Source organism: Gekko japonicus, unplaced genomic scaffold (assembly GCF_001447785.1).
Source record: "Gekko japonicus isolate JY-2015 unplaced genomic scaffold, Gekko_japonicus_V1.1 scaffold38, whole genome shotgun sequence".
Lineage (NCBI taxonomy): Eukaryota > Metazoa > Chordata > Lepidosauria > Squamata > Gekkonidae > Gekko > Gekko japonicus.
The window spans coordinates 900,417-958,240 of NW_015170276.1; the positions used below are offsets into that span (position 1 = coordinate 900,417).

Sequence of the window (57,824 nt, forward strand, 5' to 3'; positions counted from 1 at the left end):
TCCCTACACACAATACTTTCTACCTCTAGAGGTTGTGGGCTCAGGATAGAATCTCTCCTTGGACCGGCCTCTGGCTGTACTTCAGCTTCTCTCTCTTGCCCAACTGACTGTGGAGTGGCTGAATTTCTGCTGCCTCCCAGGGTTGAAGACTGCCTCCTCCCTGGATGGGCTGCAGTCTATATTGATGCCACCCCACCTGTTTGGACCATCCCTGTTTTCCTGCTCTTTTTGGCCTTGGGGCAGCTGGGAGGCAGTGATACCCCTACAGGCCCCTCTCTGGAACTACAGCTCAATTAAACCTTATGGGAGAACATTTTAAACAAAGAACCACAGCCATCTTACAAACACAGGTAACTGCCATTTCGTAACACCTACCAACAGCCGCGGAGGGGAAAGTTAGTCCCACACAGGAGGCAAACAGGAAAAAGAGACCAAAAGAGAAAGCCCTTTGCCAGTAATTCTGACAGCACAGTGGCTGAAGGGGGAGTGTGCAGAGAAGAGGAGCAGACTCAGCACCCAGCCAATGGCAAGGCAGTACTCGAGTGGTGGCTGATGGGCCAGTGGCTGAGGGAGTACATAGAAAATAGAAGTTTGAGTCCAGGTTACAAATAGAATTCTATTTTCTTGCCACTCGAAAATAGAATTATGTATAAGTTTTATGTAAGTTTATGTATAAGGAATGTAAGTTTATGTATAAGGATTACTGTGTTGCTATTTGCCTGGTACAATGTTAATGTCCATAAGCCACCGGAAGGCCATTTCAAGGGATAAGCCAGTACAGTAGATACAGCTCTCTGCTGAAATACTACACCCTATGCACAAGCTATGTAAGTCGCAGACTCTAGAACTGTGACATAATGGGTAATTCATACATTTCAACTGAACTATTTTGCCTAAATCAGTTTGCAATCATGTTGGCAACAGTTCAACAAAATAAGCCACCCTCAGGTAAGGCACGTGTGTCACGTTGCAGCAAAAGTAAAACTATCAATTACTTGATTGACTGCAAAAACGCCTAATACGCTGGTCGCTTCTAGCTGACTTGCCAGTTTTCAGTGTCAACGGAAAAAGCTTATGCCAGAGGAGCCACGAGATTCCTTTATGGTTTTGTTGCAACTAACTGAATCGGCTACCAGGGGACCTCTACTAAAAAACCGAGCCAACTCTTTTCAGCCATTCCATTCTAGGTACCCACGTAACGTATATAGGATTTTCACCGCAGAGCTCCGAAGTAAAAGGGCGACGTCACCCGGGGTCCATAGAGAATCGTGATCAACACAGGCTTTCCATTTTCACCGGAAGTTCTGGTTGCGTGACCGCTCTTGCCCTTTTCTATTTCCATGTCAACCACAGGAAGAGAGCCCTCGGCTGATGCAACGTTCTGAACTTTAGGTGTCCACGATTTGCCTGATTCAGCATAACTCGCCCGTTCGCCTTCTTGGGTTCAGCGCCTTCTGAAGACATGAACCTATCGACAACTTTCATGCCGGGTTAGGCTTTTATTTGAGACAGACGACAGAAGAGGGAGCTGACGGCGCCGGAATGGATCAGGCATCGGATAGGAAAACAGTAGTTGGGAATGGAAGGACCGACCGGCGCTTGGAGGGGGCGGGCCTTCGTGGGGACGCATGCGCAGTGGTTCCAAAGAGCTGGCGTCGGCTTCTCTTGCTGTCTACCATGCCGACTGTCAGTGTGAAGCGGGATTTGCTTTTCCAGGCACTGGGAAGGAGTTACAGTAAGTGTGAGAGGGGAAGGGAGCGGCGTGCCTGTGTCAGGGGTGGTTGGGCATCCTTGAACTCACGCATGTTATATTGAATGCACGTACAACCTGCACGTACCCCTGCTTGTAAGAAGGAGCCAACATGTGTTCACGTTACAAATGAAACTGGGGACCTGTATGGGTGGTGGTGGTGGTGGTGGGGTGTTAAGTCACACTTTCCGCTCTATGTGCGTTGAATGTAAGTGCATGTATAAAGAAACAACAGGAATACACTGCATGTATTATGCATGAATTCACTGTAATTTGTGAACAAAGTTAGAGAAAATGGTAGGTGGGTTGAGGAAGCTCCCAGGAAAAGGCGCTGTATGAGGTGGAATTGACAAGGAATTGACAAGGAAGGGTTTGGTAAGGAAAATGAGCAGTTGAAGTGCGCTCTGTTGCGGGAAGAGCTCTAAAGCCTTGCTCACTATGCAAGATAAAGAGATGGTATGGTAGTGGCCGCATTGACTGTGCCACCTCAGACTTCAAGCAGTAGATTCCAGTTTTGGATGTCTATATTTTTAAAAAAATTCTTCTGCAAATAGGAAAGAAAGGTTCTAGACTTTCTCTTTGTTCTATAAGTTACAGTTTTCTTCAGCATAGTAGGTGAAAAGGAAGCCTGGTAATAGAAGGAACTGAAAATGCATTAAGATTATTAATTGTCTTATTTATGGTATGGCAAAGAAGGGGGAAAGAAGAGTGAAAAGAAGGTCATATATGTAGTGGGATACAGGGCAGTGGTAGGTGAGGAAAAAAACCTCTTGTCTGTTCACAAATTAGGAACTGTATACCAAATAATCATGCTGCGGAAGCAAAGATAGAAAAGCAAAAAATAAAAATTGTCACTGTGTTTCTTCTTTCCTTCCCGCAGATACAACTTTGTTGTCGTTCTTTACAGTAGGACATGTTAAGATATAATTTATCAACTGCATTTCTAAAAACTTAGGATTTTTTCCCTGGCTGCCTCTGTCAATAAAAATATTGTCAATAAAAATATTGACAGTTTCTCATCTAAAAGCTTTTTTCCCAGATAGGTAGAACAGCTTTGACATAAATTTTTATGCATGCCCAAACTAATACCAGAATTTATTTTCAGCGGATGAAGAATTTGATGAACTCTGCTTTGAGTTTGGCTTGGAGCTTGATGAAATTGTAAGTATTTTTATGTCCGTATCAGCTTGTAAAACCAGTGAAGATATAGCATGGGTAATCCAATTGTTGTCCAACAAAGATTTGCTCCTAAATATTATAGGATATAAAGTTTGAGTCCAGTGGCATCTTTAAGACCAACAAAGTTTTATTCTGGGTATAAGTGTTTGTGTACATGCACACTTCTTCAGATATGGCTACCCACCTGATTCTATTATAGGACTGAGTTTTTGTGACCTGTATACTGTTATACTGAAGCCTCAGATTAACTATTACGGGATGTTCTTTTAGTTCTTCATATCCTGTTCAGCTTTCCAGGTACATTCTTTTCCCATCTCCAAGATAACATCTTGAATAGCCTGTATTTTTTGTTTTTCCTGCCAGCCTATTCAGGGGCTGATGTGGCAATGTTGCTCTATTTAAGTGAAGGCATAACAGGACATAAAAGCCCCAAACCAATCCTCTGATGCTGGTACAGTGTCTGTTCAGTACTGTTGGACTAGATTGTATCCTATGCTGTCGCAGTAGAAGGAAAATATATACAAAATATGGCCCAGCTTCAAAGAGCTGAGTGCAGTTGGAAACCCTGCAGCAGCCCAAAAATCATAGAGTGGGATTCAGATGACACTCCTGTGACAATCGTAGATGGAACTAATGCATGCTAACATCAGCACACCTCCCTGATGACTTGATGCTTTCACCCACTGATAGAATACAGCAAGGAAAGTAACAAAAGAAACACAGCACCACTTCACTTCAGGATGGACTGTGACACAATCAAGAGAAACCTAGTGTCAAGAATCTGCAATCCAAGGGATCATTGGTACTGGCTGGCAGAGCACAAAATTACAAAAAACCCTGGGATGTGTGTCCATACACTCACCAGTTCTGGTATCTGCCACCAGCCCCTTGGACTGCCCACACAGTCAGAAGCTAAGGAGCAAGCTTCTAACCTTACTGGGTTTAACAAGAAAGTCAGCCCTGCAAGGTTAACCACTTGCAGAATGATCTTCCACAACAATTAACCTAGTAGGTGGATTCTTATGGTCTAAGTTACTGGAATGAGATAACCATTCTGAGGTTAGCTCATCATAACTCATGATAGCTGAGGCTAGCTATGACAAAGAACAGAAACTAAACTTTAAGGCCTAAGATTTGAGTGGGCTGGGGCCTTTTAGCACAATGAAAAATCAGACCACTGAACTTATAGTGACATGAACCTCTTAAAACAGATGGGCCAGGAAGGGGTCACTTTATGTTGGGATGGAGGGGTTATCTGCAATCTCACCCATCCCTCGCGTAGTGTAAATCACAGCACCAATTGAAAGAGGCAGTGGCTATCCAAAGGTCACAAGGTCGATTTGCCAACCTTATAATATCAACACCCAGTTATCTCCAGTTTGGTCACTTCAACCCATCTGCAGGCCTAGAGATTAATATGAGGCCTGAGTGTGTCTAATGAAAAAACAAGAAATTAAACTGAAGGTCCAGTTCCTTGACACCTAGCAGCTCCACAATTGTGTGTTGAATTATTAACTCCCTTTACGGAATTCTTAACTTCCTTTATGAGCAGATAATGAAAGATGGGCCATGTAGGGGCCATGGCTCACTGGCAGTTCACCTGCTTGGCATGCAGAAGGTTTGCGGTTCAATCACCAGCTAAAAGGATCAGGTAGCAGGTGATGTGAGAGAGCTGCTGCCACTCAGAGTAGACAGTACTGACCGTGATGGACCATGAACTTGATTTAGTGTAAGACAGCTTCATATGGTCATAGAACTTGCTCTCCCAGTGTGAGTCCTGTATGCTTGAGTCCTGTATGATGTGAATTGGGCAGGGGGTGGGAACTAATTTCTGTCTGCCAAATCCCAGTCAGAGACCAGATGTGACACAACCCAGACAGTTGTTGAGCAGCATCAGGCATATTAAAAGGAAGGTGGCATGATGACGCTTGCATCCAATGGCGTATCTGGGACCACAGTTCCCCCTAGCATGTGTATCTGCATAATTTTGCATGGATTTCCACCTCTTGATGCACAGCTTTTCAGTTGAAGCACTGGGATTCTTCCTCTCCAGCAGCCCCGCACTCCAGCTCAGCTGCTTGAAGCAGATGCTTAAAGAGACGAGTCTCTGTAAGTGCCTGCTCCAAGCTGCCTGGGCTCCTGGCAGGCAGTTGCCTTCCCCCTGGAGCCAGGACACTGCTCTCTTTGCCGGCTCAGCTGGGACGGATGGGGAGAGAGTCCCAGCCCGGAGCCGTTGCCCACCCCCCTCTGCAGCTTTCAAGTCAGCCAGCACCCGCTCCCTACCTGCCTTCCCAGTTCACTTGCTCGTTGGCGTGAGTCAGTGAGTGAAGGGAAGCTGAGTGAACTGGGAAGGCAGGTAGGGTGCGGGTGCTGGCTGACTTGGAGGTCGCAGAGGGGGGTGGGCAACGGCTCCGGGCTGAGGCTCTCTCCCCAGTTGAGACTCTGTGCTCCCTTCAGCCTCCAACCCTACAGTAAGTTAGGAACCAATGCTGGGAGACTTGGGACCAACATCCCAACAAAGGGGGTGGGGAGGGGAGAGAAAAAACCTATCCCCAATGAGTTTAACAAGTGCTCTAGTTAACTAGAAGCCCCAACCAAAACTTCATACCATCCCTTCTACTTCAGTTTTGGGGGAGAAACAACCTTCCAGAAACTGTAGGGAGAATGCATGGTATAATTCAAGGCTGTTCCACTATGTCTTGCTTGCTTTATGATGTTTCATTGCCTCCCTTCTTTCAAAACCACTTTTTCATTTTTGGATTGGAAAACTGCAGCCTCTGGATTTCCAATTTGGTTATGAGCCCATCAGGAATAAAAATGCGGTGATATCTCCTGCCCTGGGTGGGCAAGCTCAGTGGCAGGCAAATACTACTTCTAGCATGACATTTCGTGTTCACTGAGCTTTCAGTTCAGGGATGCCTAGATAGATTTTAATAGGACCCAACTGTTTCATTAGCTAAGGCAGACAGGATGAGGCTCAACAGCAGTGGATGATGGGAGGAGCCATGGATAGTGAAAGCCATCTTGAGAACTTTTCTAAAAAAATATTGCCAGCAGGAACAACAAAATTAAACACTGTGAAGTTGTTAGGTGACTTTGTGGGATATAATGGCACATCTACTTGGCAGAAAAGCGAATTGGAAGCTTTGCTGCAGAGCCTCCAACTCAAGAAAAAGGATGGGAAATAGATCCTACAGGGTCCAAAATAAGGCAACAGGCAAAATATGGAAGTAAAATATCTTGCCACCTTATGCATTAATAACAGCCAAAATATATTTACATTTAATGTTTTCTGTTGTTTCTAGGCTGAATCTGCAAGTCTCAAACATCTTAAAAAGCTAGTAGATATTAAAAGAAGATTGTTTCCCATATAACAACAAGCTCATATATCTACAGCTGAAAGGCTGTGTTGTGTATGTAGGAAAACATGTTATGGGGAAAAATTAATTGATTTTGAGTTTGTCCTCGGAGGTTTTACTATGCACAACAACTGGTCGTTTACGGTTTCAACTCATTCTTCCTACCAACTCTTTTGTCCTCCAGCGAGGTAGGGCAATGGGCCGCTTTGTTTCCCTGGAGCAGGGTTCCTTTATTACCCTGAAAGCCAGTGAGGTGTAGTGATTAGAGAACTGGACTAGAATCTGGAGCAAGCTGGCAGAGTCATATGCCTTAAAATATAGTTTATCCTTAAAATATAGTTTAAAAGAGCTAATTCTGAGATTTTTACAAGGCTTCCAAAAAACTGATTTATGCGATGGTCAGGTGTGAGCGTAATCATGGCCTTGATGCTGATGGCTCCTTTAGCTCACGAGGCTGAATTTCTGCTCCCAAGACTCCGCAGCTTACAGGGAATATTGTTTGGGACCCCATTAACATTCACAAATGGACTTTATTATATACTCAAGTGGTTAAGACGCTGAATTGCAGGCTGTGGAAGGTGAGTAGTTCAGCAGTTCAAGACCCGAGTGTGCCGCATGACTGAGTGAGCTCCCGTCTCTACTTCCAGCTCCTACCAACTTAGCAGTTCGAAAGCAACAAATTGCAAGTAGATAAATAGGTACCACTTCGGTGGGAAGGTAACAGCGTTCTGTGCACCTTGGTGTTTAGTCATGCCGGCCACATGACCACGGAAACGTCTTCGGACAGCGCTGGCTCTTCGGCTTTGAAACGGAGATGAGCACCGCAACCCTAGAGTTGTACTCTACTGGCTTTCGAGCAAGGGAACCTTTACCTTTACCTTTACCTTACTGTTGAAGGGCGCCATCAAGATTTTCTGCCTCAGGCATTACATCGCTCAGGTCATCTCTGACTGGTACTAACAAATGTCTTTTGATTTCCAGAATTTAAGTTTAAACTATTTTTCTGCATAAGCCCTTTTAGGGATCTGCTTCTTTCAGTATGAGAGCATTTTTTTAATGTAGTATATTTCTTCATTTGTGTATTCTTTTTTCAAAGCATACATTTTCTGCTTTATTTCAGACTTCTGAAAAGGAAATAATAAACAAAGAGCAAGGGGATGGAAAGGCAGAGGGTGCTTCTGAAATCATTCTCTATAAAATTGATGTTCCAGCTAACCGATATGATCTCCTTTGTTTGGAAGGTCTAGTCAGAGGTCTTCAAGTATTTAAAGAGAGGTAATGCAGCATCTGGAGATGTTAAGTATTAAATGGGTAATAGCCTGTGTGGATCATGACCTGATTACTAAGCAGTCATTTTAGTTTTCTTAAAAGACATGAACATTTTTTGTGTATTGTGACAGTAGATGTCAGAGTTGCTCAAGTGGCATCAAATTGACCTAGGGAAGTACAGCAAAATGGATAAAGCTTTTGTAAAAATCTTCTACAACTCCATATTGGATGCATTTGTCAATCATAACAAGGTCAATGGCTCTGTGGTGTTCCATGCCCCCCCCCCATTGTAATGTTTTGTCAGTTTGCTTTGTAGATTGCAGCTCTTGATGGCGTTGGAGTCATTTTTACAATAGAAAATATAGAATGAAAGGGATAAAATATAGGACATTATTTATAAAGTGCTGTGTTTTCTTAATGTTCTTATTGTCTCTGTGTTTTTTGCCGCTGTGCTATTCCTCAATCACCCAAGGGAATTAATCCGTAAAGGATTATTTTCATGACAACTGGTGGCATGCTCAACACAATCCCAAAGTTTAAAAAAAATTATTTAACTGGCTTTGGCATCTATTCAACACCACCCTGCTGTAAAGTATGTTTTTTGTTTAAACAAGAGTTACGTGAGCAAGGCGTATCTGTAGAGCCTTCTAAATGTATTGCAAAAAGTTAAGAAACGATTACACATACACGTTGTTGACATAAATTTCACTTTATTCTCACTTTTCTTAATTTCAGTTTACAAATTCAAGATTTCTGGAAAGTCAGTATTTTATAGCTCTGTGATGTGTACATAATTTCTCTAGGCACTAATTGAATACACATCTGTTTATTTTTGGTCCTTCTTGCAAAACAGTGTTCTACAGATCCCAACGCTTTAGAATACACCACAATTGAAAACATGTATGGGATTTTGCTGCATGACACTTAACTCTCATTAGACTTCAAGGCTTGTTTAAATAGTTCAATGTGCAGTTTAAGAATGAGGAGTAGTCCAAATGGCATCTTAAAGATGCTTGACTCCAGTCCCCTTAGCCTACTTTCTCATGTGAATATGTGTGTGTTTCCATCTCTATGTGTATTTACCAAACTAGTGGTTGCACTATGAGGTCTGGCAGTGTTCCTCACTTGGTTGGGGAAAGATGAAGGGCTGGAATCTGGTCCCTCCATTCATGGTTCATCAGTGGTATCAGGGACAACAACAACAAACAGCCGTTTGGCAAATGGATGCATATGATTCCGTTGGCAGCTATACAGTCTGAGGTGCTGGGATTTGGTTGCGTTATCTTGCATAGCAAACTTTTGCATATGTGGGACCCAATCTAGAAGAATATCTCCTACATTTGGCTGTGGTGTGTCCACAATGAAGCATATGGCCCTGCGGAGTATTGATGCATTTTAATTATTCCCTTAAAAGTGAGCTGTTGAGAGGAAATCTCACATGCTTAAAAATGAATATTTGGTGCTATTAAAATATGTAATGTACCATCTACTCAGTGTCCTATGCATGGAGGAAGTGCCTGACTAGAAGGGTAATTGTTTGGATCAGGAGTTGCAACTGAGAGCAATGCATGTTAGAAGAGAATGGGGGAGGATTCAGTAGGATACTGGAATATTTCAATCTCTTTTATTTGTATAAAATCTACCTTTAATGGTAAACTGACAACTGTTTACCATTACTGTTTTAGAATAAGGGCCCCACGATACAAAAGGATCACACTGCCTACTGGTGAACTCCAAAGACTTTCCATTATGGAAGAGGTAAGTAAGTTTGTAAGATAAACCTGAGCATGATACTGAGATGAACAAAAAGTATTTGACATACTTGTTGGAAAGCAGGGCAAGAGACAAGAACAGTGTTCCTACACTTTAAATATCTTCACTGTTTGTATGATCATTTAACTATAATCAATGATGCCTTTATGTGAATGTAGATATATTAATTTTTATCTGTTTAACGTCATTTGTTTTGACTGAGTGTTCAAAAATGAGATTGCAGCTGATGGGTGGGTAAGAGTCTGTGGGCTGAATGGGGCCGTGGATGTACAGAACTAGATGACTAATGCTTTGAGTCCTGGCTGATCTTTAGTTGCTGTTGTGTAATTTCTTATTCTAGAGTTTGGTGGTTTTGAGAATTTTGGTTGTGTTAACAAAATAACATTTTCTTAGTAGTGGGACGGATTTTCCCCCCAAATTTTCTGTAGCCTGAAATTGTATCCATGTACATTTCAGACTGCCCAAGTCCGTCCTTTTGCTGTGGCTGCAGTTCTTCGTAACATAACTTTGACCAAGGACCGCTATGATAGTTTAATTGACCTTCAAGAAAAATTACATCAGAACATATGCAGGTTAGTTGGAAATAATATATGAGGCCAAACAATTATTACATTTGTTTTTTAATGCTGACATATCAAATGATATCTTGCAAATGTAGTACTATTGGTTTTATAGTTCAGGAAAATGTTTTAAAGCAATATTTTGAAAGTACTGTGGGTATCTAATTCTCAACGTGTCCTATCCTGCCATACTAATATCTGTGGATTGAGGCCTTGTAGAAAGAAGGGACAATTTTTTTTGCGAACTTGGGAGGCACCCTAGCTTTGCAGAAAAATGTGAATGTTCAAGAAATAGGTCAGGGAATTTATCCCCCTCCCTCCCCCCAAAAAACCCCCCAGAGAAATATCGTCTGCTCAAGCACATCAACCGTGGATGCTGCTGCATTCCCACTGCCACATCAGCAGAAGTGGACATGCTGCAGCTGGGTGGGCTAACTGGTAAGTAGTGGGCTTGCTAAGTGAATAGGGGGAGGATGGGACTCGTGACTATTCTCCCCATTAATCTCTCTGGACTCGGGCTTTCCTGTGAAGGGGTGGGGGAAGGAGGATAAGAGTGTGAAAGAGAGACTGTATAAGAGAAGGGGTGGGGGAGGGGAGAAAACAAAAGCGGGGGGACGGGATGCCCCCTTGCCCAAGAGTTCTCATATGTCCCAAGCTTGTAAATTATATTTAGGGTAGCTTTAACTGAGAAGGCTTCTTGGGTGAATCTTTTTAAACAGTCATATTTTATATTCATTTTACTCTGTACCATTCAGAACTCGTTTTAACATGGTGAGACCATTAAACGATAACAATTTTAGCAATATTTTTAGAAAGGTTCTGTTTATGCATTTTCTGTTGACTTTTATGAGCACATTAAGGATGGGTGGAATATTCATTGATAATCTACCTTGTTTTTCTATTAGGAAAAGATCATTAGTAGCAATTGGAACCCATGATTTAGACACTGTTTCAGGCCCATTTATATATACTGCTAAACCACCATCTGAAATTAAATTCAAACCTTTGAATCAGGACAAGGAGTATACTGCCTCTGAGATCATGGATCTGTACAGGGTAAGTGTCTTTTTTTTAAAAAAAACAACACCTATCTTCAGAGGGATTACAAATGTAAGTCAGTAACACTGTCCACAGTCGTACAGCGTTTGGGCTTATTTCTCAGTTGGCCCATGTAGAAAATTGGTTTTGAAACACTGGAGTGCTGGGGGGGGGGGGGAGGAGAACCAAACCAAGTTCTTGTGGGCACATAACTGGGTTCTTGGGCACTCTTTTAGTGACTGTGGTATATTGCACTGTCACCAAAAGAAATAACGTGTGATGAGAATAGTGTAAGCACAAACAACTTTGGTTCCCAAAACACAGACAAGCTTAGTTCCAACATTGTACCAATCCATGTTTTCGTGCTAACAGATGTTTAAAATTCTTATTATATTAAAACTTCAGAATTTGCAATAGATAAATCATGAGCTACAACGCAGTTCTGTCCTGAGCTACTCCATAACCAACCCATTGAGTAATTTTGGAGTAACGTTGCATAGGATTGCACAAATAGATCTGCTTTTCAGCTTCTGTTTTTTTTTTTCCAGCTTTACTTGTGTCTCCGCAGTCCTGCATCTTTTGGGAGTGGAGAAACCGTTGTAATTGTAGTTTGTAAACCTAAACATTGCCCCAACCTATCATCAGTCTTCCTTAATTATGGGCTGCAATGATATCGGAACTGAATTGTTGTAAGGTCATATATAACCGTGGTAAAACAATTATGCTTTAATAAATACACAAAACATATGTAGCAAAAATTAAGTATCATACAGACAAAAGAACATATTTAGGTTAAGAGATCGTGTAGCTCAAACACATTTCAACAGTCTTTTTCAGTGTTTTCTTTTATAAAAGCATTTATATGTCCGTATGTAATAAAATATTAAGAGTAAAAACACAATATACAGTTGGGCTAAGCCCCTTAAATAACTCTTTACATGCCTTGTTTTGGAAAACCTAAGGGTATATAGAAAAATGAACATTATTTTATCTTCTGATGTACTATAAATAATAAAAGATAATTTGAAAAAGTATGTTAACTGCACTGGCTGCCAACAGCGTACTGAATTTGCTTCAAGGTGCTGGTTCTTACCTTTAAAGCCCTATATGGCCAGGGTCCAACATACCTGAGGGACTGCCTTTCCCCATATCTACCCCAGAGAGCACTATGGTTGAGGTCACAAAACAGACTGACCCTCCCGGGCCCCAAAGATGCCAGGCTTGCTATGGCCAGGGCCTTCTCAGTGGCGGCTCCATACTGGTGGAATGAACTCCTGGAAGAGATCAGGGCCCTGTGGGATCTTCTGCAGTTTCGCAGGGCCTGCAAGACGGAGCTCTTCCACCAGGCTTTTAATTAGGAGCCACCACCACGCTAACAGCTTTAATTATTGCCTTGGCCCTTGGTTCTAAACACCTAGCCTGCACCGCCCGATTGTCAGGAAGATCTTGAGCAGAATGATGGTGAGATCTGTGTACACTCTTCTATGCCATCTTATAACAACTATTTATTATGTAGCACTTTATAAATTATGACTGTTTATAGTTTAACTGTTTTAGATTATTTTATGTGATTTTAATTGTATGGTATTTACTAGTGTAAGCCGCCCCGAGCCTGCTGTAAAGCGGGGAGGGTGGGGTATAAATCATAGATAGATAAATAAATAAACAAAAATGTGTAAAGATTTTTACCGACCATGACACGCTACTTCCACTGTGTAATATATTTGCAAGCTCACTTGGATGGCCCAGTATAGGCCAGATCTTAGACCTAAGCAGGGTCTTTGCTGGTTAATATTTGGATGGGAGACCACAAAGGCAGTCCAGAGTCGCTATACAGTGGTGTGCAATGGCAAACCACCTCTGAACATCTCTTGCCTTAAAAACCCTACGGAGTTGCTGTAAGTCGGCTGCAGCTTGCTGGCACTTTCCACCACCCAACCTCACTAAAATGCTTTTTATTGATAGCTGGTGAAATATAGTGGCAAGAAAATAATTGCCATCTTCTGTGAAATAAAAATAACAGTAAAAAAATAGTGTTGGCGGTACAGTTGTATACAACACCAAAGTTAGTAACTAAATAAGGAATTCAGGTAGCTTATGATGTAAAACAAAGCAGTGGAATTAATGTTAGAGAAATTGCCTTATGGGTACTAAAATTGCATGCACATGTTGTAAGTGCCACCAATCTGTAAATGCACACATCTAAAATAAACATAGTCTAAGCAGGCATAGTCCCTGCAGGATCTTCCGTCATTCCACAGGGCCTGCAAAATGGAGCTGTTCCGTCAGCCCTTCGGGTGAGGCAGCAGCATCTATTTTAGTTGGCCTCCCTGCTCTAGTTCCCAGTTCGCTGAAAGGGCCCATTTGATTGCACCCTGTGGCCCTAACAGATTTATATGAAACTGCTGCTGCCTGTGTGACTTTTATTGTTTGGCGTTTTAATGATTTTAATGTGATTTTATTGTACTGAGTCTTGGACTCGGTTTCTTGTGATCCACCCTGAGTCTGCTTTGGGGAGAGTGGAATAAAAATCTCAAAATAAATAAATAAATATCTCAGTGCTAAATAATCCTGTAAAGTGTTAATTCCTGGAATTTATAGACCTAGGAGCTCAAGCTCTGAAATAGTCCATTAACTAATAAGCTGTAACTTGTTTGTTTCATTGTTTGGTGTGGTTGTAGGTTTATTTCCCTGTTTTTGATTGTGTTGATCTGAGCCATTGCCAGAAGGATGTTGTAATTTATGTGAACATACAATTTTGCTTGGACATATAATTTTAATTGTATATTAGTATTTTCTTTCCTTTGGCGCATGGCCTGGAGCGTGAAGTAGACAGAGAGGTTCCTCTTCTGCCCTTACAAGGCAGTCTGTCTGCCTCCTTGTGTGCTGGGGGTGTTCATAGTGTCACAGTGCTATCTGTGCTGTACTTTGGGCAGGGAAAGGAGAAGGAAAGGGCTCTGAATAGATACTGCTGACTGTTTAGGAGGATTTTTAAAAAGTGTAATGTGATGAGAATATGATTTTTGAGGTGAAGAGGCTTAAACTGCTATTTCCTGGGAAAGTAAATAGTGGAAAATCTTCTCCCCCAATTACTTACTTTGAGTCTGACATTTTCATTTTTGTCATGTAAACCTGTGAACCCAGCAGAGGAAGGTGATTTTATATAAAACAGCAGTGCTACACCAAAAAGTTTTGGGTTTCTTTTGTAGATGAAGAGGGTTTGTGCCATAGTGAGCCACTGAAAGGAAGACATTGTGAAAAGAACACAGTATCATTCTTCACCCCATGCCCCAGTCAGTGTGTGCACATTGTTCCCTAGTCAGATTCTTTAAGCTATGAAATATATATTGAATCTTCACTCTGTTGGAAGCATTACTGTTGTTTCCTTTTTATTTAACACAGTTGTAGGTCTCATACATTTATAATGCTTGGTTTCTGTCTTGTAGTAAGATTGGATTGGTTAGCTCCATCAGAAGAGTTCTCAGAAGGTGTTGATAGACGATCTTTCTCTACCTTTTCCAAGCAGCCTGCTGGATGTTCTACAACTCTTCTTTGAGAATATGGAGAGTTGTGCAAGCAAAGTGTGCCACAGGGTGAGGGGCTGCAGTAACCATTTGGGTGAAATTGTCTCTTTCTCCCTCTTCTGTTTGTGGTTTCCATTGGCGGAGGAGGTACATTTTGCTTGTGAGACTGTTAGAATCTTCAGAGAGGACTTTTTGAACAAACCGCCAGCTATTTGGGGGGAGGCAAGAAAAGATCATCTCCACGAGTTTTTTCCAAGTATTTTTCTGCTGGATCCACCCCAATGAAAATAATTCAAACATTAATTTATGCTTCATTTATTTTAGACAGATAGCCATCTTAGACATTATCTGCATATTATTGAAAATGAACCACTTTATCCAGTTATCTATGATAGCAACGGTGTTGTCCTTTCCATGCCACCAATAATTAATGGTAAGGTTGTCTTTTGCTTCTTTGGTCTAAATTTGGTACTGCTATGCCCCGACTCAAATATTACATATGTGTACACTCTCTGCTTTAATTCATTGTTATGTTCATACTAGTTTGAGCATTACCTGTTAACTGTGTTTAGAACACAGCAATTTTTTCTGCCTCACAGGGTCTCGTGACACTTTACATTATTGTGTGTGTCCATTATACAGTGTTCATATGGTCTGTGGTAGAGTGGCAAGCCGGGGCTTGTGATGTAACGTGTGAAGCAACCCTGAAGTTCTGAATTCTCATGTGAAAGCCGCCTTCTAAAAAATATTGACGGGGTGACAGTTAATGTTTTGTTACTACTATGACTCAAAATTGTTGGGAATCTGAATCTGATAACTTCTTGCTGCTCAGATTGTTTTCAGTCAAACACATAAAGAAGCCCTGGAGGATTCAGGCCAGGCCAGGTTTATTTAAGCCAGCATGGTCTACTCTGGCGAGCAGCAGCTTTCCAAGGTCTCAGGCAGAGATCTTTCATGTCACCTGCTAACTGACCCTTTTTTGAACTGGAGAAGCCAGGGATTGAACCAGGGACCTTTTGCATGCAGGAAAGGTGCTCTCTAACCAGGAACGCAGCTCTACTCATTGGAAGAGAGCAGGCAGTTTCATCCCCTTTCCCCTCCTCATTGCAATATACTGACCCACGTGGCTGTTTCTCTGTGTGTCGGTGTGCTTTCTGTTGTGGCCCCCTCCTTAAGAAGGGCCTATTTGATGAGGTCAGGAAGGCTCCCACTCGCCTGGCATTCTGCAAACTATGCAGAACTGATCCAGTTGGTCGGCTGTGTTGGTCTGAAGCAGGAGAACAAACTTAGAGTCCAGTGGCACCTTTAAGGCCAACAGAGGTTTATTCAAGGTATGAGCTTTCATGTGCATGCACACTTTTCCAGATACAGAACTGAATTATTCAGGAGAGCATTTTTGTAAAAGTAGTAGGTCTCTTAGAATGGAATGGTTCAGGAAGATGCTTTAATAAAGGGAAGTGGGGCTATGGACTGTACTATCTGTTGTGTATGTATTATTATCCTGTTACATTATTTCTACATTGTTTAAGATGCTGTGTTGATGCCTGGCCTTTGTTCCAGATTTTTACTTGGTTTTAATTTCTGCACTCCTATCCCATTGCTTATTGGGTATCTGTAATAGGAGTGTGTGTGCCTTTCCTTGCTGGAAACTCCCTTAGATCAAAGGTTCCCAGGAAAGCACCCTGGTACCCAGATGCCACCACTCTCATGAGAACATCTAGACTGACCTGCTGAGAAGGTATCCTTCTGTTGCAGTAGTAGACCAATAATGAAGTAACAGGGTGGAAACCATGGAAATACCTAGCACCTGTGCGATCTAGCACCTAGGGAAGAGATTAAGAGAAGTACCTCAGAGGAATAGATTGCACTAAATGAAGCCAAAAATGTGTTTTTAAAAAGGGTTATTATGAAAGAAAGAGAAAAAAGGGAAACAAGTGGTTGTAGTCCAAAAGGGATTGGAAAAGGGGACAAACACAAATTCAGGGACAGTGCACAATATTACAGCACACAGACTTGCAAATAAAAAGCAGTTGATCTAACTCAACTAAGTACATGTTACTTAGGCTGTAGCAGGTTCCTCAGAGCATGTGCAGAGTTCATTGCAGTACCAAGACAATGGAGGAGCCCAGCATTTGGGGGGCCACCAGATTTTATACTGTTCCAACTGTAGACAAAGAGCAGATGCAAAACCACAGCCTCCCCTGTGAGATTGACTAGCTGATTTAGTTCCCCATCTCTGATGTCAGAGGCTACTGTCAGAAGTTTATTAAGATACCTCCCCAGGTATCTGTTAATGTTCCTGAACATACATGACAAACGGGGTCTCCCAACTGGTTCTCCTATTGTCTAAAAAGGATTCACTTTAGCAGGATGGCACAATGTGGAATGGGAATATAAATCATTGTGACTATAGATAATTTTAAATGTCCATTATGTTTTTAGGAGACCATACAAAAATAAATCTCAACACCAGAAATGTGTTCATTGAGTGTACAGCTACAGACTTTACCAAAGTAAGTACTTTTGACAAATAACCTATGCAAAGTGAAGGTAATGTGTTTACAGCTGACCTTACCACTGGCATCTAGTAGTCTCCAGAAATATATTCTCAACCAAGTAGATGTAATAGTTTAGACTGATGATACAAAATGTTATAAAAGGTAACCTAATTCTGAAACCACCAAGTCATAGGCTGTACATTTGTACTGGCTTTGTTCCTCTGAGAGTTGAATTTTAATTACCCATATATGGGGCAAGACATTCAAAGCTCTAGAGTTATAGCAACCTTGGTACTGTACGCTTCATTTTGTGGAAGAAAATTAATTGGCTCTTAGCCATTAGGACTAAATGATATTTTTCCTCCTGGGTGTGTGAGTGTGTTTCCATAGCCTCATACATTAGTTAAGTATCTTATTATGAATAACTTGTAATTTTTAGTTTAAATGCCACATATATTTCTTAGATTAATGTGGGTATATTTCCTTTCTTCAGGCAAAAATTGTCCTTGATATCTTAGTCACGATGTTCAGTGAATACTGCCAGAAGCCATTCACGTGAGTAAATGTCTAATTATTTTTATTGTTAATGTGTGTATATTTGCCATATCTTGTATTTTTAAAAGTCCGTTTATTGTTCCTCCCTCAGTGTTGAAGCAACAGAAGTAACTTATCCCAATGGAAAAAGCTACAACTTCCCAGTGAGTATGACAGAAACAATAGTATTATGATTAATTAAAGGCATTCATGAAATACAGAACTCTTGGTTGGCCTTTGGAGGCATCCTTTTGAAAGGAGTTGTAAACTAGATGTAACTTTCTGCTTTCCAAATGTCTCCTGCAGGGGTTCTCTGGGTACCACTTGTTATCCATCCTCTTGTGCCACAGGGCTCTATTTCTGACTATTCTTCCACAGCTGCCTGGCCTAAAATCTTCAAGTGGGCTTTCTTGTCTTCTTCCTGTACACTGGAGATAGTATAATTTTCTCACTTTAGGGCACTGAAAGAGTAGAGAGAATTATATAATCTCACACAGTTGGCATGACCCTAAAACGTCTAACTTTCATAAGCAAGAGGCTCTGTTCATTTTTTATTTTTATACTGTATTGTCAGTTTCTAAAGTGGCATGGACTACAACGCGCACATCATGATTAATAGCCATCGATAGCCCAGTCCTCCGTGAATTTGTCCACTCTCCTTTTAAAGCCTTCCAAGCTGGCAACCATCACCACATGCTGTAGCAGCAAGTCCCACAAACGGTGTGAAGAAATACTTCTGTTTGTCTGTCCTGAATCTCCCACCCTTCAGCTTCAGTGGATGACCCTGGGTTCTGGTATTATGGAAAAGGGAGAAGAGTTTTTCCCCATCCACTCTGTACGTGACATGCATAATTTTATAAATGTCTTTCATGTCTAGGTTAAACAGAACTAAGTGTTAACCAATCCTCATGAGGCAGCTGGTTCTAGCTCCATGGTCATTTTGGTTGCTCTTTTCTGCACCTTTTCAAGCTCGACATATCCTTTTACAGATGCAGTGACCAGAACTGAACACAATATTCCAAGCATGGTCTCACCATAGATTTGCATAAGGGTAGTATGATAGTGGCAGTTTTATTCTCTATTCTTGTTCTAATTATGGCCAGCATGGAATTTGCCTTTTTCACAGCAGCTGCACACTGGGTTGTCATTTTCATCGAGCTATCCACTACCACCTCAGGGTGCCTTTTACGGTCTGTTGCTGCCAGGTGAGGTCCCATCAGAGTATATGTGAAGTTGGGATTATTTGCTGAATATGCATCTTTGACAGACTGCACTTTTTAAGAGGCTTAAAAGTGCTGTACATACAACCACAAGACTGTGAAGGGTTAATTCTTCACAAAGCCAGAGAGTCTTGAGTGACAGGTTGCTCCAGGCAATCTGATTGGTCAGCATCAGCTGAGCAGAAAAAAGTCCTGTGAGAAAGCTGCATGCTGAGACGAGATTCAATCAGATTTCTGCCCTCACTGTGAAGAGACGTGTACTGAGACTTTTTATGAATAGCCCTGTCAAAAAAGGGTTTAGTGCTGACAGTCAGATGTCTACCTTGACGGAACGCAGTCTGAATTCAGCATTAGTTGAGAGCAGTTTGAACACAGACAGGAGTACTGGGGGGAGAGTTTGGCAAGGAAGTGGGTAGTAGAGTAGACTCCCATTCAGGCCAAAGGAAAGGGGATAGACCTTCTATAGCAGGGGTGGCCAAACTTTGACTCAAGAGCCACATGCAGCTCTTTGACACATATTGTTTGGCTGCTGGCAGGGCGGCTGGGGAAGCTAAATATCGTTAGCAAAAAATTTCATTGGACAAACAAATATCATTATCAATATCAGCTTTTACTACTTTTGTTGTTATTCTTGGCAGTCTCATTTAATATTAATAAAAAGCAAATTTGCATATTTCCCAGTAAAAATGTGTAAAATTTGTTCATGTCTTGCGGCTCTCAAACATCTGACATTCTATGTGGCTCTTACGTTAAGCAAGTCTGGCCGCCCCTGTTCTATAGTAAAGATGATTCCCTACCTAGTCACACACAGAGAGTTATCTCTGAGGAGTGCAGAGGTCCCTGGTCTGGTGTGATTAGAAACTGCCTTAGAGACCTAAAAGCCTGTGTTAACAACTCAAGAAGTGGACTGGTGTTCTAAGAGAAGAGGTTTAGGTACTAGGAAGAGGGTACTAGCCTTCTGGGCACCAAAAGAGTCAGCGAATACAAATAAAGTGTACTAGAGTGTTTGGGAAAACACTGGAACAAAAGCTTCTCAATATAAAGATCTAAGTTACTGTGAATCATTTAAGAACCTCTCATGTTTTTACCTCAGTAATTTCAACCCCAGATTTCACCTGACCTTTCCCTTTGATGTTGAATAAAATCTTTTGTTATTTTTGAATGTTAAAAGCATCTCAAGTGCCATTTTCAAGGGTTTAAGTTAAAGGGCATTCCTACCCCTTCCCTCAGCTTCCTGGGCTGAGCAAATAGCCATTATATCTTACTGACACAGGGTGGGAAAGCCAACCTTTCTTCAGGAGAGAAGAATACATGTTACCAGGGCTGCTCAGTCAGTGAAGGGGCAGAAAATTGAAGAATCTAGCCTCTGAGAGAGGGAAGTGAACTCTATACTTGCTCACATTGAATCTCATTTGCCATTTTAATGCCCAGTTTGCCAGTTTAAAGAGATCCTTTTGGAACTTATTCAGTGGTTAATTTTGGAATTCATTGCCATAGAGTGTCTTGATGGCTACTAGGTTAGGTGGTTTCTAAGAAGAATTTGACTGGTGTGTGGAAAATATGTATCTTAGCAGTTCTGAGCCAAAATAGTTAGTTATGGTTAAAAAGTTGTATACCCTTGATTTCCAGATGTTTGGGTTAAACATCTGGAGACAGCTACTTCTTTCATGCCATAAAATTCTAATGTTCTTAGAAAGTGAACTTGTTAAAGACATTTCTCCCTCTTTTCCAGGAGCTGGCTTATCGTCGAGAAAAGATAAAACCTGACATAATGAACAAGAAAATAGGAATTAGGTAAATTAATCTTATCTATCTTTGAGAAGTGCGGGAAGTATGTGGCTACACCTACATCATGTTGGGGATACAGATGGGGATGTCAGACTGGAATTCTCCTTTCTGGGAGAAACTGCTTGTACCAGACCGTGGCAAACTTTCTGTGGTTCCAACAGTCAGCCCAAAACATTAGGGGCCAGATTCATTTTTCACACCTCAGGGTTTTATTTTAACAACCCTATCTTCCAGTTGTTATTACCAGAAAACCTAATCCTAAACTCTTCCCAGTTTCTCATAATTTTATTAAAGCTATGTTTTAGTGTATAAGTAAATATGGCATAACTCAGTTTGTCGTCACCACAACAAATAGCTAATCTCTAACCCTAACCTAATTTATCCCCAATAATTCCATTGTTTCTTTCAAAAGTAGATTGGTGCCAGTATAGAAAGCAACTGGTTAAGAAATGAATTCAACTACCACCCTCAAATGGTGTACATTTACAACATAAAAGCCAGCAATGACAAGAGCTTCATGCAGATGCATGTTTGTTGTACAATAAAGCATTGTGATGTTAGATGATAAATAATCTTTGTTCTACTGAGGATCACTGAAAGGTGGTACAATAAAATCATTGCTGCAAATAATAGTCCCCCCAGTGAAATTTCTACACACCATGGAAACCTGGTGCCTGGAATTTGGGGAGCCCTGATTTATAGTTTAACTAGGAAAAAGGCCCGTTGTGGAAATAAATACAACGGCCTCTGGAAAGAGGCTCTGGGCGGGTGCCCTGGCTTGGACACTCAGTGTCAATTTGCTGTGGTGACCTCAACAGGGTATAATGACACTGAGTCCACCATTTTCTCCAGAGGAACTGATCTCTGTTACCTAAAGAACAGTTGTAATTTTGAGTGATCTCCAGTCCTCACCTGGAGATTGACAACAATGATTCCCCAGAAGGGAATAGTTGGTTTGGATGGTGGAGTCTATGGCTTTGTACCTGTCCAAGGTCCCACGCCTCCTGAAACCTCACCCTCTCCAGGCTCCATTCCTCACATCTCCAGGAATTTCCCACCTGGAGTTGGCAACCCTATCTCCTTCCCAGCCAACCATCAACCTACCTTTATTTCCCCCTCACTCTTCAGCTTTCCACTCCCCCACACACCTGCAGCCTCTCCCATGCTCTGAATCCCTGACTGCTACGTCACATTGGCTGTCATACGGGGGCCACCTCAGCAGCATATAAGGATACAGAGCCCACCATTTCCTCCAGGGGAACTGATCTCTGCCATCTGGAAAGCAGTTGTAATTCTGAGTGATCTCCAGCCCTCACCTGGAGATTGGACACATTTTACCTCAGAAGAGCAAAACTGTTTAGAATGTTAGAGGCAAAAGCCAATCAAGTCGCATATGCAAATCATCTCTGTGTTCTGGCTAGGGGGGGGGGGAGGAAAAGCAAAATGTTTAGAATGTTGGAGGCAGGACTCAGGCAAAGCAGCCAGTGGATAGGGAGACCCTCTGAATGACAGATCAGAGAGCGAACTGATTTTGGAGCGTGTGGAATGTTCTAGAGAAGTGCCACTACCATTCGGCTTTTATTTATAAGGGAGATGTTAGTTCTCAGTTGTCATGTGCCTTCATTGTTCTCATATAAATGCTGCTGTTTAGCATTTATAGCTGTGCTGTGAAACACCTGATTGCCTTGCTTTTCTGGCTTGGGTAGTGATAGGACAGGCACCTTGTTCTAGCAGGAGCCCAAGAGCTTCAGCTTCACTCTGCAATGTATTCAGCATAATGATTAATCCATTCGTGTCTGCTGGGTCCATATAATGCTGCCAAAGCTGCATGCTGTAAATCACAATAGTGTCTTGTTAAATGTGGAAGCTAGATTTTGGTAGCAGTCTTCTCTCTGTTCCCCTTCTATAGTTTCTCAAATTATTTTTGTTCTTTGGTGTGGCATTGTTACTTTGGCATCAGCTGCTTGAAACCATTGCCCTTCTCTATAAGACTAGATAGTAGTCTGTAGTATCAATCAGTGGGGGGGGGGGGGAGAACCACCCACCCCATTCTTGCCCACTGAAAGCATATCTGTTTTGAAAGATTATGCAAGGAGCATTGTATAGGACAGAGGGAAGGATCCACGCTAACTTTTTCACAGGTACAAGGACTCCCACCCTCGGAGCATAATTTTCATGCCTACTGCCTGCTGCAGTTGCCTGTAATGCTTCCTGAAATCCTGTTCATGTGGGAGAGGGACCCCTAAGAACAGGGTTTGGGGAGCATTTCAGGCTTCCATGGAAGGGGAGAGGTAGGAAAAATAATACTCGGCAGGTTGAAGTCCTTGCACCCTTGGAACCAAGCCAGAACTTTGAAGCAAGTTCTTAATTTTCCCTGGTGAAAACTTCCTGGTTTAGATCTTGGACAGTCTTACTTCTTCACACTTCCTTTTTTGTTTGAGGGCTTCTTTTCTGCCATGTCTGGAGCAATGTTTATTATTTGCTTATTTATTTATTCATTCAATTTATACCCCACCCTCTCCACCAAAGCAGGCTCAGGATGGCTTACATAAAAATATGCAGATGACACCCAGCTCTATCTGATGTTGGGCGGCCGGTCGGACTCTAGTCCAGAACATCTGCACCGGGCGTTGCAAGCCGTGGCTGGTTGGCTCTGACTGAGTCGGCTGAAGTTAAACCCAGCGAAGACGGAGGTCCTGGGCCTGAGTCGGGGTGGTCTGGGGTTGGGGCTCCCTCTCCTGACCTTCGATGGGGTGCCTTTGGTGCCAGCGCCGGAGGTTAGGAGTTTGGGAGTGCTCCTGGACTCCTCGCTAACTATGGAGGCCCAGGTGTCAGCCACTGCTAAGTCAGCTTTTTACCACCTCCGGCTGGTGCGGCAGTTGGTTCCCTTCCTCGACCGCAGTGACTTGGCCACAGTGATCCATGCGACGGTCACCTCGAGGCTAGACTACTGTAACACTCTCTACATGGGGCTGCCTCTGTCGCAAATCCGGAAGCTGCAGCTAGTGCAGAATGCTGCGGCCAGGCTGTTGATGGGTCTTCCTAGTAGGGACCACATCCGGCCTGTCCTGAAAGTGCTGCACTGGCTGCCGATAGCGTACCGGATTCGCTTCAAAGTGCTGGTTCTCACCTTTAAAGCCCTATATGGCCGGGGTCCAGCATACCTAAGGGACCGCCTTTCCCCATATGTTCCCCCACGGGCACTACGGTTGGGGACGCAACTACGGTTGGGGGTGGCTCCTACCTGGTGGAATGAGCTCCCGGAGGAGATCCAGGCCCTGCGGGAGCTCGCACAGTTCCGCAGAGCCTGCAAGACAGAGCTCTTCCGCCAGGTGTTTGAGTAGGAGCTGCCACTATTGTACCATTATTATCTGGCCCTGGAAGAAAGAATGACAGCGCCAAGCAGAACAAACGGCACTGAGGGAGTATAGCAGCATCAATACGTCATCTTTATGGAAGATCAATCCGAAACATCCAGAGCCCTTAATAATGTAATATTGTAGAAATGATTTTAAATGGTTTTAATTGTGTTTTATGTGCTGGCTTATGCCTGATTGTGAGCCGCCCTGAGCCCGCGTAGCGGGGAGGGCGGGCTATAAATTGAACATTAAAAAAATAATAATAATTAAACAAAATTAAAAAAATAAAAACAGAACAAATATAAAACCAATTGTGAAGTGCTAGTGTACAATATTATGTGACAATGGTGGAACATTAGTAACAAATCAGTCATAATGAGGAATGCAGTGAGCACTGGTATTAGGACTGTCATCTCAATCCAATTCATGTTGGTGAAGCACAGGCTGTCGATGATGGTATTAGGGCACAGGGTCTTACATTTCTGTTCAGCTATTAGCAATTAGGTGTGACTCCTTGGTCGAATGTCTGATGAAAGAACTGTGTCCTGCAGACCCTGCGGAACTGTAAAAGGTCCCGCAGGGCCCTAACATCTTCCGGGAATGCTTGGGGGGGGGAGTGCACAGAAGGGCACACTGGGGGAGTGCAGCAGCCACATCACCTTCAAAAGAGAAGGGGGCAGACCTGGGAAAGGCCCCCAAGCCCGTGGGCACTCCCCTGGCCCACCCATGCTAGCAGACGAGGCAGCAAGTAATTGGCTGCCCAGAGGATGCTACTAGGCAGTCCCAGATGGCTAGTGGCCATGCTCACACAGTCTGATACCACACAGGTGTGAAAAGCCTGCGTCCTGGTTCTGCCTGTCGCCCTGTGGCAGCACAATGGCCCCAGGTAAGTCTGGGGCTGCAGCTTTTAGAAATTAATCAGTCTTATGCGTTAGTTCCATGCTTAGTGTCCTAAAGATTAACCTTGTGCTTCTAGAAACGAGTGTTTTATCTCTTAATGTAATTTATGACTGAGCCTTAACTCTTTTGGAGCAGCAATGCATGAATAATGTTCCCTTGAAAGTGAAGTCATGGTGGAAATGAAAGGCAACGGCTGTAGACTAAAATTATCTGAGACTTAAAATATATGCGTATATTCTTGCTTTTGTTTTAGTGAGACTCCGGCAAGCCTTGCAAAGCTGCTTACCAGGATGTGTTTGAAGTCTCACGTCATAGGGAATGGGAACAATATAGAGGTTGAAATCCCTCCTACAAGATCTGACATTATCCATGCATGTGATATCATAGAAGACGCAGCAATCGCGTATGGCTATAATAACATTCAGATGACTATTCCGAAAACATACACCATAGCTAATCAAGTAAGATTGCACCCTTAAGTAAACAGTCTGTATTGTCAGTTAAATGGTTAGAAGTATGCCAGAAGGGTTCCTGGAAGAAAACAGTGTCTTAGCATTAAAACAATATTCTGTCATGTCTTGTTGCAAGAGGATACAAAACAGATGCCGATCTGATCTGAGCAACCCAAAGACCTGCAGTGGGTAGGTTTGAAATAGGTTCAAACCTGGAGTCCATATTCAACCCTAATTGGGGATTTCATTTCCTCAGTCAGGACCAGATGTAGCTAGTTGGCATGGCTTTTTAAAAAGTCACCTCCATGATTTTTGGGATAGTCACTGAGCTGAAGGATACAAAAATTGTTTTCTTTTCCCACTAGTTCCCTCTCAATAATCTCACAGAGCTCCTGAGACAAGACTTGGCAGCAGCAGGCTTCACTGAAGCACTCACTTTTGCTCTGGTATGTTGAATTATCAGTTTCTGGGCCTGAATGTTAAAACCTCAGGGGAAACAGCTGTGTTCACCGGGAAAGTTGTGTGTGGGCCTGATGTGGCCTTGTGTTGGCAGTGGAAAGTAAAGTCACTTCTGGGTTTTGAGCACTAAGACCACGCTTTCTTGTTATCAGCCAGACCCCTCCTGCAGAAGAGTAGTTTGGGACCAGATGCCCCTCTTTTAATATCACCCCCCCAAAACCACGCGTGTACTGTACAGCCTGGCCTGATGCAGGGTACTGACTTGCTAATGGCTCTCCTCCCCACCCTAAAAGAGATACTTCATCTCAACAATGGGTTTCTTGGGAAGACAGCACCCTACCTGGACCTCACCCCGCTCATACCTGGTCATGCTTCCTCTTTTGCCCACCAACACTAATTAATTGGCTGTTCATACAACCGATAGCCTCTCCCATCCCAAATTCAAGGGTCATTAGAGAACTCTAACATCTTTAGGTAGCATCACACAATCTCATCAAGGAACATTAGCCCATCTCATGCAAAATGTCACAAGCTTCCCCAGGTCTTTGTTCACCCTGGGAAATTCAATCAAGGTATTGTTTTAGGGGCACACATGTCAGACTGCCCCCAGAGCTAACGTTTCCTATAACTGGACACACTCTGCCTTGTGCAGTGTGTGTGTGTTCTCTCAGTGCTCAACATTGCACCCCCATTTGCTTGTGGGCTTCCTCCTCTCTGGGAAATGCTGACTGTTTCCCTCGCTGCCTTCTGTGGATCTTGACCTCCAGGACCTGGTAAATATCACCTTCCCTGAATCACTTTCCCCGCTACTCCCTTTTATTTCTCCTCTTAGATAGCATATGTGTTTCCCCTGTGTGCTTTGTATGTACGTTTGCTTTTTATTCTTTTTATAATAGAACACCTTTTCCTGTAGTACTGCTGTCCATTTATTTGAGAGATCTCAGGGAACAATGCCCATAAACATTGGTGGAGATTCCCTAGTTACCCTCTCTCGCTGGTTTCCAATCACGCTAATTTCTCCAACTTAATTAGGAGGCATCCAGTTTGGGTAACATTCTAACCATGCTTTCCCTTCCCTCTGCCTAATCCAATCAGAGAGAACAAAAAATAAAGGGCTTCCCTTATGGGCACCTTGTGGCTGCCTGGAAAGCAAGCTACCTTCAACTCTGGGATGTTAATGATCCAGCAGAACCAGAGCTGGGTGGGAACTACGTTTACTGACAGGCATTAGCCCCTGGCTGACCTCTGTGTGACCTGCTGAACAGAAAAGAACTGATGAGTAAAGCCAGCTTCTATGATTGTTCTAGTTTGTAATGTGGATTCCAGAATGATATGGATCAACATGATATGACTGGTTTAAATTATAAAACTGCAAGTTGAAATTATTAGAATGGAACACAATGTTGCCTGGAAACGTTTTCATCTTTTTGAGTGTAATTCTTCCAGGATGTGTAGCTTGATCATAAAAAGTTTTGAAATGGCTGTATATTCAATGGGTTGGATCCAGTGCACTATTTCCACGGGTTCAGAGACTTCCACCTGTGGACTGTGACCTTCTGGACCATCTCCACTGGTGTTACCTCTCCCCCAGGCTCCTCTCCCCCAGGAACAGGATTCGGGTGGCATTTGGGGCCGCTACAGGAGAGAGGAGCCAAGAAAGCTCAAGAAAATTCCTAGAAGGGGCTCTGAATTATAAACTGGATTTTTTAATATCCTGCAGCTGAAAATGTTACTGGCTTTATAGTCGAGCTTCAGATCAGAAAGTGCCTTGTGTTTTGCTAAGATGCGAACTCCATCAAGTATTATTAAATTTGCCAAGAAACTAAATATTACCATAAAAGCCAGCTGTTATAAATACACGTGTACGACATGTGAGGAAATTCTTCCTCCTGCTTTCTCCCCTGTTGCTCTGGCTTTCTCTCCAACCTTCCTAACTGTGAGTTTCTTGTTCCCCAATTCTCACTCTTGCATTTTCCTTCCCATCATTCCACACATTCTCCTCCCCCAGCTGATCCTTACCTTGTTCACATTTTGCATGCACTTTTAATTGTAGTGTTACAAACACACACACACACATAGACATATACATATAGATTTTAAAATCTGAGATTACTCCAGGTTTGCAGAAGCATACAGACCGATTCCCCACAAGCAGCTGTGCCACCATCGGTGTTTCATTTCCCCCAGTTGCATAGGTCAATTTCACACTATTCACTGCACGGCTACATTTTGACCCGCATCCCCCCACCGATTTCCTCCACATCTTCTCGATCCTCAAAAAACAGGATCGAGAAGACGTGGGGGAAATTGGGGGGAGATGCAGGTCAAAATGTGTCCATGCAGCGAATAGTGTGAAATTGACCTATGCAACTGGGGGAAATGGAAGAGCGACAGCGGCACAGCTGCTCATGGGGAATCGGTCCGTGTCTATCTCTGGGTGCCCTTTGTGGCTCTTTTGATCTGTATGGGAGGGACACGATGGGAACTGCATATATGGCACCAAGTATAGTGTGGTGCTTTCCTAGGTTTATAATATGCTTGCACATATTTGATCTTTATATCCATTCCCTTGTCATCTCAGTGATTTCTGGGTTAAAAAAAAATCAGAATAACCAACAAAGAAATGTTAAGGATGTCATGGTGTAATATTAACTTATTTTGCTCCAGACCTTGCACTGGTAGTAGCTGCACTGATTTCTGCTCATCTTGTTGGCCTGTTGATTTCTAATGGGCTGTTTGTAAGCTGGTGTTTAAGCTCACTGTGTGAAATTTCACAGTTCATTGTTAAAGGTCTTCAATAATCATTAGTAAATTATACCTCAGTGTCCACGCTCTCAAAAAGATTCAGATGGCTAGCCGTGTTGGTCTGAAGCAGAAGAACAAATTTTGGGTCCAGCAACAGCTTTAAGACCGACAAAGTTTTATTCTGGGTATAAGCTCTACTACTACTGATTACAGCTTAGTTAGGTAACATCCTGTTTGCATGCAAACATCAAGTTAACTCTGTGACTGAAATGTTGGCAACTTGTAGCTAATATCCCACCAATATGGCAGCAAAGTTGGCATCTGGGTTTATTGCAAGTTCTGGTACCAGTGTTGATGTTCAAATTAGATGTTGTATTATTGTGGGTGAAAAGTTGTTTAAGATTGGGGGGCTGTCTGTGCGCAAGAAGAGGTTTGCCCCCAGTACTTGCAAAAGAAAACTGTCATCCAGTAGAGAATGTAAATCACTAATGATGCGTTGACTTTTTTTGAGTTGACAGCTGAATGTAACCACTAGTGGTGATCTGTTATTGTCTATTTTGGGCCTGTCTTGCAACAGTTTTTCTCTGGGTGTCTTTCTGGCTTTGTTAATCTGTTTCTTGACTTCATCAGGTGGATATTTTAGTTCCAAAAAGGTTTGTTGTAGATCCCTCAGATGAGAATCTCTGTAGGATTGGAACAGATGTGGATGTAGCATAGAACCTGGCTGTATACAACAGATTGTTTGGTATGTTCAGGATGGTAGCTGGAGGCATGTAGATATGTTTGTCAGTCCATAGGTTTCTGATATAAGATGGTGTCTATGCATCCATCATGTATTGGAGAGCCAGTTTGGTGTAGTGGTTAAGTGTGCGGACTCTAATCTGGGAGAACCGGGTTTGATTCCCCACTCCTCCACTTGCACCTGCTGATGTGACCTTGGGTCAGTCACAAGCTCTGGCACAGCTGTCCTTGGAAAAGAGCAGTTTGTGTCAGAGTTCTCTCAGCCCCACCCACCTCACAGGGTGTCTGTTGTGGGGAGGGGAAGGGAAAGGAGTTTGTAAGCCGCTCTGAGACACCAAGTGAAGGACGGGGTATAAATCCAATCTCCTCCTCCTCCTCCTCCTCTTCTTCGACTTCTTCCTCCTCTTCTTCTTCCTCCTCCTCTTCTTCTTCTTTTTGTACAAAAGTGTCCAGGAAATGTATTTCTTGCATAGATTGGTTCATTATCAGGTTGATGGTGTGGTTAAAGTCATTGAATGCCTGGTGGAATTTATCCAGGGCTGCTTTACCATGTGTCCAGACAAAAAATATGTCATCAGTGTATCGGATGTATAAAAGAGGTGTAAGTGGGTGGCAGTTTAGGAAGCGTTGCTCCAAGTCAGCATACTGTGGGACCATGCGGGTGCCCATGGCTGTACCATTGATCTGAAGAAACAAGTTGTCACCAGATTTTAAGTGGTTATGGGTGAGAACAAAGTGGCAGAGTTTGGAGGAAATGTCAGCTGTGGTATTGTCAGAAATCATCTTTCATATGGCTTGTAATCCATCTTTGTGTAGGATGTTGGTGTACAGAGATTCTATATCCATGGTAGCTAAAATAATATTCTCTGGAAGGCTGTTCAAAGATTATATTTTCCTCAGAAAAACTGTGGTGTCATGCACGTAACTAGGAGTGTTGATGGCATAGGGTCTTAGAATAGAGCCCATGGTGATTTCTGTTTCAGTGTATTTTATTTATTTATTTATTTATTTATTAGTTTAATTTATATCCCGCCCTCCCAAAGGCTCAGGGCGGATCACATGCGACAAAGCCGAGTGCAAAATACAATACAGTATATAATAAATAAAACATTTAAAATCACAATAAAACCTTCCAATAATACGGTGCTATACCTATATTAATCATCCAAGATGGGGACAACCCCCCCCCCCGGTTTGGTGGCCAGCTGTGTCAGTAGCTTGGTCTCCCACTACACTGTCTCAAACTTCTGCCAGGGCCCGCAGTATGTGAAGAAGTGTGCATGCACACAAAAGCTTATAACCAGAATAAAACTTTGTTGGTCTTAAAGATGCCACTTGACTCAAACTTTGTTCCCATGCTCTCAAATGTAAGGGTAGGGGTTCCACCCTTTATCTGGGTGATCTACAGCCACTTGGTGGTCATACTGATGGGGGAGGTTTTGCCATTAAGAATTTTTGCACTTTAATTTAACTTGCTCCCCCCCCCCTTATTTTTAGTGTTCTCAAGAAGACATTGCTAACAAAATGGGGATCGACATCTCTGCAACAAAAGCAGTGCATATAGCGAATCCAAAAACAGCAGAATTTCAGGTGAGAAGTGAAAGTTTGTTGGAATTGCAAGTTGCTTACACTTCAGCCATTACAGAGTTAAATGTTGTTTGTTAGCAAACAGGATGTTATGTTACATAATGTATTCAATGGCGGGAAAGTTTGTGGGAGTTGTTTACGCTAATGAAGTGACCTGTAACCTTTGTATTGGTCAACTAACATCTTGTTGGTAGAAATGCTTTGATCTAGCATTAATGTATTCACAAGTTTATGGCCCTTTGTGTGAACCAAAAGAGGTAGTTCTCTTCTAGAAGCCAAGACAGATAGAAAGATGTAGCTGTTAGCATATATTACTGAGAGTAACTGCAAGTATGTAACTTTTTATTTTATTTCTTTTATCCAAAGTACCATACCCATGTTTTATTTTGTTTTTATAGTAAAGATATTTTTCTTTTACTAAGTGTGGCTGTTGTGTTTGCAATACAACCATCGACCTTGAATGAAGAATCCCAACATTTCCAGTTAACCTTTATATTATGTCAAACCTAAATAGGACTATAGCTAAGAAACAGCTTTTGCTTTCTGGGGATTTAGGAATGAGATACAATGACTGGATTTTAATGTGGAGGCCATTTAGAGGTCTCAAAACTTGTGGATCTTATCTGGTAACAATGAAATTAAATATATTCAATAACAATGAAATTAAATATATTCTCACACTAAATTAATTTCATTTGCCACTTGTGTGAAAGCTCTACATAATCAAAAAGGCAAATAAAATATGATAATCCCTACTTATAAGGCTAGCATGAGTCTTGCACTGTGCTGGCAGAGTGGGAATTGCTGGGAGAGAAGAAAAATAAAGGGAAGAATGAATGTATTTACTATTAACGTTGATATTCTGCTCCCTCCTATGATAGTGTGCTGTGCTCTGAATTGAGGAAGATGTAATTTACAAAAGCTTTCATATATACAATTCCGCATTTGACCAACAGGTGGCACGTACTACCCTCTTGCCTGGTCTCCTGAAAACTATTGCCAGTAACAGGAAGATGCCTCTACCTCTGAAACTCTTTGAGATCTCTGACATTGTAGTAAAAGATTCCACCAAAGGTAAGAGTAGTAAAATTCAGCACTGATAACTTTAAAAATTAAGGGCATTATTGGGTCCACCGTATTTGCAGCACTTACTTGCAGAGAATTCTCACGGACTCAGTGAGACTTTGGTTTTTGCTTCTCCTGTGCAGGTAATGAGACAGGCGATCAGGGGCAAGGGGAGGATACTGCATACCTCCTTCCAGTCTCTCTCTCTGCTCAATCCAAATTTAATCCTAGGTATGGAGTTTGCAAACACAGACCCTTCCCACTCATCCTGTTGACTTTGTGCACGCATAGGTGGGGGAGTGCAGAAACAGGATTCTTGATTGTCCAGGAAGCTTCTGCACATGAACGTTTGCCTGTTGTGGACTGAGTCATTCCCCAAGTGTGTGGCGAATTTTACCCTATTTAATTATTCTTTTTTAGAAAAGAAAAGTGAATAGAGGTCATATTCTGCACAGTACTAGCACTTCTACTCATTTTGCTTTGAGTTACCCTTTCCCTGTTGTATTTACATTGCATTAATATTTAATGGTCCCCCTAGTTTTAAAGTAATTCGATAGGAAGGCATCGTCTTGAGAGGAAGGAGTGAAGATGTGGGAAATGGATGCTCAGATGGTCCTTAAACTCAAGAGGGGATTCTAATGGTTCAGCTTCATCTGTTTACAGGGGTAAGAGCCTACACAGAGCTCACAACAGATTCCAAACCCCTTTAACAGCTATGCCCAGTGCAATTTTTCCATTGCTAGAGGGCAGCAAACACCAGTTTTATTTCTCTCAATGCATTTTCTTGGCTTGTAGAAAGCCATTCTTTAAGAATGGTGTGGAACGGCATCTTCATTTAAGTCTCTGCAGTACATATATAATTTATGCTGATCTAACCACAGAATTCCTTTATGGAATGTGACGAAAGGTTTCTACTTGATTAGAATGAGGCTAGTCCAAGAAAGCTCAGCTTAGGTTTGGCAGCAAGTCTGTAGCATGTAATGAATGAACTTCATTATCAATTACAGTATTTCAGATCTGCCTGTTGTTAATAGGAAGGAATCTAGATCTGTGTGGGGTTAAACAGAGGTTGGTGCTTCTCTTTGAGACCCAGACTACAGTGTGTGTCTGAATTGTACCACCTGAACAGCAGGAAAAGGCTGGTGGAATGCTCCCCAACTGGGGGGTAGGGTAAGAAGGTAGTTTTTTCCAAGACACATGATATTTTTCTGCATGGTGTTAAGACAAACAAAACAAAACAAAAAAACAGAAGGAAGGGTGTTTTTGTATAGGAGAGCATCAATCTTGTGACCTCACCCCCCCCCCCTCTGCATTTTGAAGTGGTGCAGTCTGGCAACAAGTTGACTGTGTCAATGGGAACTAGGCCTAAGGAAAGAGTATTTGTAAGGGGGGGAAACCCAAATATGGCCGATTGCCCTTTGATCTATAATAGTTAATACAGTAGGTATAAAGGGAGACTGATGTGAAATAGGATTAAAAACACAAAATCCTTTAAACGCGATGTTGACAAAATCTGTAATTGTAGCTGCTTGTTTCTTTTTCAGATGTAGGTGCAAGAAACCACAGGCATCTTTGTGCTGTTTACCATAACAAAAACCCTGGCTTTGAGGTGATTCATGGGCTGCTGGATAGAGTTATGCAGTTGCTGGATGTCCCACCAAGCAAAGAGAATGGATATTACATTAAAGCAACGGAAGGTAAGGGAAAGCATAGAAAATGCATGTGATCTTAACTGCATGTCTGCATTAGACCTAAGTGCAAGCCCACCTGTAGAAATTAAAAGCTGACCTGGATAGGATTTCTATATATCAGTCTTCCATTGGTCAATTCTGATTCTTTACATTGTCTTCTAAAAATGCTCCAATTTGCCCTGTTTATTCCCCAAATTGGCTTAGAGTGGCATGACCTTAAATTTTGTGTGAGCTTCTGTAATTAGTTGTGCTTACAGTTTGGTGTAGTGGCTAAGTGTGCGGACTCTAATCTGGGAGAGCCGGGTTTGATTCCCCACTCCTCCACTTTCACCTGCTGCTGTGACCTTGGGTCAGTCACAAGCTCTGGCACAGCTGTTCCTAAAAGAGCAGTTTGTGTCAGAGTTCTCTCAGCCCCACCTACCTCACAGGGTGTCTATTGTGGGGAGGGGAAGGGAAAGGAGTTTGTAAGCCGCTCTGAGACTCCCTTGGGTACTGAAGGGCGGGGTATAAATCCACTCTCTTCTCCTCTTCTTCTTCTTCTTACCTAGAGGTGTCTTTTACTTAGTTAAAAGTGGGAGTTGTAATTGCTGTTGCAATTGAGCTTGTATGCAAGGCTTGAGTGCCAATGGTGGTATAGTAATTTAGATTATTGGACTGGGGAGTTCTGGGTTCAGATCTGCACTCATACATAAAGTTCACTGAGTGACCTTGGGCAAGTCATACTGTCTTAGGTGAACCCCATAGGATTGTTGTGAGGATAAAAGAGAGGAGAGAAGAAACATGCATTCTACCACAAGCACCTTGGAGAAAGTGCCGTGAAAACATAATCAATGGTGATAATTGCTTGGTGGTAATACACAGGCTTGCTGTCAACTGGAGAGTGACCTTACTAGCACTGCAGATGTCCGGCACGTTGTCATTGATTAATGCAGTGTTAGTCCACCACTTTCCTTGTGGCATTCTAGTTTGTGAAACACAGCTATTTTCTGCTTTGCAGCAGGTTACCAAAGGGGTTGAATATGTGCTTTACAATAGAGGGAAGTCAGTTTCTTGATGAAAATCTGAAAGAATGTGAATAATGGGCAATACTTTGAGATTGTATGTGATTATGTTTCAAATATGTTCTTCCACATGGGCATTTATCAAGAAAGTTATCTGGAACAGGAAAGTTTTAAATAGCGTTCTTTTTTTTAAACAAACGTATATTATATGCTGTTACGACGTAGGATAGCTAACTGGAGCACTATGCAGCAGACAACAGACTTCACTTTAGGAAGTTAAGAGTTAAAACACTGTGCACTTAAGTATGAAGCCCTTCTTCATCCTATGTGGGGTGGTCTGACTCATTTCAGTGTTCACATACAATAAACAGATGCTTTATATCTTTGTGTGTTCACTTTTGTTCTGTATGTGCCAACCACGGTTATTAGACTACCTTCTGTTTCAATGAAGCCTAAATATCCATTAAGTTAACCTTGGGGTCACAACTTTTCTGCTCTTGTAGCACCACCTGTGCAATAGCCGCAGATGCTTGAAAATATGGGTGAAATCGTGATGTTTCCCAGACCTTCACAGTAGTGTTTAGTGTAACTTGAGCCCTGTAATATATGGAGAAAATGAGTTTGGAGTGATGAAGTTTATGATGGAGGGAACTTGCTAGTTTTTGAAAACCCAGAATATGTCTTCTGATATTTGTTAATATCATGAAGACTACATTTCTCCTTTGGCTTTTATAAAAAGGTAAATTAGTATGGTTCTGTGGAATGCTGATTAAATTTCACATCGTGTGTTTCCTAAATGGTGTTAGAATATCCCAGCATTAGTTCCCTGAGGGTGTAGGATTGGGTGTATTTGACTTCATCCCAGATGTTTCTACAATTTCTCACACTTAGCATGAGGTTCATGGTGCAAAATGTTGAGACTCTTACCTTGCATTAATTTGAAAATTATTTTTTGTCGTGGCTTCACACAGGTGTTTTCCAAAGGCGGGGCTGGAACTGTGTGTGCACTGTGAAACGGCATTCCCTTGTTGGCTGCCAGTCACTTTGCCTAACTATGCCCTATAATGCTCATTCCATCTCTTCTGCTACAGCATTTCTTCTTGTAAAATGAAATAATCTCAGTTGGATACACTTAAATGTTTGTACAAAGTAAGGGGACTTTTGATTTGCTTAAAGGTTGTTTCTTCAGTGCAAAATTTTCTGTGCACAGTGCAGACACTTCAGCATTGTTTGTTCAATGTCTCAAACATTTTGCTATATGTGAGCTGTACTTTGAAAGTCTTTTCTGAGTAATTTACTTTGGTCAAATACAATTAACTGTGAATGTCAAGAAAATATGTAAATAATCAAACAAGATAAGCTGTATGCTTTTTTAGCACAAGATGCATAATACTGTTTGTTAGAATTAACAAAAGGGAAATCTGAAAGGGGGGATAAATTTCATTGCCCCTTCTTGCCCCATTCCTCCCGCCTCTTTAAAAGGGCAGTTGATGTTTTGGGTTGCCTAGCCAACTCACTTAGATTTTCCTTCAAATTTCCTGAAGGTCTTGGGGACCTTTGCAAAATATCAGGTGAAAGTTAGTTTGCCTGGTGCATTCTAAAGGGCCATAAGCCCTTCAGGAAATTCTAAGGAAGGTTTTAAGCAGGGCAGCAGGTCTTGGATATGTAACTTTTCTGACTTTGCAGAAAACCATTCTAGCTTTGGGTGCTCCCCTTTGTGGATTTTTCCATCTATACTGTGGGGGAACCATGGGAACTGAATATGCGATCATTTTCACTAGTGCAGAACTGTCGGTTTCTTGGCTTATGTGCTACGGTCCTAATATGCATAACCATATACAGTGGTTCACAAGCTTACATGGTCTGTGTAGCAGTATAGACTGTGGTCTATAGTGCTGTGTATAGCTTACTGTAGGTAGGATCCTGTTATGTAATTTCTCTACTGCTTAATGTGTCCTGTTGTTACTTATGCTATGCTTCAGTTCTTTCTGGTGGTTCCAGACTACAAAAATCCTAATGCATTGTTTATTTAATGTCCCATTTTGTTGATTGTACTGACTCGCTCTGTGTAATCCACCTTGAGTCCCTGTGATAATAGCAGACTATAAATAACATAAATAAACCATATGAACCAACTTTTCAGTCCTCATCCTGACCCTTAAGGAACATCTTTTCAGGGGGTGGATGATGCAAATGAAAAAAGGAGGAAATGACCCAGATCCATCCCACAAGCAGGACTCCACTCATAGTCCTCTGGGTCAAAACTGGTTTTGTGCATGAAAGAGCAGCTTGATTGAATTTATTTCACCACGATCCTGTAATTAGTGGCACAAGGAGGACTGATATTGCTTGAATAGAGGGGTTGCCACAGATTTTGCCAGCAGTATCAGCTTTGTTTTCTCTCTGAACTTGCACTTTGTGCTGCTTTTTTACAGGACCTTGATGTGCGCTATGCTCCCTGTAGGTTGTCGCACTGCCAAAATAAGGTCAGCCTGCATATAAATCAGACAGTTGTGATGCAACCTTTAAATCTTTTGCCTTACTACTTGAGAGGATAGTATAGCAGTCCTGCTGCTCAACACTGTCCCAGCTCCTTTCTATTACTTCCCTCTGTTTAATTAAACAGAAGGTGTGGAGCAGTGTAGAAAATGTTAACGACACGGTCCATATTGGTCCATATTCATGACAGCTGGGCAGGAAACCAGACTGCTGTAATAAGTATTGGGAAATGTGTCTGCAGATTTGTGTTTATAACCATAAATTTTAAAGCAGCTCTGTGGACTGTAGAATGTAACTGTAACGTAAATGAAAATCTCCTTGGCAAGCAACTTCCCCCATTCCATACTGCAATCCAGTCTCCTTGCATATCAGTAAAAACACTGTGACCCTTTTCAAACTGCCTTTGTATTCCATTTTAGTGACTGGTTGCTAAGAGAATTTTTCTGTCATTTCAGACAGACCTGTTTTAATAACTGGCCACTAATGGAATTTATTTACCTGTTCATACAAACCAGCTTGTATTGGGTTAGCAAAACGTGGTTGATCCGCTCTTGACAGAAACCACTTTCTTCCTGTTTGTACTCCTTCGTTGCATTTCTGAATTGCTGTCGTGTGCTGTTTAAAATTCCCGTAGTACTTCCTACAATGCCACTTCTGCCACCATTTTTTGCTGCATGTGCAATCTTCCTCGGAGTCTTTTTGAACTTTCTAATGTGAGTGCTAAAGCACTAAACCAGTATAGCACTTCAGTGCCATAGCAGCACCATAGAGATACCTTGACTCCATTGAGCATCTCAAATGCTGAACTGACTGTTGTGGCTGTTGTCACCTGGGAACAAGAGGAGAGCAGTAGCTCACTGGGCAGCAGGTGCTCAGGGCATCAGACATTACTACCCCAAGAAAGTGTCTGTAGCAAACATCCTGATGTTAACCCATCCATGCCCAGACGCGACTGGCTGCTAAGTGACTTGTTGCCAAGTAGATCGCAGGTATATATCTCAGGGAGGCAAATTTCTTCTCTCTGTGGGAGAAGAATCTCTTCTCTCTTTTTACTAGGGACTGTTGCTTTCTTTTGTTGGTTTTAAGATTTTTAACTTATATATTTATATCTCTGTTGTATGCCACCCTGAGCCCTGCTCACAAGCAGTGTTCCCTCTAAGCTGAGTCAGTGAGTGCTAACTCACAGTTTTTTAGCCTTCGACTCACACATTTTTTGCCTTAGCTCAAGAAGGATGGCTCCAGAGCAAACTAATTTATGCAGCAGCCAAATCGCTTGTTCACAGCTTTAATGCCAGTAGCTCACAAAGTAGAATTTTTGCTCACAAGAATCCACAGCTTAGACAGAGCATTGCTCGCAAGGGAGGGCAGCCTAGAAATTTAATAAATAAATAATAAATAAGTTGGTGAGTGGTTTGTGTGCTTATCTGTGAGGCTATTAATCTTTAAATCATTCTCTCTGTCTCTACTGTGGTTCAGCTTATACTGGAGGTGCTGCTGCTGCTGATTGTTGGTCTAGGATTTGTTTGGCGAGTGGTGTGTCCTCCAAGTACTGCCAGAGGGCATCTTCGAGGGCATGGGCACCACTCTTCTCAGCCCGTACAGTCCCTCAACACTGTTTCATAACTAACTGGTTTAGTACTATCTGTTAAGGGCTGTGGTCTTCCCCCCCCCCCCCAACACAGTTTGCATGAGGGAAGGTTTCATTTGTGATGGGGGGAATGTTATCTTTTCCTTTTAGGTACTTAAATAACATTTTGTCTTGTATTTACAACTCAAAATTTTCTGGGTGTCTTCCATTTGTGTGTGCGTGCATGTGCTCTCATTGCAACTCAGGTCTGCTAACACTCTGCTGTCCCTGGAAGGGTTGCCAGGTCCTTCCTGCCTAGAGGGGTGGGGGGGCAGGGTTCCAAGCTCCAGGTTGGAGAACTCATGGAGACCTGGAGATGGAGACCTCAGTGAGGTACTGTGCCATACAGACTCCAGCCCCCAAAGCATCTCTTTTCTCCAAGGGAACCGTTTTCTGTAATCTGGAAATGAGCTATAAATCCGGGTGATTCCCAGGTCCCATCTAGAGGCTGGCATCTATAATTCAGGGAGACTTGGATACAACTGGAAACCTGGTTCCTGCTTGAAGGGCTGGAAGATGCGATGGGGAAGAGGGGGAAATGAACATTTTAAAAATCCAAGTAGCCTTTGTTCTACTTAAACTTTTGGGGCTGATTATGTGACCCAAGACATTCTGCAGGGCTGGAAGTCAAGTTCCGGTTGGGGAAGGGAGTGGGGAACAGGCCTTTTAAAAATCCAAGCAGCCTTTATTTAACACACACACACACACCCTAAAAACCAGAGTGTGGTAGTCCACACCAGTGTTCCCTCTAAGCTGAATTAGTGTGAGCCAGCTCACAGTTTTTTAGCCTCCGGCTCACACATTTTTGCCTTAGCTCAGTAAGGATGGCTTTAGAGCAAACTAATTTATGCAGTACCCAAATCACTTGCTCACAACTTTAATGCCAGTAGCTCATAAAGTAGAAATTTTGCTCACAAGACTCCACAGCTTAGAGGGAACATTGGACTCCACACAGCCTCTCCTGTCCTGAAAGTCACTTAGCAGCCAGTCGCGCCTGGGCATGGATGGGTTAACCTCAGGATGTTTGCTACGGACACTTTCTTGGGGTAGCAATGTCTGATGCCCTGAGCACCCGCTGCCCAGTGAGCTACTTTTCTCCTCTTGTTCCCAGGTGACAACAGCCACGATTGCACTCTGTCAGTTCAGCATTTGAGATGTTCAATGGAGTCAAGGCATCTCTATGGTGTTGCTATGGCACTGAAGTGCTATATTGGTTTAGTGTTTTAGCGCTCACATTGGAACATTCAAAAAAAAGTCCAAGGAAGTTCATGCATGCAGCAAAAAAGGGCGGGGGGGGGGGGAGCGGCCCTGCTTGCATAGGGCTTCAGAGACAGCTCATTAACGGAAGGAAGCCCTGTATCGCTTTACTCAAAATTGGGCCAACAATGAATAACATCCAATTTAGAACAGTAATGTAGTAGTAGTAATAAATATATTGTCTATGGCCATAAGCCTTCACAATCCAAAACACATTTACAGAAAGGTAATGTGAAAGGGGCCTTGTGTGTGAGCGAGAGAGCGCACAAGTAGGCATGTCTGCCTTGACATTCACAGAGTGGGGGGACCAGGGATCCTGCTTTTTTGTTTGTTTCCTTTCTAACCTGACATAATCCCCACAATCACACTATGGGTACTTTTATTCTTTATTATTGCTAGATCCACGTAGATCACAGATTGCAAGCTCTGTACTTAGCGTAAGGCAGTTTGCTGCATTACTCCCCCCTCCCTTATTTTCTGTCTTTTGAAGTGCTGAGGATTCGTGAGATAAGTCAAAGGCAAGCTGGTTTAAAAAAAAAAATCATGTTGCAGTAATTAAAAAAAAACCCTCCCAACAAAGATACCAAGATTTGAAACATTTGTATTTGATTTGTCACACTATAATCTATACTTTGTAATGGTTTTTGCGTTACAAATGTGTTGCAGGCTGTTTTAGTCAGTTACTATGCAAACTAAATGAATGAGTTTTCCATTTTTTTATATACAAAAACTGTTGCACAAGTATCTTTCATTTCTTAAAGCCAAAGGAAGAACTGCTGAACTTTCAAAGAACTTGTGGTAACTCAAGCCCCACAGGAACAACTGCAAGCTGGTGACCCAGCTCCCAACTGAGAATCCCACTGATTCTAACGTGAAGGTGCTTGTTCAGATAAGGTGTAGGGGGATTGTCTGACTTAGTAAGAGACAGAAGAAATTATAAGGCAGGTGGAAGACATCAAGTTCTTTATTTATGATTATCCCCTTTTCAGCCAAAGTTGAGTCACCGCAAGACTCACAGGAATAAAACTCCCCAGTGCAAATTGTATTAAAATGTCATACAGATGGTCCTGATAGAGGGGATGCTGAGTAAATCTGGGGTTCAAACATAACTGCAGGATGCCTCCCTCCCTCCAGTTCCCATCAACAGCAGGTGGGAGTTATGAACTGGTTCTGATTTTTGTATCTAGATGTGAAAGAAAGGAACTGGGGAATCTTAGGAGGAGGAGAATTTTCTGGAAAGTTATCTTTTGTTTATGACACTGTTAACTCTTCCTTCTCCAAAAGATTCAAAGAGCTTCTTGTGTCTCATTCCTTCATTAATTTTGTTGTCCTGCAGGGTTGCTCGGCTGTCACCAGAGATTATTTGAAATGTTTTGCAGGTACAAGAGAGAATGAGAAACAACTGAGATAAATCAAAGGCTTAACTGTGTTGAGATCATAAACTGAAACTTCAGTATGCCTTATGTTGTTGAGGGGAGAGAAGGATAAGGTGTGGAAATTGGTGACAACGTCAAGTGGTTGGTTCATTTTATTGTGATTTGTCATCTTTTTTGGAGGGGGTTAGAGAGGAGTGGCTTTGAAAGGATTGCCTAAGCCAAGCTGTCAAGAAATCAGTGGAAAGCTCAGGTAGGGAGTTTCTGTTAGCACACAGATGTACATTTTTTATGAGATGCGTTCTGTCATGTCCTTTAAGTCACTGAAGAAGCCTGGTGTACATACTCTAGAGCCTTTGAATGATGACCACAAATGGTCATCTCTCTCACATAGTGGTAGGCACGTCACCCAGTTCCAAGTAAATTAGTCAAATCCATCAGTCCCCATTGAGATGAAGTTCATTAATCTTCCATTGGATCCACTACTACACATGCTTTCTTTGAGTACCTGTTCCAGTGTCACTTCGTGCCCAAGTGTTCGTTCCATTTTGTGGTGGCTGACTCTGGGAAAGCTAACAATAGACTGTGTCAGTAATCTTTTTAGTTCAAATTCTTTCCTGTAGATAGACTTCTCTTATGGTAATGGTGTTTTAGAGATTTACATTGTCTTACTTTTCAACTGTATGGGGACCTTGGAGGCAATGCTCCCTCTAAGCTGTGGAGTCTTGTGAGCAAAAATTCTACTTTGCAAGCTGCTGGCATTAAAGTTGTGAGCGAGTGATTTGGCTACTCCATAAATTAGTTTGCTCTGGAGCCATGTGTGAGCCAGAGGTTACAAAATTATCAGCTAGCTCCCACTAACTCAGCTTAGAGGGAACACTGCTTGGAGGTAAAAATATGAACCCCCTCACATCCCATAATAAAATTTTTGACACTAAGCTATAACGATATGTATCATAACATTTGTGTTTGCTCTTTATTTTTGCAAACCACTACTACTGTAGTATCTTAGGCCATCTACTTGCCTAATGAAGGCACTATGTGCACAGATTCAGTGTGATTTAACTCCCCCTCCCCTTTAATTTGTTTTTGAGTAAGAGGCAGCTAGTATGGTGGGTTAGACTTAATGCCAGGTTAGTGATTCGGGTACAGTTGCCAATCTACCATGCAGCTTCCTAGTCCCGTTGTACCCTCTCAGTCTAACTTGCCTCACAGGAAGGGTGAGCTGTGTATGTCACGCATAGCTCCTCAGAGAAAGGGTGAGATAAAAATATGCTAGACAAATCATGTTTATACCTGAGCTCAGGGTTGCATGTGTGGCTTCTCCCCATTCCCCATTTTAACTTGCTTGAGGGAAGCTAGGTTGATGTATAGTGACTAGGCCAAGGATTTGAACCAACCTGGTCCAAGATCACTCTACTATTGACTTCTGGGAAGGGCACTGCATTTTGAAGGAAACCATCTCATTTCTTTTTGGGCTAAACAATCTGTGGATTGAGAATAAATTGCCTACAGTTCTACATTAATTTTTGGTAGCTTTTGTAACTACCACTTGATCTATTGGTGATGGCTTCATCAAATTTAGTATAGAGTTGCCACTTGGAAATTACAGATGCTACAAAGTGGGGGTACTGCTAGTTGTCAAACTTTCAACAAATTAATGCAAATGTAGACACTCTTGGAATTTTGCACTCCACTAAAACCCCTCTGCTTTAGACATTATAAAATGTAAATGTCTGTGTGCGGAAGGATTTCAGGCCCCCTGCCTCCAGAATGAGCTAACTGGGAATCGCTCAAGGCAATTTTCCCTTCCCGCCTCCACCTTGCATCTGCATACCTGTGCCACTGATTCAAATTTACAGTAAAGGATTTTATTCTTTGAAGTTCAATAAAGGGATGAAAGGTTAACATTGAATTGGTGGATTAGGTTTACTGGTGGTAAATGTAGGTACCTTTAACTGTTTCATTTCCAGAATAAACTAAACATTTATATAGATGAAACTGTTGTGCTTTCATATGCTGTATAAATAGTGAATCCTTTAAAAAAAAGCTAATAGTAGTTCAGGAATATTTGCTGAGTGTGGAATTCTCATGTACAAAACTCTACCGAATCATTGAAAAGACTGACAACAGAATAATTATTTTTGCTCTTGTTTGCGTGATTCAGAGTAGTTATGAATTGTACGTAACTATGTGCAAAATTTAGCAGGTTGTGAACATTTACTATGAAGATCCTAACGAAAGGTTATGGTATTAACCTTTAAAGAGCTCTGCGGTCTGGGACTAACATATCTGCAGAACTGTCTCTCTTACTATGTCCCTCAAAGAGCATTGTGCTCATCAGACCAACATCTGCTGGTGGTCCCCAGCCCAAAGGACATCCCCTTAGGCTCAACCAGACCTACAGCTTTTTCGGCTCTGGCTCCAGCCTGGTGGAACAGTCTCCCAAGTGAGATGAGTGCCCTGCAGGATCTTCTTCAATTCTGCAGGGCCTGTAAGATGTTCCACCAGGCCTTTGGATGATGCAATGAGTGTCCAGTTATAGTGGCCTCCCCTGCTTCACCCCACCCTAGCCTGGTATGATATTTGATCAAAGATTACCGGTGGTGATTTTGCCCACCATCCAGCTGGTTAATCACAGGCACACCCTTGTATAGATTTTATTGGAGCACTTTGCACTTAGGCCTACTTACCATCTGGTATGCTGACTTATTTATTGTTGTTCATATAATTTAACCAAATGAGTGTTCTTAACTGTTCTTATTTGTTTTATCATTTATTGTGAGCCGCCCTGGGCCCTGTGTGCAGGGGAGTGCGGGATAAACGTCCAACAAAATAAATAACTTGTGGAGAAATAATATTATTCAGGGCAGATGGAAGAAATTGTATGTATTCACTAAAATGTTTCAAGTACACATGACATCTTGGGTTTGAGTTTTATATCGTTGGTCTGTGTGTACTTTTCTCTAGTTTCTGTGAGCTCCTCAGTGCTCAGAAAAAAAGCATGTGTGGAGCAAAGGTACAGGATCCAGACCTTGAAGTTCTTGCTTTCTCATCAGTGCAAGACTAAAACAAAAAACATAAACCACCGCTCTTTTTCCAAATTCAAGCTGCTAGATAATTTGTAACTTGGGTGGTTAGATTTCACCACACTTCTAGTGATGGCCAGCCATGGAAACTATTTACTTTCTGGAGGTCCTCCTGTAGAAAAGTTGCTGCTGACAGAAGTAGCCAGCTTATCTGGTGCTGTTGTGATGGTCTAAGTGAGCATCGTATTCCAGTCACTATATGGAGAGAGATATGGTTGTCAGCATGTGTTCAAGGAACAAGGATTAACCAATGGCAGAATGTGACAAGGAGTTCAAGAATCATGTTGGGTATCTAAAGGTTGTTCCCCTTAATTATTTAAGTGTTGATTTCCGATACTTTTTCAAATTATAGGTTTGAGCTGGCATAGTCTCAGGCTTTATCCCAACTCTGATCCTATATCGTTCCTTTAATCTTTTTTCTCCCAAACATGGGAAGAAGGGAAGGAACTGGGCTAAAAGAAAAAGCAGTGCAAGATGTTTGAAAGAGAATTCAGCCAGCCCTTTGAAGCTCAATTAACCAGAAAATGTGGTAAAGAGTAGGTACTCCATTGGATTAGTGACCAAAGTGTTTACCCCCTGAGTAATCAAAGCGGTCCTGCTGTCTGAACACAAAGACAATTATAAGTTCTTAGGGCCATGTTGTAAAAGCTTTGATAACAGAATTACTGAACCTCAAAGCATTTTGGAAATTGCATTCTTAGTATGAACTGTGATTTTTGTCTGCATGTGGCTTTCTTAGGATAAGGCTAGAGCATCTCTTCCCACAATGCATTTGTTTGTCTGAAGGTATTATGAACTTAATTGTGCCCCACCTTCTAAGTTACCAATTATAACCTTTCTGTGATAGTTTCCTCCATTTAGGTTTATTTGCAGCACTTCAGAGTTCTCAAGTAAAATTTGAAACACCTGAAGGCATTGAAGTGTGAATCTAGCTTGGTTAAAGATGCCTGCTTACAGAGCAACCTCAACTGTATTTTTTTCAATTGGATTGGACTAAACAGGATAGTTGACTTGAAGTTGTTGGCAGAACCTACAGGACAGTTTAGAAAGGTTTTCCAATAGGAGACTTACTGTAGAAGCATGCTTGTATTTGCTAAAGGCAATTTTTCACATGGGTAAATGCCATTCTACATACTACTGCAAGAAAGATGCCTGCTTTCAGTACATGGGTAGCATGTCGCTGGGCTATAACTCCTTCCTTGCACCAAGGCTGCCTCTTGCTTGCATTGTGAAAGCAAAAAAAATTTTTTTGCTCAGTTGAGTCCTAGAGCTAAGGAAGGTTAGGGTTGGTCTGCATAATGGGTTTGTAGGTACTGTGTGCATCAGTCCACATCCAACAAGATGTTCCCTTTCCATATTCATCTTGCAGTGGTCCTTTGCCTGTTTCTGGCCAGCAGTCATTCTCATTGAACTGTGATAACAACAGAGACCTGGCAGTCTGCATGTACGGTTCCATTCTGGGGAGTGGGCAGTTCATTTCCTTCACTAATGGCTAGATATTATTACATGAAAATGCTAGCATACTCCTTCTCATAAGAAACATTCCTTGAACATAGCAAACAATGAGCATTGATTGATTTCCTTTGTTCATAGTATGTCTTTCTAGCTGGGACAGAAGTCTGATTGCAAAATTTAAAACAATGCAGTATACAGGATAAGGCATACAATAAACAGTGCAATAGAACTGGATTACAAAGTTAGGAAACAGTGCAATTAAACATGTAAGACATGACATAAGAAATGCAAAACCTGGAAATTAGAAAACAATGCAACAAGATAATATATGCAATAAACAGTACCATAAACCATAGCCCTTATCCCTTTGCAAAAGCATTCTTCTGATAATTCCACTTTACTACAGCTCTATTCTCTGTAGTATGCTAGCTTTTTTTAAACAGAAGAATTTTTGATGTGGGGAAGCACAGATTTCCTCCCAACTAGTACAGTCACAGCAAGAATTTGCAACATACTTCTTCTGTGTTTGTAGATAATTCTGGTAAGAATTTTCTGCTTGCCTTGTACAGGAAATCAAAAACAATTGTAGAATATATAGTTTCCAACCTGTGCATTTCTGTTACATTTCCTTGAGTGCTTGTTGATATGAATACATCTATGAGCAACATTTTCAAAAAAGTTTCCCACATGGAATCTGAGAGACACCTGGAGAATTAAGTGGGTCAGCATCATGTGTAGGACGTTAGGGTTGTAGCACGTTAATGGAGTGTGCACAATTAACTCCCACACAGATACTTGCATGGAGCTTCAGTGCATGCAGAACACTGAACTTTGCTGGTGGACATGTTTAGAATTTAAGAAAGCAGAATAACCTTGTGCCGTTTCCTTTGTCAAACCTGGCTTCATGCAGTAGGAATGGGCAGTGCAGTGTCTGCAATGTAGCCAGCAGTTGGGGCTTGGTATTCAACTGAAACTTGAATTTTCTTTTTGTTTGTTTTGGTAAAAGAACCCCCTGTGCTACTTCTGTGGCGAATTCCTCATATTGGAATGAGATTATTGCATGCTGCTGTAATTCAGTTTCTCACTGTTTGGCTAAGGTGGTGCTTCCAGAAGTACATAGTTGAGGTACAGTTTCCCATTCTTCTGAGATCATTTTAGATACAGTTATGGGATACTTCATGGGTGCTTTTGCTAATAGCTTATTTTGTATGAATATCCAGCTTGGTCCTTGTGCATTAATGCAACCGTTTCAGAAATCGTTTACGTAAGCAGCTCATGAACTTGAGGAATATCTGATACTGGTTTTTTTAATAGGGCTATACGTGACTCTGGCTTGCTACACAAATGAGAAGTCTGAAATCTCAGTAATATTTGAGCTATAATGTGCTTCTTGTTAAGCCTGGTGACAGCTGGGCCCTTTACCAGAAATATATAGCTTGACAGTTACGTTAACCCATTGTACGAGGATGCAGTGTGTCTTGCAATAGAAGAGTTTCTGAACAAATGTGTGTTTAGGAAATGTCCCTAAACATATACAGTTGTCTTTGGTGCAATACATCCTTTAAAAAAAATTCTGTTATGTCAGCATTGTTCACACAAAAAATTGCATATTAAAGTCACTGCAATGATGTCAAATGCTAAAAATAGTGTGTGGATTGGCCCTTACCTTTATGGCCATTGTGCCAGTTTCAGATGGTAGGACATGAGACAAAGCTAGTAGGGATGCACACGAATGATGAAAATGTGGTTTGGTTTGTAGCTCACCACAAACAGCCCCTTTAAAGTTTAAACAGACTGAAGAAGACAGCACAAAACCGCTTACTGGCAGGCAGTGCCTCCCCACTGCTCAGCTGTTTTGAGGCTTTTGGGGAAATAAAGCAGGGGTTTAAAGGGACCCGGGCTTTCTGCCCCATGCACGAACCACAAACAACACCAACTCGCTCCAAAAGTTTGTGGAAGTTGGTGATGACAGAGCCATTACAAACTTCTTTGTCACGAATTTTGCTTCATGGTTCAGTTGTTTCATGGTTCAGTTCAGGGAAATGCTACTTCCATTGCAGTTTTATAAGGCTCTTATTTGTGCCATTGTAATCTTCAATTAGGGCTGCCAAGTCCCCCCGGGGGGCGGGGAAACCCCGCCCCAGAGGCCCATTCCCCGCCGGCGGTGGATCGGGCCCCGGGGGAAACCCCACCCCGACGTGCGCATCACCCGGAAGTGACGTTAGGACGCCAAGCACACTGGGGGCAGGGCCATGACCATCGGAGGGAAAACTCTATGGTTTTCCCTCCGATGGTTGTGGCCCCGCCCCCAGCGTGCCCGGTGTCCTAACGTCACTACCAGGTGATGTGCATGTGGCGCGCACGCGCGCACTCCAGTCACCACACGGGAGTCCCCCGCTGCGGTGACTGCAACAACTTGGCAACCCTATCTTCAATGCCTGTTTTATTTATAATCTCAATAGAGAAATAAAGCTTCTTCTTTACCATAACGCAGTAAACATTTAACATCTTTGTTTCACAATATATGATGCAACTTGGTTTTGCAATTAATAATGGTTGATGTACTAATTGCTCTTATTCCCATTAAACATGATTACAGACAAAGGCTTAAAAATACTTAAGCTCTTTTTGGGTTTTTTAGCTTCTTCCTTGTATTATGAGCCATTTGGTTCAATGGGAAATTACTTGTTTGTATAAAGATTGTTAAGACAATCAATGTTCTTACTGTTTATTAACTATTTCATTTTTCACCTTCTCTTTTCTCATAGACTCTGCTTTTTTCCCTGGGCGCTGTGCTGCGATTTTTGCTAAAGGACACAACATTGGGAACCTTGGAGTCCTTCACCCTGATGTCATCACCAAGTTTGAGCTCACCATGCCCTGCTCTGCTCTAGAAATCACAATCGAGTCTTTCTTGTGAATGCCTAACAGCAGCATCCTTTTTCCGTCCACACCATTCTGTAACTAGCCTTGTTTCTTGGTAACTTTTAGGAGCGTCTTCCTATCTTTTAATGAACTTACACAAAGCTTCTTTGGGGCTCTAAAAAATCTTCCATTTTTGCAATAAGGTCGTCTTCAGTAACATAAACCTATAGTCTCTTAAATATAGCACCTAGAATGATCAGTCTGTTAATAAAAATGCTTGAAGCAGGACTTGAGCCCCTAAGTGACTAGCACAAATGTTGAAGAAACGTGAGCAAAACAAGGAGCTGGGTTGTCACTGGGTGATTCGGCATTAGACCTTAGATCCTGGTTCAACCCTGTCCCCGAACTTACATTCTATACTACACTCGAGTTCACCCCTGTAATTATCTCGGGGTATTTTTTGTTTCCACAGTACATTGAGTTCACCCCAGTTTTGCCTCACACTTGTTCGGGGATAAATGGATGCTGTTATAACCAGCGATAAATGCAAGGTATTGTGTTGCGAGCTGAACTCTGATAAAACCAGGGATGAGATCCAAGTGCGAAAAGGACCATTGTATGACACTGTCATGTGGTCACCCAATGGGAAAAGAAGCTAAAGAAATAAATTTATTTATAGAAAATGGAGTTACTTCTAACAGTAGTTTAAATGAGTATAGATAGATCTGTATGGGGGGGGGGACGACAAAGAATCAAAATACAAATGAAGTTTCTATTTGCACCTGGGTTATCCAAAGCTGCTCACGTGCAGGGGCTTATCTGAGCCTTCCATCTGTTTTCTTGTTGGAAGGACTAGCCATGCTTTCCCCCAGATGCCAAACTCAGCTTGTATGTGCCTAAGGGAACTCTTTCACTTATAATAATAATAATACCTTCTGATTTATTGATCGCTCAATTCGGCAGAGTTGCTGGCTTTGAGCGATTTACAGTTACACAGTTTCACACAAGGGACTAACAATTTCATAGGGGTAAGAGAGGACAACATATAATTCTTTAAATCGCACACATTTTGCAGCCGACGGGGATTTTTGTTCAGCTGTAGGCTTCAGATGTGTTCCGGAGGCATTCAATTTTCGGCTTGGCTTGATGACGTTGGTTCTTCCTGGGCTGCTTTGAATTGTAGCGCCGCACTGTCACCGCCTGGCCGGATTGGCCCATTACAGGCTTCTTAATGCCGAAGAGGTCTTTTTATCAGGCTTCCGAGCTTACGAGCTGGACATTCCATTCGCCGGCTAACATCTCCCCTACGGGGGTTTAGTGTGCCCACCCTCTCTAAGGAGTGGTACCCATTTTATCTACTCGCCGAAGCTTTCGAACCGCTGGGTGGACGGCGAGCTGGGGACAAGGATGGTAGCTCACACCAGCGCAGGGTAGAACTGACAGCAACTCTGTTCAGTTCAGATGTTAACCAGAGGATAAATCCTTTGTGCCAACGCTCCCCTTACGGTTGTGATGCTAGACTCAGCTTGGGTAAATATTTGAACAGTGACAATGCTGTTTCTGCTTACCACAGCCTGAGAAACATTGTTCATGGGTGCTGTGTTATAGGATTGCAGTAGAAGACTGCTTAGCACCCATTTTTCTTCTTCGTGGTCTCTGTGCATCTGCTTCAGACCCACCCACAAGACTTCTCAAGCCCATTAAGAGTATCGTTCAGAATCTTCTAGAGCTATTTTTGGTGTTGACTCAATACATCCTGTGGATAGAGGCAGTAGGATGTATGGGAAGTATTGAGTGTCTCAGCTGCTTGAGAGCCAGTATGGCAGCTAGACTAGGATCTAGCAGACCCCTGGTTCCAGTCTCCACTCTGCAATGGAAGCACGCTGGGTGACCTGGGGCCAGTCACAGTCTGCCTAACCTGCCTTATAGTGTTGTTGTGAGGGTAAAATGGAGGAGAGGAAGAGGAGTTTGAATTTATACCCCGCCCTTCAGTCAGAGTCTCAGAGCGGCTTACAAACTCCTTTCCCTTCCCTACCCTGTGAGGTAGGTGGGGCTGAGAGACCTCTGACAGAAAATGCTCTTTTCAAGAACTATGGCTTGCCCAAGGTCATCCAGCAGGTGCAAGTGAAGGAGTGGGGAATCTAACCTGCTTCTCCCAGATTAGAGTCTGTGCTCTTAACCACTACACCAAACTTGCTCTTACCCACCTGATCTCCACCAAAGAAAATCAAGTAGCCCTAAAAAGGCCAGACTCATTCACACTGAACTGCAGCAGAATGAATCTCTTCTTTTAGACTCCATGTAAGCCCTCAGTGAATGCATGTAATAGCAGGGGGGGACAGAGGCAAAATTAATTTAATTTTGTTAATTTTGCCTCCTTGCCTCTACCGCTGCCTTTACCTTCTACCTTTCTGGATGTTTGTCACACCAAATCTAAATGTTTCTGTCTCTCTCAATGATTATATAACCCCATATTTTGCAGTCTACATTATGCAAATTAGGTGTATTTAGACATATATTGCATAATTTATTCTAGGTGCAGAATATTAATTTCCTTAATTTAGATCTGGGAGATTTTTAAGGTATATGGTTACTCATTATGACCGTTGATATCTTTCCAATGGGATGCAGAGAAGCAGTGATTGCTGTTAAGACAAAACTAAGGGCAATTTTAATTCCGGCTTGCGATTCATCCAGGCCAACATTTTGCATGATGTACTCTGCATATAGATTAAATAAGCAGGGTGACACTATACATCCTTGTCGTACTACTTTTCCTATTCTAAACCAATCAGTTGTTCCATATCCAGTTCTGTCGCTTCTTGACCCTTATACAAGTTTCTCAGGAAACATGTGAGGTGGTCTGGTACTCCCATCTCTTTAAGGACTTGCCACAGTTTGTTGTGATCCACACAATCAAAAGCTTTAGCGTAGTCAATGAAGTAGAAGGTATGTTTTTCTGGTACTCTCCTGCTTTCTCCATAATCCAGTGAATGTTGGCAATTTGATCTCTAGTTCCTCTACCTGTTCAAAACCCCAGCTTGTACTTCTGGCAGTTCTCTATCCAAGTACTGCTGAAGCCTAGCTTGTAGGATCTTGAGCATGACCTTGCTAGCATGTGAAATGAGTGCAATTGTGCAGTAGCTTGAACATTCCTTGGCGTTGCCCTACTTTGGGATTGGAATGTAAATTGACCTTTTCCAATCCTGTGGCCACTGTTGCATTTTCCAAATTTGCTGACATACTGAGGATACCTGGGTGGCAGTCAAAAACATCTGCAGTGGATCCAGCCTTATAACCTAGGAAGTGCTCAGTTCTAATTCTGCATGAATGACAAACTTTCCTAGCTCATCTTAGGCAAACTAGTTTTGAAAAATAGAAACTAAACCTTTTGTCCTGTTAGTGGGATTTAACAACTAGCCATGTATACTTGTTCATGGTACACAAGGAGTCTATGGCCCCGGTCACACAGGCCGGATATCGCTGGGGGGAGGCATGGCTAATTGCCCCGGCACAGTTTGATGCGCGATTGCGTGATCAGACGCACTGGCGGCACACCACAGGTCCTTCCCTCGGTGCCAGCGGGTAAATGAGGGACTGGAGGGGCATGCTGCGTGCTGGCGCGATCACACCACGGGTGTCTGGAGGCAGCCCATGGCAAATGTTTACTAGTACCTTGGAGGTACTAGTTTTTTAAGGCACATTGTCGGCGGTAAGCCACCGGTGCGCTCCACTTCCCAGATGTTGGGGTGTGATTGCACCCGGATAATCCGCCCACCATCCGTGCCTCTCCCCCGGCAACTTTGCCGTGTGACCGGGGCCTATATTTGGTTAATTTGCACAACTTGTTGCAAGTTCCATACTTTGGCCTATACAAGCTTAAGAACTGAGACATGGCTTGAAAAAGATGACCATTCCCTGTACAGGGGAAATTATTTTTAGAGTCCCAAGGAGACTCTGCTACATACAAGGCTCTTACCAAAAAAAGATACTTGACAAAATAAGCTTTAATAAAAATAGTCTTGGAAACATTTGAAAAAAGCCAGAAACGACAGTTTTTTGGAACACAGTTTATACCGTACATCTTATAAAGAGATACAAAAATAGAAGCTGCAGGTTGAAGTTTATAAACCTGAGTACATTTGTTCATACAAAATAAAATGCTGTAACATGAGAATTTTGTAACCACACACGAGAGGCAGATGCACATCAAGCAATTACAAAGTCAGACCCCAAAACTAAGAATCTAGTCTGTTTTCTCTGAATGCAGAACTAGATGGCATTTGTGTAAACACTGGCTCAAGCCTTTTGTTTTGCTGAGATAACAAATGTGAGAGAGAGGCCTTAACCTGTATAACTTTTTAAAATCCACCCTTTCTCCGAAGAGCTCAGGGCAGGATACATGATTCTATTTTATCCTCACAATAAGCCTGTGAGGTATATTTGGCCCAAGGTCACCTGATGAGCTTCACAGCTGAGTGAAGATTTAAACCCGGCTCTTCCCATTTATAGTCTGGCCCCACACTCTACATTATCTTGCCTCAATTGCATGGAAGCACTGATGGGCAGGAAAGAGAGGAGCTTAGCCTTTTGTACCTGCAAATTCACCACACCATTATCCCAAAGCAGTTTCCCCGAAAACCAGGCTCACTTCTCATTTCAGTCAAGGCCTGGAACAACAGAAGTCACCAGGAAGGGGTCAGCATCCTCTGCTGATTTTTCTTCCAAGGGTAATCCATATTAACATCATATCAAGAATATAGATCAGAAGTTCCCTGTCTTTCTTGAAGCATCTAGTTCTGCTTGAGGAATTAACATTTTTGATACTAGAGCTCCATGGGCTTCAGACCTTTAGCCTTCATAAGCCTATATATTACAGAATATGAGTATCACCCAATATGTAAAGGTGCTTGGAGAAATGCAAACACCTCAGCCTGCCAGAAGTGCAAATGCAGGAAGAAAAGAGAGGGGTTAAAACCATAAAACCAGAAAGGGAACCTTTCTAATATTAATTTTTTTTAAAATTACTTTCACACTTAAGATTCCAGTTAATTTCCCTGTCATGTGTGAGTCTAAAACATTTACTTAAAGGTTCATGGTAACTGATGATAATAATATATTTGTTCCCTTTTAGTGGTGGTTTTAATGCAAAGTTGAAAACACAAAATGATTTCTGGTGATTTAGAATGAATTTATTTTCACTGGACTTTCTTTGGCATGTGTACTAGCTTGAGAAAGAATTCAGTAAAGAGGTTTGCCCATCCCAGGGCTCAAATCCACAGAAGTGTTTTGTTCTTTTTGTTGGTTTTGTTTGTTTTAAAACAGCCATTAGAGAAAAAAAGAGACACCAGTTTAGAATCCTTGCTTGAAGCTTGAGATGACAGCAGAACACCACCATTTGGCACAGAAGTGATGAAGGGAAGAAATAAAATGGTCAGGACCATTAGTCACTAATTTAAAAAACAAACTCAGCACCATCATTATATCCATACCTGCTCTCAGTTCCTTAGCTCTACTGTTTCAGGGCCCAATAGTCACGGCAGCTGTGGTTGTCTTTACCAGTTTTGGGCAAGAACACTAAGTCTAGAAACCACACTATACTGCATCTGAAACATCTCCATCTACTGACGGAAAAATAAAACTGAAGAGGAGATGCTTTGACAGTTTGGCGAAGAACACTGAGAACTTTGAGTCCATAATTAGACTTTTTAAAGTGTGTGTGTGTGTTGAAAAAAAAGGACTGCTCTCAGACAAGCAATAGAAAAACCTTCCACAGAAGGATGTCAAGGTGAGCCAATCTGGCACCATCTCAATAGGGAGGCATTAAGAACATAACAACTTTGACTCTAATCATTACCACACCCTGGTAAATTGTGTGTCTCCATCTTAGGATATGAATCTGGGTACTCAAATCATCTTCCAAGATGGGCTTTGGTCAAGCTCAGGCTATCTAGCCAACAGTATGGCCCTCAAGTCTGCACTTCTTGTAGAAGCTTCTTTTTTGCTGGCATACCTTGAAGAGAGGCATCTGTTTTTCCTTACATCTTTGTCCTCACCTCATCTTACTCCACTTACCTAAATGCATGTAAAACTCTTAAAAAAACAGTATCCCTTCCTGTAAGGATCCTTTCCAATGCATTGAATTGGTGACATCTTGATTCTGGAACATCAGCTGCAATTTGTGGCTTGAGCAACCCCACACTGTAGGACAGAGATGACAGCTAAACATCTAGCATGGCAGAGTACTAGGCTGTAGCTCAGCTAAAGGTTTGCTTGAAGCCAGCCAAAGTCACTGAAGTAGCAGCAGCTTCTTATATTCTTCTGTTCTCATGCTAAATCGCAGCACATTTCATTAGCACAAAAAAGTCCTTTTGTGTTTCCAATACTACCTATGTTTTAGACCAATGCAGAAAGGCACAACACATTTGGATTGGGGATTTTTCCCACTGCACAACTTGGACTGCGCCCCCGTAATTTGGACTGGGTCCCTCCCCAAAAGCAAATAGTACATTACTCAGTTTAAGCGTAAGACCTCGTGCAGTAATGGGACAAGAACTGTAGCACTAAGGCCAATGGAAAAGTAGGTAATGAACTTATATGGCACTTCAATTTCTGTTCGATGTCCAGCTATAGGATCATCAACAGAAACCTTGTACCAAGAACACAGTGCTCTAAGTGCCATGCTTTTAATAATCTGCCGTATGACCACTAGGAAACAAATGCCCACCAAAAACTTTGAAAGTGCCATCAAGACCATTTCAGCAGTTATTGAAGGAGGACTGACAAGTTCAGCTGAATAGTTTGTTACAGAGTGATTATTTATCCAAAACCCTACCCCACTTCCTGCTGAAGCTCCAAGAATTGTGGTGGTGTCTGCCTTTGTAGGACTATAATAATCAAGTTTGGGGTAGTTGTAGCACAAGAGGAGGGGCACGACAATGCAGAATATGGGGCACCAAGGGCTGGTGATCATCAGGTGGTCAAGGAAATCCCAGGTCGGATACATGAGAGCAACCAGTAGCCCTGAGATCAGACTGCCAACAATCACGTCCTAAAAATACAGACACAGGATATGGTTAAACATGATGCACAGTTCCACTTACACTGAACACACCATCTTTCTCCTACATTTTATATCAGCTATTTCCCAGAAGTGCATTCCACAATGTTGCTTTATGAACACTAGCAGCAAAGTTGCTACATGCGTTTAGCTGTGAAGCATTAACAAAAATAACTGAAGAAAACAGAGCCAAATAATTGGCTGAAAGTGTTAATGCACTGGGGGACTTAGCACAACTAGAATTGTTTTAAATAAGAAGCTGCCACCACAAATCAATACAAGCAAGATAAAAGCTCTAAGCACAGGCCATATAATTAGTTAGATTAAACTAGAAAATCTTTAAAGTGCCAATAGGTTGCCTGTCATCTCAGTCAGTGGTTTTGCACTAACTGACCAGGCTATGTATTTTTTAATGTAGAAAATTTAAATGCTGACTTTCTAGAGACCTGCTCACCCACAACATAAAAGTAATTCAACAGAATAATAGAACAGCAGCTTAAGAATGATCGAGCAAGCCATAAAAACTTAGTTAAGCAGCCTAAAATGATCCTCATAAAACAGTCCTTGGGCTACAAGCAAACCATAAAACTGCTTTAGAAAACAAATGAAATCCCTCAGTGAGAAGCCTGGGTGTAAAAAAAAAAGTTTTAGCTTTGCACCGGAAAGAAAACAGTGTGTCAGGCAAGCCTGATGGGGAACAGCATTCCAAAGTCAAGGCGCCACCACTGAAAAAGCTCTGCCTCCTGTTACTATCTGCTTCATGCCTACATGTGGACACGTACAAAGCAGGCCTTGGGAAGAGGATCTTAATTGGCTAGCTGCAGAGGAAGATTTACCTCAGACTTGATTTATCTGAAGCACCTGGGTAACAATACAGTCTGCTTCTTTCTTCTTACATGCTCATAGGTAAAAAACTAGCTTTTATATAAATCAGGAGAGAGATGACTCAGAAGCCCCTCCCCCTTTCTATTATATTTTCTCTTTTGTTTTGTAAGTTGCTTTGGTCCTCCATTGGACAGAAAATCAGGATACAAATAAATAAATAAAATACTTCAATAAACAAAGGAAGCTAATAATTTAAGAGAGGCTCCAAACCCCGCCTGTTGCTATGGCTTTGGTGCTTTATCACCTTAGACTACCTGGATAATGATTAACCAATAAGATGCTCCATTCTACAAGCATTAGATCAGGGATGTCGAATTCATTTGTTATGAGGGACGGATCTGACATAAATGAGACCTTGTTGGGCTGGGCCATGTGTGTCATAAAATGTAATGCCAGGTAGCAGACATATCTCTCCTTATATATAAAAGAGTAGTGGGGACCAAAGTTCTAAAATGCACTTCTTTAGTGTTAGGCCGAAAAAACTGCCACTCGGAAGACACTGGCTGGGTTCATTGGCTGCTTTGTGCAGTCCCGCCCAGCGTTCCAAGGTCATTTACATATGGAAGCTGATTGGACTACACTCCATTCCACACCTCAGACTCACCCCCCCCACACACAAGGCAGTTGGAATTTTCAGTTGGGAGAGAGAATGATGTCAGCTGCTCCCTAGGCAGAGGCTGTGGGGGTTTTTTTGTAAAACTTAAGACAGACAGGCAGATAGGGTTGCCAACTCCAGGTTGGAAACTTCCAGGATATTTTAGGGATGAAGCCTGTTGAGGGTGGAATCTGAGGAGTAGGAGGAAGAGGGGGACCTCAGACAGATACGATGCCATACTGCCCACACTCCAGACAAGCTGTTGCCAGTCTCCAGGTGACAGCTGGAGAGATCTTAAAGCTTTGGTGCTACTACAAAGTTCCCCAGGAGCCCAAAACAGAGTAGTGTTTTGGAAAATCTTGAGGAATTGTTTGGTGCATTTACGATGGGGCTCCTGGGGAACTATTGTTGCCAATCTTGGTCCAGCAGCCATCAAACCATTCTCTTCAACCCCCTGCTGTGCAGCTGACTTTCCCCTAGGGTTGCCAATCTCCAGGTGGGACCTGGAGATCTCCCACTGCTACAATTGATCTCCAGATGACAGAGATCAGTTCCCCTAGAGAAAATGACTGCTTTAGGAGGGTAGACCCTATGACATTATACCGGCTGAGTCCTTCCGCCCCCCCC

General features: G+C 42.2%; 2 protein-coding genes across 2 annotated transcripts in view; one reads left to right on the forward strand and one right to left on the reverse strand.

Annotated features, from left to right (window-relative positions):
* Positions 1 to 1,673: 1,673 nt before the first annotated feature.
* Positions 1,674 to 49,630, forward strand: FARSB (phenylalanyl-tRNA synthetase beta subunit). The gene is made up of 17 exons (XM_015417627.1): positions 1,674 to 1,735; positions 2,856 to 2,911; positions 7,409 to 7,563; positions 9,243 to 9,315; positions 9,787 to 9,902; positions 10,796 to 10,946; positions 14,777 to 14,885; positions 16,895 to 16,965; positions 17,444 to 17,505; positions 17,597 to 17,648; positions 20,437 to 20,498; positions 25,005 to 25,212; positions 25,569 to 25,649; positions 30,646 to 30,738; positions 31,692 to 31,809; positions 33,345 to 33,497; positions 48,561 to 49,630. Exons 1-17 carry the CDS (start codon positions 1,678 to 1,680, stop codon positions 48,710 to 48,712), a joined length of 1,770 nt encoding a protein of 589 aa, XP_015273113.1. The 5' UTR covers positions 1,674 to 1,677; the 3' UTR covers positions 48,713 to 49,630.
* A 5,513-nt stretch (positions 49,631 to 55,143) lies between these two features.
* Positions 55,144 to 57,824, reverse strand: part of SGPP2 (sphingosine-1-phosphate phosphatase 2) — a 42,944-nt gene continuing 40,263 nt past the window's right edge. Inside the window, exon 5 of the mRNA XM_015417637.1 lies at positions 55,144 to 55,708. Coding sequence (XP_015273123.1) covers positions 55,172 to 55,708 — 537 coding nt within the window. The 3' untranslated portion in view covers positions 55,144 to 55,171. The remainder of the gene's footprint in view (positions 55,709 to 57,824) is intronic.

Bases quoted from the DNA above. Each gene is read 5' to 3' on its own strand.
- FARSB (XM_015417627.1), top strand. From the start codon at position 1,678: ATGCCGACTGTCAGTGTGAAGCGGGATTTGCTTTTCCAGGCACTGGGA. The intron at 10,947-14,776 runs GTAAGTGTCTTT...CATTTATTTTAG, and splicing joins AGATCATGGATCTGTACAGG to ACAGATAGCCATCTTAGACA. The intron at 17,649-20,436 runs GTGAGTATGACA...CCTCTTTTCCAG, and splicing joins GAAAAAGCTACAACTTCCCA to GAGCTGGCTTATCGTCGAGA.